This window comes from Pyrus communis, chromosome 1 (genome assembly GCF_963583255.1).
Source record: "Pyrus communis chromosome 1, drPyrComm1.1, whole genome shotgun sequence".
NCBI lineage: Eukaryota > Viridiplantae > Streptophyta > Magnoliopsida > Rosales > Rosaceae > Pyrus > Pyrus communis.
Window position 1 is genome coordinate 41,313,326 of NC_084803.1, and position 71,403 is coordinate 41,384,728.

At 36.4% G+C, this 71,403-nt stretch overlaps 8 protein-coding genes and 1 long non-coding RNA gene across 9 annotated transcripts; 7 read left to right on the forward strand and 2 right to left on the reverse strand.

Moving 5' to 3' along the window:
• The first annotated feature begins 1,500 nt into the window (after positions 1–1,500).
• LOC137749050 (WAT1-related protein At1g25270-like) lies at positions 1,501–7,468 on the forward strand. The gene is made up of 7 exons (XM_068489254.1): positions 1,501–1,700; positions 2,182–2,244; positions 2,814–2,930; positions 3,364–3,628; positions 6,595–6,753; positions 6,884–7,035; positions 7,228–7,468. The coding sequence occupies exons 1-7, from the start codon at positions 1,501–1,503 to the stop codon at positions 7,466–7,468; spliced, it is 1,197 nt and encodes a 398-aa protein (XP_068345355.1).
• Positions 7,469–28,635: 21,167 nt separating this feature from the next.
• On the forward strand, positions 28,636–29,896 carry LOC137732905 (WAT1-related protein At1g68170-like). Its single transcript, XM_068472156.1, has 4 exons — positions 28,636–28,980; positions 29,067–29,225; positions 29,331–29,482; positions 29,683–29,896. The coding sequence occupies exons 1-4, from the start codon at positions 28,636–28,638 to the stop codon at positions 29,894–29,896; spliced, it is 870 nt and encodes a 289-aa protein (XP_068328257.1).
• Positions 29,897–32,289: 2,393 nt separating this feature from the next.
• LOC137716873 (uncharacterized) lies at positions 32,290–34,033 on the forward strand. The gene is made up of 3 exons (XR_011065756.1): positions 32,290–32,450; positions 33,430–33,480; positions 33,872–34,033. It is a non-coding gene; the product is annotated as an uncharacterized lncRNA (long non-coding RNA).
• Positions 34,034–35,989: 1,956 nt separating this feature from the next.
• LOC137711380 (tubby-like F-box protein 8) lies at positions 35,990–41,260 on the forward strand. The gene is made up of 6 exons (XM_068450616.1): positions 35,990–36,305; positions 36,483–36,564; positions 37,205–37,633; positions 37,842–37,929; positions 39,624–39,756; positions 40,340–41,260. The coding sequence occupies exons 3-6, from the start codon at positions 37,286–37,288 to the stop codon at positions 41,043–41,045; spliced, it is 1,275 nt and encodes a 424-aa protein (XP_068306717.1). The 5' UTR covers positions 35,990–36,305; positions 36,483–36,564; positions 37,205–37,285; the 3' UTR covers positions 41,046–41,260.
• Positions 41,261–44,458: 3,198 nt separating this feature from the next.
• LOC137711382 (protein BYPASS1-LIKE-like) lies at positions 44,459–46,879 on the forward strand. Its single transcript, XM_068450621.1, has 2 exons — positions 44,459–44,702; positions 45,274–46,879. The coding sequence occupies exon 2, from the start codon at positions 45,420–45,422 to the stop codon at positions 46,614–46,616; it is 1,197 nt and encodes a 398-aa protein (XP_068306722.1). The 5' UTR covers positions 44,459–44,702; positions 45,274–45,419; the 3' UTR covers positions 46,617–46,879.
• A 136-nt stretch (positions 46,880–47,015) lies between these two features.
• Positions 47,016–49,619, reverse strand: LOC137711391 (bZIP transcription factor 12-like). The gene is made up of 4 exons (XM_068450631.1): positions 48,679–49,619; positions 48,470–48,541; positions 48,300–48,329; positions 47,016–47,481 (listed from the first exon to the last, which is right to left on the reverse strand). Exons 1-4 carry the CDS (start codon positions 49,369–49,371, stop codon positions 47,401–47,403), a joined length of 876 nt encoding a protein of 291 aa, XP_068306732.1. The 5' UTR covers positions 49,372–49,619; the 3' UTR covers positions 47,016–47,400.
• A 4,243-nt stretch (positions 49,620–53,862) lies between these two features.
• On the forward strand, positions 53,863–55,092 carry LOC137733749 (basic blue protein-like). Its single transcript, XM_068472929.1, has 2 exons — positions 53,863–54,043; positions 54,899–55,092. Exons 1-2 carry the CDS (start codon positions 53,863–53,865, stop codon positions 55,090–55,092), a joined length of 375 nt encoding a protein of 124 aa, XP_068329030.1.
• Positions 55,093–58,078: 2,986 nt separating this feature from the next.
• LOC137728052 (basic blue protein-like) lies at positions 58,079–59,312 on the forward strand. The gene is made up of 2 exons (XM_068466935.1): positions 58,079–58,259; positions 59,119–59,312. Exons 1-2 carry the CDS (start codon positions 58,079–58,081, stop codon positions 59,310–59,312), a joined length of 375 nt encoding a protein of 124 aa, XP_068323036.1.
• Positions 59,313–62,181: 2,869 nt separating this feature from the next.
• Positions 62,182–64,186, reverse strand: LOC137711411 (basic blue protein-like). Its single transcript, XM_068450653.1, has 2 exons — positions 63,901–64,186; positions 62,182–62,743 (listed from the first exon to the last, which is right to left on the reverse strand). Exons 1-2 carry the CDS (start codon positions 64,073–64,075, stop codon positions 62,544–62,546), a joined length of 375 nt encoding a protein of 124 aa, XP_068306754.1. The 5' UTR covers positions 64,076–64,186; the 3' UTR covers positions 62,182–62,543.
• Between the last annotated feature and the right edge of the window lie 7,217 nt (positions 64,187–71,403).

The following is a 71,403-nucleotide window of genomic DNA, read 5'->3' on the forward strand; positions in this document are numbered from 1 at the left end:
TTTGATCCAAACAAAAAAAGTACATCAATATTTTCGTAGACATATAAATTACGGTGAAATAAATACTCATCAACACATTAAAATTTTGACATGCGAGGGTTTCATGTGGCATTCGTCATATGTCTCACAAATCGTATACATGATATGTGACTTATCAAAACGGGAAGAGTCATCAAGAATGACACGTCGACATTGGACAGAAATAATTAATAAATTTCTTTATTAATCCTTTAATCAACTTTAATATAACTCAAACAAATTAATTGATTAAATTTAAAACAAATGAATACCAAATCGAGGGAGAATGGCTAAATCAAGGATGGGCAAATTAATGATGAAATGTGATTAATTCATTTGATTAAATAAAAAAGTATTTGATTAAATCAAGATTATTTGATGAAGTCAAATTATGAACCAAGTCCAAATCAAGCTTGAGTTCCTTTGTCAATTAATCAAGTCTAAAATCAAGACCAAATCAAGCCTCAATCAAAGACTTGGAGAGCTAGCCTATAAATACGAGACTCCAAGACAAAGACGGGGTCCTCAGACATATCCTACACTCAAACATCTTCCCATCTCATAGACGCTCAGACACTCTACACACTCAGAAGACTTAGAAAGCTCAATGCATTATTCACCACACTCATGAAGAACATCAAGCACCACTACACATGCTGATTCCTCCATCACCACAAGTCAAACTCTTGCGACGTTCATTGGTTCGAAAACAAGTCACTATGACCCTTGGATCAACATCCCTACACATACACTTTGCAGCCTCGAAGATAGAATTAGAGGATTAACATTTTGTATTAGAGATTGTAGCCCTAAACTTCATTGATACAAAATTTACCTTGTACACGTGAAAACATTGTACCCACGACCAGCACCATGAAGTAAAAACAAAGTGTCAGCTATCAACTATCGAACGTCCTCTTCCCCCTCCTCATTTATCCGGGCTTGAGACCAACAATTGTTTACCTTAACACTACTTGATAAAATTTGCAGAAATATGTGCACTATTTTTATTGTTGTAATTAAAACGAAAAAAAAGAAAAAGAAAAAAGAGAGACAGCACAGCACCTATTTTGTATAAAGTTTTTAGCGTCCATGTGGTATTGTGACGTGGGGAACTACCAAAGTAGCCGGAAGCGCACCTAGCTAGAGCTTTAAAGGGTAATGTTAGAAAGATTAAATTTGGAGATTAAATTTACAAATTAAATGATGTGTCATCAATCAGAATAAACATGTTTATGAACGTGTAAGTAAAAAACTAATCATCAACTTCCATATTCTTTAGTTTTGAAAACTTTGTTTACAAATTTAGTCTCTTTAATATTAAAATATCAATTTCAAACAGGAACTACCAAAGAAGGCAGAGGCGCACCTAGAGCTTTAAAACTGTCAATTCAGTCAATACCCAATTCACTCCTTAATTTCTTTCTTTTACCACTCAGACCCTCTCTCTCTCTCTCTCTCTCTCTCTCTCTCTCTCTGACGATGGGCACTGGTCAGATATGTAATGTTGTTCATGGGTTGAAGCCAGTGTTGTTAATGGTGGTGATTCAATTTGCACTTGCAGGAGTTAATATTCTCTATAAACTGGCCGCTCACGATGGAATGAATTTAAGGATTCTTGTTGCATATCGCTTCATTTTTGGAACCGCTTTCCTTCTTCCTATTGCTCTTTTCATCGAAAGGTGATAATTTGCAATTTTGCACTTCTCTCTTTTCTTCTTATATAGAACTTATTTCTTGTTGTTTTTCCATAGAAGTTAAGATTTCTGAGTCAAGCAGTCGTCCACAGCTAACACTCTGTTGTCTTAACTTAACCATCTACACTAAATTTTCAACGTTAATCGCATTCTTCAAATCTGTGCCATATAAAAGCTAATTGTTGTTATTATTATATTAGTTTTTTTACAGAAAAAAAAAAATCATACTATTGCCTAGCTAGTGCTTTCTAGATTTGCGTTCTCACTCTTTTTGAAAAGTAGCTGCAGGATCTGTTTTTACAGTAATGTATGAGAACATTCAATGAGTTAATCATATACGCACGAGAAGTTTCATTGACTTAAACCCTGTGCAAACTCCAAAACAAAAAGAAGAAAAAGAGAGCTAGCAAGCAAACCCTATCTACTACTGTTTTTAAAACAATTGGTTGGTGTTTTTTGCATGCAGGAAGAGCAGGCCAAAGCTCACCTGGATGGTACTTTTGCAAGGATTTTTGTCTGGCTTGTTCGGGTGAGCAGCGTACCCATATGCACTGTCTTTCTTCAAAATCATGGTCTCCTCCTCCTATAGATTATATTTGGAAATATTATCTGTTTGGGGAGTAAGTAATAGTAATGGTTTATCTTGGTTGTGCATGCTGTAGATATTAGTGCTTAAAGTTGGTTGTCCACTAGTAATGGAAAGCCAACTGTAATATCTCTATGAATATGCATGTCCACAACTTCTGAATCTTGCACCAATATATCTTTCTAGGGTTCACAAAGCAGGATGTACAGTTTTTCCATTTAAAAAAAAAAAACACAAAAAGAGAAAGACTTACAAAATATGTGTACATCATCATAGTGATATCTCATGCCAATAAAATAAAGATATGCGTAAATTTTTGTTCACAGATTGTTGTTTTAATTAGTATGAGACGCCACGTAACGGTATACCAATATCATGTAAATTGGTTTTCTAAAAGATGGGGAAGGAAAGATAAAAAACAGATATGCTAAAATCATGTCTTTAATGTGTGTATATATACATATTCAAGTATTTAAATGACTATTATTAATTAACATACAAAAATATTGCAGTGGATCGTTAGCACAAAATTTGTACATTGAAAGCTTAGCCTTAACATCGGCAATATTTGGTTCTGCCATAGCCCAACTCATCCCAGCCATTACTTTCATCTTGGCCGTCATCTTCAGGTAAATATATACGTGTTTTCTACCCTTATTATTATTTTGAAAATTTTCAACAATATTTAAGAAAAATTAGAGCATAAGTGTTGAGAATAATTGGAGGAACTTTAGTCTTCAATTTAAAAACGTGTGTATTGTTCTTGTACTCGTCTCAATGTGGAGCAGTGATTCATTTGAGTAACACCGTTAAAATTTTCGTAAAAAATTTAAAGGGTAATAAGAGATGAAGTTCTAACGGAGCTACCGAAAATGATCATCGGTCACTATATATAAGCGTGTGCACACATGAGAGTTGATTAACAGATACTTCGGCTTCAATCGATTGAGGAGAATGAACAATTGAACTAAGAAAAGTAAAATATACAATCAATGAGAAATTGAAGGCAAAATTAATGATACTTAACATCTATATTATTAATATTATGATGATTTTCTTTAGGCTGGAGAAGTTGAATTTGAAAAACCTAGCAGGGAAGGCAAAGGTGATGGGAACATTAATGGGAATAGGTGGAGCAATGCTTATGACCTTTTATAAAGGTATGGAAATCAACATATGGTCCACGCATGTTGACCTTATACATACTAATCGGCAACAACACAGCCAATTGGCATCAACACCGCATACAGACACTGGTAATCAACTATTGGGTTGTCTACTGGCCTTCGCAAGCTGTTTGTGCTACGCTATATGGCTCATTATCCAGGTGATTCTCTTAATTACCAAAGTATTTATAAACCCACCATTTTATGTTGGCTTCATTTTTAGGTAATCTAATTTAACTAATGAAGACTGGGAGCTATAAAAAAAATTTCAATCATGTTCTCTAGTTTTAGAAATTAGGATTCTTTAGAGCATCAAAAAGTCTACCTCAATAATAACAAAAAATAAAAGACAGCATTATTGTTTTCTAACTAAAATATCACATAAGATGTAGCATGACGTGGATTGATATATTTTTAGTGATTAATAAATATTTTTTTTCTAAAAATACTTATCACAATTATGAAAAGTAAATAATGCAGTAAATAAGATAGACCTTTGTCACTCTTATTTCTTTGACATAAACCCCACTTATTTTCATTTTTAAAACATCCTAATAAAACTCAAAATTTAAATGAAATTCCATGTAAACAAATAAGTGACCTGTTATTACAAAATACAAATTATGCCATAAAATCCCCTAGTTATGTCAAATAAATGTATTACTCACCTTAATTGTTAAAATAACTGGCATACTATTACTAAAGTATTCACTTATGGTTTTCCTCACGATTTTGTTTTATGCTTGTCTAAAAATCATATATTTCCTCGCTAAAATCATATATTCAATTTGCAGCTCAAAGGCCTATAAATTATTAACAATAAGTTCATAAATTACTATTTTAAAACATTATACTAATTTATCTATATCGAAGTTGTTTCAATATACTAATTCATATATATGTAATTTAGTTTACCTATATATAAATATTTTTTATAAAATAATTAAATACATTTTGTTATAAATATATGGTGCAGATAATTTACCTATATTTATCTGTACAATGTAGGTAAATTATGTTTCAATCAAATAACATTCCCTTATTTTGTAGGTAAATTATTTTGTGCACATTTTATTATAAATATATGTATAAATAAACTATCTATACTAATATGTAAAAAAAAAAAAAAATTATGTTTGAAGCCAAAAACATTTCTTTATTTTGTAGGTCATTTATTTTGATCACATCTTATTATAAATATATGCGTAACTTACCTACATACAAAAAAATTTATGCTAAAATAATATACCTATATACAAAGTTTTCTGACAAACTAATTTACCACAATTTTGTACGTAAATTATTTAGCACGTATGATTACATATTTTAAGAACATTTTTCTTTAAATATATGTGCAATAATTTACCTATATTTATATGTAAATACGGTTGGCATATTGAAAAGGAAAAAAGTGTATAAAAATGCCAAATTTTATGCAAATTAGAAAAACAACTAAGAAATTGAAAAAAGTTTGTAAAATAAATCATGACATTGAATATATATTTTCTCAATCTGCATAACCTATATACTATACATTTGATTGTCTGAAATAAGCTGTAAAATAAATATAATAAGTTACAAACCCAATGGGCGTAGGCACCAAATATACAAAATGAGGATCCTCTCCGGTTTATGAGGATCCCACAGATCCTCCAATTAGGGGAGTAGGCTAAACCTCACAATATGCTAACAATAATGTTGGCCTTTGGTGAGAATTGAACCTAAGACTTCTCACTTACAAGTGAAGAGGAATAGCATTACGGTCTATCTCACTTACAAGTAAAGAGGAATATCACTAGACCGTAGTACTAAGTTGCTATATTATGCAAGTTTTAGGTAAACAAAATTAAGTTTCAAGGGGTAGAATTATATTTTCAGTAGAAAGTATAAGAACTTTTTTGGAAGTGTTTTTAAATGATTGAAAATGCTTTTAGAGAAAATGTTTTGGTTCCTAAAAACACTTGCTTTCTGCAAGAAGCACCAGTTACGTGCTTCTTATAGGAATCATTTCAAGTGATTTTCCATAATTATTTGCATTTTACTATGGATTGGTTCCAAAAGTACTCTCATAAAAAACGCTTTTAGTTATTTAGAAACATTTTAAAATGATGTCTAAAGATATAAAGAATTTGAATTTGAGTGTAATGAGACATCCTAATTGGGATCCAACTAGATTTTGCTTTCTTAATGAACAAGTAGGTTTCTCCCGACGAGACAGATCTCACATACCAATTTGAGGAAATTGGAAGGGGTCCAATCCAAAAGCCTGATCAGCTTTGAGCAACCCACTCCGGAGCTTGTCGGCCACTCTGAACGCCACATAGCAAAGGACAAAATACATATGAGATATCAGTATCGGATTTAATAAAACCATTATTGGCTCTCGATATCAATAAAGAGGAAATTTGATAAAGTCAAAACTAACACTATGTTTGGATGAGGAAAATAAACATGGAATTTTGGTAAAAGTCAGAATTTATAAATTGATAGACACTAATTCTCTTGTTTGGATTCATAAATATAGAAATTTAGAATTTCCTCATGGAAAAAAAACTTGGAATTTGGGACCTCCAAATCCCAAGTTCAAATTCCATGTAAATAGGTGTCATTTCTCAATTTCTATGATTGAGAGTTTAAAAATAACAAATTCCGTATTCAATTCCATTGTTCTTTTAGGTTAACCAAACAAGAAAATTTACAAATTCTAGAAAATAAAATCTCGTCATTTCAATTTCCGTCATTTTTAAATTCCTTAGTAATCTTAAATTTCTTCACCCAAACATAATGTAATGCTCGTAATATAAACTTGCATTTCAAGTAGTTAAAAGTATTCATCATTAACTTAAGGTTTTTGTTTGAATTTTTCTATTTTTAGTATTGATTGTGAAAACAAAAATAACCATAATGTCCGTACATTTTGTTTACGTTGAAAATAATTAATGTGGAAATAGAATAAATCAATGAAGGAGAAAATTATATTTATAAATAAAATGAATTCAAGGCCAGCTGATTCCAGAATAAATTGCCGCCAAATTCCTGTAGATTTTCCACTTCATATTTTCACATAATGGTACATTTATATTTTGGGTATATATTTAGCTAATTATTTGTCTTGTGCAATTCATAGGCTAAAATGGGTGTGACATACCCTTGCTATTATTCAAGCACGGCTCTAATGTCAGCAATGGGGTCAATCCAGACCGTTGGTTATGCCCTCTGCAAGGAGAGGGAGTGGAGCCAATGGAAGTTGGGTTGGAATATCAGGCTTCTAACAGTGGCATACTCGGTACGTTTCACCCTTCTTCTAGTGCTTGTTTTAGATTTTCATCACCTTTGTCTATATTCACTTTGAATTTGATAGTCAATTATTAATAATTGAATCTGGCCATATATAAGTTGGTGACTTTATGCTGTAGGGAATTATGGCCACTGGGCTAAGTGTGACAATTATTGCTTTGTGCATTCGCATGAGAGGTCCCTTGTTTGTATCTGTTTTCAACCCTCTCATGTTGGTACTCGTTGCCATCCTTGCATCTTTGGTATTGGAAGAAAAGCTGCATCTGGGAAGGTATGTATGTACTTTCAGCTGACAAATTTGATTTTCGCACTCTAAAACAGTCATCTTGTATTTTTTTTTTCGAATAATAACGGTTTCATTAATTGATATGGTTTTACATTATCATGATAATTATTTACTCTAAAATGTGTATATGAATTTAATTATTTTCGTGTTGTTTGTTTACTTGGAAAATTACAACAGCGTTTTGGGAGCAGTATTGATAGTGTGCGGTTTATATGGGGTGCTGTGGGGTAAAGGCAAAGAAATAGAGAAGATGAGTAATTCTGTACCATCAACAACCTTTCATCATCAGGATTCTGGCTCAATTGATATTGTGACAATGCCTCCAGATAACAATAAAGGCAACAGCAACAACATTGAGAGCCTAACAAATAACATTGCTCCAAAAGCTACTAGTTCTGCAGTCAGCAGGATTCACTAATTCAAAGAGAGGAATTTAAAAGATTTCTAAATCGACCTAGCCAAAACGAGTGATAGAGTATTAGTAATTATTAGATTATTTTTGAACGATGTTGTATATAGATATCCATATATATATATATATATATATATATATATACACATTGTTGATTCTGCCACCTTCAAGTAAATATTTTAGCCATTTAAAATTTAAATTAAGCATAAATAATTTGTTTTGGGTTCTCTTTATGTTTTTTTAATACATACGATATTATTTACACTAATGGGAGGGCAGTGGATTAAACCTCACAATGAGCTAGTCATAATAATTTATTTCAAATTTGCCCTTAATGAAAATCGAACCCAAGACCTGTCATTTGCAGAAGAAGAAAAATACCACTAGACCGTAGTATTAAGTGACTTCCTTTTACGTTAAACAAGCCTAAACGCTAGGTTTGGATAAGAGGTTTCTAAGTCCTCAGATTGAGACACCATTATTAAGGATTGGAGTATATATTGTTAGGGGGATTCGGAATGTTTGCAATGACCATTAAAAAGGCTAGTGTGAGAGATTTGCAAATGACACCTTCTAGGGATTTGCGAATTTCTCTTACATGCTTTTGTAATGGTCATGGAGGGTATTCATAATTCCCCTTATCTAACTTATTGTAGGTCACTTCTTTACTTCAGACTCGACTGGAAGTATTTTGAAAGTGTTTTTGGTGAAAATATTTTTGGAACCAATTCTTAGTAAAACAGAAATGAATCATAGAAAAACACTTGAACTTCTTCCAAACAAACTCTTAGTCTTTTTTTCTTTTTTTGTCAAACGATAAATTTTGTTAGATTAGATGTTAAATTAGCCACCGACGGGATTCGAACCTACGACATCATATAAGAACTCAACATATTTTCACCACTATGATAAAGGGTCACTTGCAACTCTTAGTCTCATTATCTTGAAACTTGAAAATTCCTTTTCCAAATGTTAATACAGGATCCCTTTTAAGTCCATTATAAATCAATAAGGGCCTCATTAAGAACCATTAGTCCCAGAAAAGGATGATCTAGCAAGGCCCAAGAAAGAAGTAGAGCATGATCCAGCCTAACATAGGCTTGTGAAAGGAAAAGCAGTCGGTTTCGAAAACATAGCTCGATATATCAAGTGTCATATTATAATTGATTGAAATTTTTTTTTCAAGTTCTAACTAGTTGTACTATTACACTTGGTGTAGGATCGTGTTACTGACATACTAAAAAATCTCTCATTCAAAGACGGGACATAACACTTCATTTAAGCACTTGGTTAGAGCATTTCTCCAAGCGCCAATGAAAGATGTATTACGAACAAACAATACCTGATGAAAGATTTTTGGCACTTCATTTAAAATGAAGTATCATAAATCATTTTAAATTCTTTTATTTACCTGATGAAAGATGTATTACGAACAAACATAATTAACGGATTCTCATAATTCTTTTATACCAAAGCACATTGGGCCCCAGCTGTCCAATCTTAGGTACCACTCGTCAATCATCCATATGGAGGAGAGTCGAGAATGGGACCCAGGGCCTTAGACACTTTGACAGAACAAAGACTAGGAAATGGAAAGATATCTCAGAACGATCATGCCGAGGCCTATACAAAGGGAAGGGGGATTGTGTGCGCTCTTATTTCTATACTCTTCCCATGTTTTTATGTGATGTGTGATCACGATTAAGCCACGTTAACATTTTATATTAATTTTTTATAGAAATAATAAAACAAAAGGTAATACGAATATAAAATGTTAACGTGACTTAACTGTGACCACACAAACAAAAGGAATTGTAAAAAGTATGGAAATGGGAGGGCAGACAATCCACCTTCATATAAAGCAGACGGGAAGACATAAGAAACGTAAATACCAAGTAAAAAGAGACATCGGAGTGTATGTCGATATCACACTGGTACCCATTGATCCTTATTTTCTCCTTGTCTTCAGGTGAAGGAGCTACGAAACCCTAGACCCTAGGCACTTATGAAACTAGGGGAAAACCCTAAAACTATCTCGTTTCCTTACCCAAAAATATACCACCCTTAAAATACCACTTTTGGTAACCCTACCAGTTTATTGCGTTAACACAAACAGCAGAACAGTCAACAATTGCTTCTCTTCAAATTAAAAGGCAAAAGTCATTTCTACTTTATATAAGCGAGGAGACACAACGAATTAAAGAGGAAAACTCCATCCATCAAGATATTTCACTAGTTGTTGTATCTTTTACTATTGAATTTCAACAATCACAATCTTAGGCAAGGTCCAAAGTTCAAATATCACCAAGTAAAAATAAATAGATAAATCACCTCTTAATCATGGTTTATTATCCGATCTTTTTTCTCACTTGACATCCGCATTTTCGCGCCAAGCCCCTTGTGTAGCTTGGGCCTTAGAATGTCTTAATGAGTGCCCAATTTTATTTAGGCCCAAACTTGAGGTTTTTTATTTTTATTTTTGGACTCTTAATATAACGGAAGGGGAAGAATAATGGTCCTACACGTGTAATTTGAGAGGAAGATTACGTACATGGATTTTGCCCCAAGTGTACTAGCGGGTCGACAAACACCACCACCACGTGAATTGCTCAACACCTAAACAGGAGCTACATTACAAATTCACATCGTAAATATAATACGAACCTCCCACACAACTGAAAAGAAATCAAACCAAAGCGCCCCACCCCCAACCCCCCACAAAATGCAGATTGCATGCATTTGGAAGAAGATATGTTCCGTTGTAAAATATGATGAATTGGTACAAAGGAAGAGGAAGATGAACAAGAGAGATTTTATTGATTGATTAGAGAAAATGTATATAACCGAACTTAAGGAAATGATAGCTATACAATCTCCTATATAACCTAATTACAATAATATCCTTCTAACTATATTTCTGTTATATCAGTTATTACTCCCCCCTCAAAATAAACTTGGAGTATCCAAGTAAAGTTTGAACTAGTCAGATATTTGAGACTGATCTAGAACTACGAGACGAAGATGTCTGCAATGCTTTAAGAACATTGGACTGTGCAATCATTTTGTAAATACATCTGCAATTACTGTTATGAAGCTGAACACTGTAGAAACCCCCAAACCCCTGTCTCTTGCAGTTTGGAGCAATGTATGATAGTCACTGTTCTAAAAATCCCTGCCTAGAGTCGTTTAGGCGCTAGACGGCTGACCACTGCCCTAATTAATGCCTAGGCATTTGAAAATTAAGAAAGGGCGCCTAGACCTGCTGAGGTGCCTGTCTAGACCGCATAGGCACCCACCTAGGTTGCAACTCACATAGATAGAAAATAGATAAATTTCATTTTGCATATTATTTTTTCAATAAATTGTAAGAGACTTGTTGAATACTTAAATGAACACACATTATATGTTTGTTCCCCATATTTTCATCATGTTCCAAAACTTTATAATATATATATATATTTAAGCATAAACAAATACTCATTTACATTTACATGAAATATAATAAATTTACTTAAATCCGCCTAGGCGAGCCTACCGCCCGACTAGCGCCTAGCCTCTTTTAGAACCTTGATGATAGTCTAGAGTTGTTGACATCAATGAGCAAGAAATAGTGCTTCACTCAGCATGTTTCCCTGGCCGAAGCCTGCAATTTGGCCCTCAGTTCCACCAAATGCTTCATCTGAGGTGATTCTCTACTATTACGTGATGCTAATCGGAGGAAAGCCTTCCTTTCTGCTGGGAATATGATTGAAATGTTTTATGGCCGCCAAAATTTTCGTGACGGTTCAGGTTCTGATGCATCATATAAGATGCCATCATTACAAAAAGTGCAAGCAAGTGTTATGTCACGTACTAACTCTTCACCAGGAATTTCTAAGAGCTCAATTAATTAACCCATAAGGCTTGCTGAAATTTATGTTGCTACTGAATATGCCCTGCATAATACAGTTTCTAATCCTAATCTGTTGAAGTCTTTGTCATCTACATAGGAGTTTGAGCAAAAATATCTTGAACTAACTAAAGGCGCTGCTGACAATTATCATCGATCCTGGTCGAAAAGACATGGATGTTGATGCTACAAACAAGAAAGCATCCACAAAACCTATCACCAACTCTTCCAACTTTCCCAAAACCCTGAATCAAACAAGTGCACCCCATGACACCTTTGTAACTACTGACCAAAAGCTTACTGAGAACTTTTGCAGCTTCTTGAAGAGTTGAGACACAAACCAAAACCTCTACTCACTCCATTATCATCACACATGACAACTTTAGCCGTTGGTGAAACCATGATGAAAGACACAAGTACAATCCAGAAATCAAAACAAATGAATTCTTCTAGGCAGCAAGAGAATGACATTCTTGACACAAATGCTAAGGCAGCAAGAGAATGACACTCTTGACAAATTCTAAAGCAACAAGAGAATGATACCCTTGATAAATTCTAAGGCAACAAGAGAATGATACTCTTGGCGAATTCTATGGAATCAAAGAAAGAATGATACTTTCTTAACCATCAAGAAAGAATGACACTTTCTTGAAATCTCGTAATCTAACCAAATCACTAAATGAAACAGTAGTTTATCTTAGACAATTCATCGAAAAAACAACAAAATAAAAAACCCAATTTTCAATATAAACCCATATCGGCAAGATCACTCCACACTAGAGACTAGAACACGAATCATGTTTCTTCACCAACTTCACAAAACAACTTGAGTTGTGCAGATATACACAGTGCATATGGAAAAGAATAACCCTCAGTAGAGCCAATATGCATTGAAGTAGGAGATGTGTTGATTATATGTTCATTGATAGCACTTATTATTTCCAAGAGAGAATAAAGAAGCAGAATGCAGAGAGAAGGGACTGAAAAGGGACTAAAAACATAACCTTCACATGAAACTTTTAAGTTGGGCATTTCGACAAACACCTGGACTGCACACATGTTTGATCATTCTTTCATACCAGAGAAAAGAGAGAGAATCAAAACCTAAAGAGCTCCTAAGATTTGAAATCTTGAACAAACAAACACCATCAAAGAATTTAGAAAGTGATTTGAGCAAACCACCAAGTTTTCCCGGAAAATGCTTATACTTTGAATGGTTTTTGGCTTTCAGCTCTATATGCGGCGTTCAGGACAAGAACCCATCTTAGGAGCTCATTATTCTTCTTTAAGTCGACCGGGTTCTTATATTTCCCAGAAATCTAAACAACCCACTTCCATTCTTCAAGATTTCATCTTTGTTGTCTCCAATGGCGACTTCTTCATCTTCTTTCTTCAATCAAGATAACCAACAAATGTGAAATACTAAAAAAAAAACAAGCTGATTGCATACCCATTTAGACACCGACTTCTTTCTGTGTCAAGCATCGACTTTAGTTTTGTATTCCTTGTGCTTAGACACCAACACTAACTGCCCATTACCCGTTGGACTCCACCGCGTACAAACCATGGCCAATGCTGGTCCCAAAACCAACAGATCACAGTTCTTTATCTGCACCGCCAAGACCGAATGGCTCGACGACAAGGTTGTTGTCAACAAGGCCACTACACGACTCCCCCAAGAACGATCAACCCAACAAGAACACTCAACCAGAACAATCATGATCCCAACAATTGCAGAAAAATCAACCCAAGAACAATCGCGGAAGCACCGAAAATCTAATGGAAATTGAAGAGAAACTAAATTAGGAAAGAAAAAAAATGTAAACTACTACGATGATAAACCACTAGAATCTATGGCGTGAGCTTGGTGGCTATGATATCATATTAACTACATTGCAAAAGATGGGAACTTAATAAATAATATTTTTATTATTTATGGGAATCAATATATAACATACCAAAAAAAAAATCTCAATAATTATTACAACCAATTTAATATTAAAAAAAATTATAATTAAATGACAAGGATTAGAATTAGTTTTTAATCTTAGACAAGGTTTTATTCAAAAAGTATTCTTAAACAATGATTAGAATAGAATTATAGCACATTTATTATTTATAAACCTACCATTCGAAATTATTTACCCATCCATAATTAATGTTTTTTTTTTGCTCCAATCATATTTATAGATAAAGATTTATTCAAAATTCAAATTCGTATTATTATAAAATTTCAACAACAAAACAAAAACAATTTATACATAACTTTCGGTACAATATTTTATTCATAGGTTAGTACAAATGTATGGGTACATAATTTTAGGTACCTTATTTTACTTATAGATACAGAAGTATCAGTTCGTAAGTTTCGGTACATAAGTTTCGGTACGAATATATCGGTACAAATGTATCCATATGTAACTATAGTATCTAAATATACATATGTACGTAACACGCATATACATATATATAGAGAAATTCACACACAATGAAAAATATATGACTTTTCTTATTATGGGAACTTAATAAATAATATTTTTATTATTTATGGGAATCAATATATAACATACCAAAAAAAAAATCTCAATAATTATTACAACCTATTTAATATTAAAAAAAAATTACAATTAAATGACACGGATTAGAATTGTTTTTGCTCCCAAAATGCCTCGTGCTAGGTAGAGATGGAAATATACATATAAGAATCACTTCCCTGGGCAATGTGGGATCTAACATCTTATGTATTTCGCTTATGCAATGTTGGACGTATATTTGATATTCAAGTAGGATACCATATGGCATTTGTGATAAGGGTGGCGGCACCAGGTCTATGTTGATTTGGCTGCCATGGTACACATGATATAGCAATAATATACAAGCTCAAGATGCCAAGAGGGTTTTCTTAATGCAGAGACTTTGTGCAACAGCAACCTCACTCTCCAATTGTAAGGAATACTACACTAATGTTCTTTGACAATCTAACTGCTTCATCCTCATGATTAGGTGCCCCAATCTTGAGTTTGAGGGGGGATGTTAGAATATAATATTGTAAACCTTAGTTAGTTAGTTAGTTAGTTAGAGACTTTGCTCTCTATATATACATCATTGTAATAACTTCTTGAGTAAGAAATCAATACAACAGATAATGCAATTCATCTCTCTCTCTCTCTCTCTCTCTCTCTCTCTCTCTCTCTCTCTCTCTCTCTCTCTCTCTCTCTCTCTCTCTCTCTCTCTCTCTCTCTCTCTCTCTCTCTCTCTCTCTCTCTCGTTCTTGAAACCTTAATCATTTCTCAATCTCCCTCTACATTAACATCTACCACTAGACCCAAATTTTGAACATCCTTTATATTGAATAGTGATCGATTTCACGTTTTCTTTGAACCATCCAAACATACTAGCACACTAAATATTTGAAAGAATAACATATTACATATTGGATACCAATTGGTTTGCCACTATTTTTTCGAAAAGATAATGAATTTCAGTTCGAATCTTTCTTTTCTTTTTTTTTTTTTCCCAATAATTGCAAGCCAATATATGTGTGTGATTGTATTTTAACTTGAATTTGTGTTTTAGGGAGTTCTCATCTCAGGACCTACGTACAGTGACCCTGATTTCATGGTGTGTAAAGAAGGGAGGACCATTGTTTGTCGCAGTTTTTCAGCCTCTCTTGCTTGTGATAGTTGCACTTGCAGGCTCTTTGCTGCTGGATGAAAAGTTGCACGTCGGAAGGTAATGAGATCCACTTACCCGATATTACTTTTGCTTTTTGATTGAAGACATTTGTCTTGCGTTGTGTTTCTATGGATTGATCAAGCATACCAAAACTTTTTTTGGTCAAAGATCAAGCGCTTAGTAATGGTGACCGAAGAGGCAAAAAGGATGAAGGGGTAAAAAAGAGACGAGTTTTTAACATCGAACTCATCAGCTTCCTATCATCTCATCTCCTGTGGTCACGATAGTGTAATCACCTAAAACTTTACCTCTTATCTGAGTCGACCATTGCATGCATATATAGTTCAAATTCAGAGTTTCGTGATGTAAATATTCTTTTGGCAATGTAAGTATGAGAAGAAGATAGTACCATGTAAAAGTCATATTCAACAACTATTGGTTAAAATCAGACAAAGACTAACACATGCAAAATAATTGAAGGTGTTCAAAGTCTTTACATCCTTTAAAACACATGTAGATTTAGACTTTTGCACACACACACTCTGCATATTCCACTGGTTGCAATCACAATTTCGGCCAGCACAGAAGAGGCACTTAATTTTGGTAGCTGCAGGATGCATGAGAGAAAAAACAGCTAGCAGCACACAAACATTTGAAATCATGTTTTTATTTGAACTTCCAACAACACAAACAGTTGGTTGGAAGCCAAAATATGCCCAAAGTTGAACTAAATATTTATACATGCATGTGCAAATGTCTGCAGCATACTTGGAGGATTGCTGATTGTAATTGGAATATACGCTGTACTGTGGGGCAAAAACAAGGAACAGAAGACTCAGTTAGCATCCTCAATAAGTTTCAAGTGTGAATCCAACCCTGTATCCACCGAAGCTGTTACAGCTAGAGTGACCATTGTGGACATGAACAACTTCAATGATGCCAATGCTTGTAATGGGGAAGATGTGATTTCAGACAAGGAAATACAACATAGCAGAAAGTAATAACAGAGGCTAACAGAATTGCCAAGTGTCAAATGTACAAGCTGCCAAATGTTATTAGTGTAGAGGTTGCTTACAAGATAAGCCGGGTAGTTACTAAATAAGGATGGTGATGTAGCCACTATAAATAGCTAATGAGAATTAGAAACTGTCTTCTACTTCGTTCATACTGCTTCTTCTTTCTACTGCTTCTTCATTTCCTGCAGTTCCTTTGATTTACAAAACCCTAGATTCCTTGATTGTTATCAGAAAGGAGGACTTGAAGGCTTAGTCAAATTTCACTTTTTAAACCAATATTAAGATATGAGCTACCAGTCTTAAGATGATATATAGATTCCTGAACTACCAATATCGGTTTGCCCCCTGAACTTGTATAGAGGTACCAGTTTTCCTTCTGAATTTTAATTTTATCTGATTACCTCCCTAAACTTTTATAATTAGCCAATTTCCTCCCTGAACTTTAACTTTAGCTGATTACCTCTTACAAATAGCCAATTCCCACCCTCCCCCCTCCCCCGCTAGCGTTAGACTTTAAATTTTTCATCCAATTTTCCGTTCTTTTTGCCCTCATACAATTGTCATGCATTGTCCGCATGATCAAAATGGATAAAAAATTGGATGAAATTTTTAAAAGTCTATCATTAGAGGAGAAATTGGCTAATTATAAAAGTTTAGGGGGATAATTGGCTCAGGGAAACATTGACATCTCTATACAAGTTTAAAGGGCAAATCGACAAATATGCTTTTTTTAATAAAATGATATGTATTTGCACTAAGAGGGAGGGTTAAACTGGTTTCAAATTCACCATCTATGAGATTCAAATATAATTTTTTTTTAATTTTTTTTATTACAAGTGAGGAGGAACGTTATCAGACTGTTTAATATTGCCATGGTGAATGGGCTTGAGGTTCACTTGCATCTTATCATCTATAAAGAGAGAATTTGAAATGGGATGAGATTCTGAGGTTCAAACACTCTGTGTGGCCTTAGACTCGATTGTGCAGCCTTAAACTCAAATGCTCCCACGAACAAGCTAAGTAAGCTTTCACACCTAAACTCAAATGCTCCCACGAACAAGCTAAGTAAGCTTTCACACCTAACAAATGGATCAAAAGTCAAAAAACATAAGAACTATACGATAAGAACATGAAGAACACACAAGAGAGACTGGGAGAAAGAATATTATATTGCTCATTAGAGAATTACACCACTCTAAGTTGGTTTGCCACAAATGTGGCCTCCCACCTTATATACAACTTCTATCTCCATCCCTCCCTAGATAGATGGCTAACTCGGAGCAAGCTAACGGTCCAGCATATTACAAAGGAAGAACCTAAAACACACAACGCATCTAAGATATGCACATGCAATATGGCCATCACAATGGAAGAATTTATAAAAATAAAAATAAAATAAAAATAAAAAAAAAACAAAAAGTGAACTCTCTAAAAGCTCCATGTCCGGCCATCAATGAGTGGGCTTTGTTGACATCGGCCTTTCGCACTAGAGTAATTAGGTCTCAAATAGGCGGCACGTGACATTCTCCCTCATCGGTCTCGCGACGATCTCGGCCCTAATATCGACGTCCTACCTTTTGATTTCGACTAGGTCATTACCCAACAGCCCATTCTTCCAGGAACCCGGAGCATGAACAACACAACACTCTATTTACGAAAATATTTTTAACTACATTATTTACGAAGATATTAGATCACATAATTATGTTACAAACCCTTAAACATACCGATCACAAATAAAGTCAGTTACATCTTAGAGTATTTTCTTTTTAAATAAATCCTCACTTTTTTTTCTTGTAGTTTCTTTTTCCTGCTTTATGAGGGTAAGATTTATAATATTTTTTTTCCGAACAAACGATATTATCTACAATAATGAGATAGGGGAGTTGGCTAAACCTCACAATGAGTTAGCAATAATGTGATTCAAATTCGCCTTTGGTGAAAATCGAATCTAAGACATTTCATTTACAAGTAAAGAAAAATACCACTAAACCGTAGTATTAAGTGACTAAGATTTATAATATTTTGAGACTGGAGAAATAGCTTTCATTGATTAACTTTACAAAGAATAATACAATAATATATACTAGTCTAGGAGTGACTTTAAATGGGAAGTAATTAATGAAACGTGTAATTAGCAGCAGTTATAGATACAAGGCAGCAACGAGAGATTATAATGCACAAGTCAACGATTGATTTGCCTAGATGGTAGAGATGATTGGAGGCTTGATAACTGGAGGAGATGGTGGAGTTATGGTTGGTGTAGGAGTGATAGACGGAGAGGATGAGACTTCCCTTGTACACCCCCGCAAGACAGTGGATCCGTCGACTACGCCGATATTGGACCGAAGAAGTTGAAATCAAGGACGAGAAAACGACTTGGTCAAGGTGTCTGCAAGTTGATCAGTGGTAGAAACGTGGGATACTTGAAGGCGGTCACGAATTGCACGATCAGGAACAAACTGAAAATCAAAATCGATGTGTTTCATGCGAGAGTGGAGGACTGGATTGGCACATTAGAATGTTGCGCCAATGTTGTCACAGGTGATTTGTCACAGGTGATTGTAGGCTTGGTTGAAGAAACACCAAGCCCGCAGAGTAAGGATTGAATCCATGCGAGTTCTATTAAGAAAAGATCGTGTAATATGCTGTATAATATGTTTATCTAAAGTAGTTGACATGAAATCCCATTAAAAGAGGGATGCGATTTCCTAAGCATTATTGTAGAGATAATTAGTTGACTTTAGTTGTGTATATATATTGTACTTTTACTTTGGCAATGCAATATAGGAAAAGTATTCAGTCCATCACTTTCCATAGCCTTGCAATATACCATTTTAAAATTCATTCCTTTTAATATGGTATACAGAGCATAAGGTCCTATTGCCTGCGTTTTCAACCCTGATCATATTTCCAAAACATAATGTCGGAAACACCATCGCAAAACAGTGAAACCAAACCCATAAATTCAAACAATTTAGGTATGGATTCATCAAACCCATACTACGTTCATCATTCAAACAATCCTGGTCATATGCTAGTTTTGAAAAAATTGAATGGATTCAACTATCCATCTTGGAGTAAATCCATGATTCACGCTCTCATAGCCAAAAACAAAATTGGTTTTGTTGATGGCTCCATTTAGCCTCCCTCAACAACAGATCAACCAAAAGAATATGTTCTTTGGAATCAATGCAACAGTATGATTTTATCATGGCTCACTCAATCTGTGGAGGCTGATTTTTCCAAAGGAGTTGTTCATGCCAAAAATGCCCAACAAGTATGGGAAGATTTCAAAGATTAGTTCTCACAAAAGAACACACCAACAATTTATCAAATCCAAAAATCCATCACATCTCTTACACAGGGCTCCATGACAGTCTCGACTTATTTTACAAAGCTTAAAGGCCTTTGGGACGAATTAGAGACATATCGACCTCTTCTTATCTACAACCAGACAAAGGCACATAATGAACAAATAGAAGAAGATAGGATGATGCAATTTCTTATGGGTCTCAACGACGTCTACAGTGGAATTCGCAGTAATTTTCTCATGATAACACCATTGCCCAAAGTTTGTCAAGCCTACTCACTCATTATTCAGGATGAAACACAACGACAATTGTCATCGGGGTCGACCGAAAATTTCTCAATTGCTACTGCTGTTCAAAATCGATCAAACCATTCTTCCAACCATTCCAAAAATCTTTGTTGTGAATACTGTGATAAAGACGGCCATACAATTGACAATTGTAGGACTCGAAAGTACCATTGCAAGTTCTACGATAAAAGAGGCCACACTAAAGATAGATGTAGATTTAAAAATGGAACAAGCAGAGGAAATCAAGGCAACAACAATCCAATACAGCATAGGTCCCAAGGCAACAGCAACCCAAGTACTACATTTCAAAATTTTCTTGCTGCCCACGTAACAACCGGTGGTTCCCACTCTGCTGCAAATGCAGCAGCTATAACCATTGTCCCGTCCAATATCTGGCACACGAGCAAGGTTCCCAGCAACCTCCACTGAACCTATTGCAAGGCCTCTCAACGGAACAACTTGAACAATTGGCCCATGTTGTCCCTGATGAATTTAAATCCTCATTTTGGTAATAACAATGCTTATATGAATGCTGCAGGTTTGTCATCTTTTAATGTTGCCTCTGTTAATTCTGTATTTACTCAACCTTGGATTTTGGATAGCGGGGCTACCAATCACATCACATCAGATTCTTCACTTTTCACCAAAACTAAATCTTCACCAATATCCACTGTTAAATTACCCACCGGTTCTTCAACCATAATTACTTCCACTGGCACCATAGCATTCAATTCAGATATTACATTAGACATTGTTTTATGTGTTCCTTCTTTTCAGTTAAATCTCATGTCTGCCAGTCAAGTCACTAACTCCCTAAATTATTGCATCATGTTGTTTCCCACTTTCTGTGTCTTGCAAGACCTGGCTACGGGGAAGATGATTGGATCGGGTAAGCAACGTGGTGGTATTTATTACATGTCACCATGGCAGCAGATGCCTGTCTCTTGTCAAGTTTCTCATTCCTCTAATTAATGGCATATGCAACTTGGACATCCTTCTTCAAACCGCCTCAAATTAGTATTTCTCTCATTGTATATGAATAATATTTGTACCGTTTGTCCCATGGCCAAACAAACCAGACTTCCATTTCCTTTAAGCTCTATATCAACTCATACTCCATTTGATTTATTACATTGTGATATTTGGGGTCCTCACAAAGTTCCCACGCATTCAGGAGATCGATTCTATCTCACTATTGTTGATGATTTTACCATGTGCACATAGGTTTTCTTGATGCAACATAAATCTGAAACTCAACACCTTTTAAAATCTTTTGTTACTTTTGCCCATACACAATTTCATGCACAAATCAAAACAATAAGGGTTGATAATGGGTCTGAGTTTTTGTCCATGAAAGATTTTTTCCAAACCAATGGCATTGAATACCAACGCACATGTGTCTACACTCCATAACAAAATGGCGTTGTTGAACGTAAACATTGTCACATTCTCACCGTTGCACGTAGCTTACGTTTCCAATCTCAGGTACCTCTTTCATTTTGGGGGCGAATGTGTCTCAACTGCTGTCTATCTAATTAATCGTTTACCATCTCCTTTGTTATCCAACAAATCCCTTTTTAAGTTATTATACGAACATTCACCATCATTTGATCACTTAAAAATTTTTGGTTGTTTGTGTTTTGCCGTTGTTGTTCATCCTATACACAAATTCGACCCTCGTGCTAAACGTTGTGTATTTGTTGAGTACCCCACTAGTCAAAAAGGCTACAAACTATATGATTATTAAAAACAAATAAATTTTTTGTTAGTTAGGATGTTAAATTTAGCGAAACCATTTTTCCATTCCATTCACCAACCAACCCTCATCTAACTGACCATCACAACAGACCATTGCCACTACCACTGCCAGCAGCTTATTTCCCACTCCTCCGTGACATCCCATCTATCAGCCAACTTGACCCCATTTCTCAACCCCAACCCACTAGTCCACAGTCCCCACCTCCTCACCCTAATCATATTGCCATGCAACCCCCAATATTAATTCCCCTTCCCCAAGTCAGACCCCATCTCCACCACACATCAATTCTCCTACTTTACCATACACCGACATGCCGACCTTCTCACCCGACATCTCCTATCAACTAGACCCCATGTCAGCTTAGCCTTCCCCAACCCCACCCCCCACCACTCTCACGTCAATCTATTCGTCCAAAGCAACCTCCAATATGGCATAAAGACTACCACGTGACCAACCAAGTTAATCAATCTCCCTCAGCACCTCATCTTTCCTCAGGTACTCGGTGTCTTCTTTCTGACTTTCTTTCCTATTCACACATTTCTTCTGCCCATTGTGTTTTTCTAGCTAACTTACAGGTCTCACCTAACCCACCTTCTATGCTCAAGCTATCCTTGATTCCAAATGGTGAACTGCCATACATGCAAAATTAACGGCTTTGCAGCAAAACAATACATGGGCCATGGTTCCCTTGCCTGCTGGTCACAAACCCATTGGTTGCAAATGGGTCTATAAAATTAAGTACAACTTTGATGGCACAATTAAGCGATACAAGGCTCGTCTCGTTGCTAAAGGCTACACTCAAATTGAGGGCATCGATTATCAGGAAACTTTTTCTCCTACTGCTAAACTCACCACTCTTTGTTGCCTCTTTGCCGTTGCTAGTGCCCATCACTATTTCATTCATCAATTGGATGTCCAGAACGTTTTTCTTCATGGTGATTTGCATAAGGTTGTTTTCATGGAACCTCATCCTAGTCTTCACCAACAGGGGGAGAACATTGTATGTTAGCTTAACAAATCTCTATATGGACTTAAACAAGCCTCCAGAAACTGGTTTTCCACTTTTTTAGTCACCATTCAGAAACCTGGTTATCAACAGTCAAAAGTTGATTATTCCCTTTTAACAAAGGTAAGGTACCTCATTCCCTGCAGTCCTTATCTATATAGATGACATACTTCTTACATGAAATGATCTTAAAGAGATGGAACGACTCAAAACATTTCTTTTCACACGATTCCACATCAAAGATCTTGGTGATTTAAAATATTTTTTGGGCATTGAATTTTCTCATTCTAAGAAATGTATTTTCATGTCTCAGAGGAAATATGCATTAGATGTTTTGCAAGATTCTAGTCATACAGGGACACACCCAGACAAGTTTCCAATGGAACAAAATTTGAAACTCACTTGCACTGACAGAGCATTGTTAGATAATCCCACCAAGTACAAAAGACTAGTCGGACGATTGATTCATCTTACTGTCACCAGGCTTGACAGTCTTTTCAGTTCGCACATTGAGTCAATTCATGCACAAGCCTCGCAAACCTCATTGGGATGTAGCTTTACGAATTCTCAAATACATCAAAGGTATTTCTGGTCAAGGTTTGTTATTTCCTATCTTTGACAATCTTGAGTTGAAGGCTTTTTGTGATTCCAATTGGGGAGGTTGTTGTGCCACAAGAAGATCAGTTACTGGGTATTGTGTCTTTCTTGGAAATTCCCTCCTCTCATGGAAATCCAAGAAACAAGACAATGTTTCTCGATCATCTATAGAAGCCGAATATCGAGCTATGACCAACACATGTTTAGAGTTAACATGGTTACGCTATATATTGTAAGATTTAAAGGTTCCGCAAAAGGGTCCCACAACATTATTTTGTGAGAATCAAGATGCTCTATATATTGCAGCTAATCCCGTTTTTCATGAGCGAACGAAGCATATTGAAATTGATAGTCACATCGTTCAAGAAAAACTGCAAGCTGAAATGATTAGTCCTTCACAAGTACCTACACATTTCCAGTTAGCATATTTATTCACAAAGGCTTTAGGGAAAGATCAATTCGTGAAATTGCGCGACAAGTTGGGACTTCATGATATTCACTCTCCAACTTGAGAAGGAGTATTAAGAAAAGATCATGTAATATAATGTATAATATGTTTACCTAAAGTAGTTGATATGAAATCCCATTAAAAGAGGGATGCGATTTCCTAGGCATTATTGTAGAGATAATTAGTTGACTTTAGTTGTGTGTCTATATATATATATATATTGTACTCTTACTTTGGCAATGCAATATACGAAAAGTATTCGGTCCATCACTTTCCATAGCATTGCAATATACCGTTTTAATATTCATTCCTTTTAATAAGTTCAGTGGCGGTCCAAGTAATGGCATGGTTCTCAGCTTCAAGCAACAGAACGTAATATGTAAACCTATACAATTACCATTTATATTTTCAACAGGACGGTCTTAGCACGAATGAGAAGATAGGTTATCAACGTCTGAAGTAACATGATGTGAGGCCCCTGAGTCAAGAGTCCAATTAAGGGTACAAGTATAATCGACAACCAGTTTTTCCTGTGTATTCAATTGAGGACGGAATTTGGCGCTATGACCTTGCTGGCCACACCATTAGCAAGTCCCATAATACCTTGTGGCAGGAGGATTGGGGCGGCGAGAGTTATTACGGCTTGAAGAACCTCGACTTGAGGAGCTAGGACCAAAAAAAATCTTGGAAGAAGTTGTTGCGTGGAACTGAGGACGAACTGGGCTGATAGTTGTTGCCATAACAAAAGCCAGGATAGGAAGAACGAGGAATGGCAGAGTATTGAGCAGTGTTGGCGGTGAGGGGGAGCCATTATGGTCTTCGCGTTTAAGGGCAAGTTCACACTCAATAAGTTTTTCATGTAGGTCCTCATAGGAAATATGGTTGTCACGGGCACAAACAACATGTGCAAGTTCTTTGAACTCAAGTCCAACACTGTTTAAGATGTGTAAGACGAGGTAATCATCATTGATGAGAGTATCAATAAGAGCGAGTTCACCTGCAATAGCTTTAACGGCTTAAAGATATTCAGAGACAGGCTTGGAGTCACGATGCATAAGATTATGGCGTTCTTTGAGATCCATGACACGAGAGCGAGCGCGATTAGCATAGAGTTGTTTGAGTTTGTCTCATGCAACCTTGATGGTTGGGGCATAAACAACAAGGGAGACGACTTGTTCTGAAACGGGCGTAAGTATGGCATGGAGCAGCAGTTGATCTTGGCGTTGCCAAAGATTATAGGACAGTATGGACGGTGGGGTGTCCAATTTCTTTGGGCAGGGATATGTTCCATCGACATACCTCATGAGTTCATACCCTATAAGGAGGGCAATAAACTGAGCACGTCAAGAGGGATAATTACTGGGTGTGACTTTGACAGGCAATTAGACATCAGCACTGATTGTAATCAACGATTCGGAGTTGTCAGCGGAAAGCAAAGTGTTGGATGAGTGGACAACAGAACCGGAGTTGGTTGATTGTTCGTCTGACATTGTGAGCGCACAGGAAAAAAAAAATTGAAAAATGCTCGTTAGAGCTTAGGGCTTGAACACCATATAATATTTTGAGACAAAGAATAGCTTTCATTGATTGATTTTACCAAGAATAATACATAATATACTAGTCTAGGAGTGACTTTACATGGTGGGAAGTAATTTTTTTTTATTTTTTATCGAAATGTAGGAAATTTATTTAATTTGAAATGCGAACGGATACATTAGCATCTGCTAAAAGATTAAAAAGAAACTCCGATCCTAATTCATCCCAGCCAAAACTCCCGCCATACTTAATCACGTGCGCCGCCATTGCATGAGCTGCACGATTGCATTGCTGAGGTGTAAAGCAAAACCTCACCAGCTGGAACAAACTCGCCATCCTCCAAATATCTTGGAGATAAATATCAAGTGTCACATTAGTCGTGATCACCTTGTTAAGCATCTGGATCAAACCTTTTGAATCCCATTCCACCACCAAACGAACCTCATGCTCCATAATGTCACTATTGAGCATCATCTCCATACCTCGCCTTATTGCTTCCGCCTCCGCCATTATTGCAGCCGCAAACCGTTGTCCACCCACTCCTCCCGCAAGTTTGGGTATCCCGGCAAAATCTCGAAGATCCCAGCCAACACCCCCTACCTTCAAATCCTTCCGCCATGCCGCATCACAATTTAGCTTCAAAAATCCAAAGCTAGGTTTCAATGCTTCATCCATTTAGAACCATTGCCCCCGTACCCCACCAAAGCCGAGGCACCCTCCTCGAGATCCCCTCTGTTCTGCCGCTTCCCCTCTTCCACTGCCATAGCCCCATTAAACTCACATACTTGCTGCTTCCACAAATCAATTGCCGCAGGAGGTACGATTCGAATCCCCAAGATATTTGAAATATGTAATTAGCAGCAACTATGTATAGAAAACAATTAGAGATTATGATGCACAAATGAACGATTGATTTGCCTAGTTGTTAGCCTGATAGAGATGATTGGAGGCTTGATATCTGGAAGAGATAGTGACGTCATCGCTGGTGTAGGAGTGATATAGACGGAAAGGAGGAGACTTCCCTTATAAGATTTATATCCCTACCTAAATATGACCTTTTCTTTTCAATTCGATAAAATATCCCTCATATCGTGGAAGTTCCCTTAAAAACATCTTCTATAATGATGTCCAGACTATAAACAATCTGAATGATTAAAACCCTTCAGATTGCTTATAATCTTTCGTGTATACACCTGTGAATATAAAGAGACCATGATCTCTTTTTTTTGGGAACATGTTATTCATAATGATAAAAAGAGAGATTTTCTTCAAAAAATATACATGGGGAAAAATCTGAATAGGCTCAAATTAAGAATAAAAATCCCATTAAGATTTAGGAAGATCCATCACACCTGATTTTACAGTAAGATTTATGATATATGCAGCAGAGTTGGATGCATGCCTCAGAAAATTTCATACAAATTTGTAGTGTGTTAGAAGTCATCTCTCTCTCTCTCTCTCTCTCTCTCTCTCCCCCCCACCACCACCACCAACAACGATATTATATTTTTGAATCATACACAAGAAGGATGGGGTGCATGCGCATTTGTAATATGTTACATGGGTTGAAACCAATGTTGGTAATGGTGTTGGTTCAAATTTTAAGTGCAGTACTGAATATAATTTTCAAACTGGTAGCAAACGATGGGATGAGTTTAAAGGTCTTCACTGCCTATCGTGTCCTTTTTGCCTCTGTCTTTATGATACCTCTTGCTCTTGTACTTGAAAGGTTAAGTGTTGCCTCTACCATATATACCTTTTTAATCTTTCCATTTCTCCAAGATGCATGGTTAAATGTCAATGAGTGAATTCGTTTTTCATTGCTAATGCAGGTTATAACCCCTAAATAAACTAATAAAAAGTCTTATTAATCTTCTACTGCTACTACAATATTTTTCGTTGATTTTAATTGTCTATTTAAGCGCAGGAACGGAAGATCGAAAATAACATGGACAATACTAGGGCAAGCCTTTCTCTGCGGATTGTTTGGGTAATATATTAAGGGGGCTTTTAGATTTTAGGACCTAAATAAGATTACTTTTAGATAAATTTGCATGGTTTTCTCTATCCAATTTAAGTCTCTATTTTAAAATCTTAACGCCATGTCATATTTAATTGCCTCTATCACATATGCTATTTACGAACTTGCCATCCACATTTTCCTATTCAATTCATAATTAAGACTAAAAATTGGAAATTTACTTTCACGCTCAAATCACCCATTAAACACTTAAAACAAAATTCTAAAATTTTAAATTTTTTGAAAAGTACTAATTAATAGGTACAAGAAAATAAATGAAATTTTTTATATTGATTAATTGTGAAACGTGAAAGAAATGACAAAAATAAATTACAAAAGAAAAGCAAAACATCATCACTAACACAATTCCCATCTCCATAAGAAAAAAAGAAGAACCCTCATAAAAATTATAAGTACATTAACAAAGTGATATACATGGGTATGGAAGTATAAGTGCATAAGTATAGGTACAGAAGTATAAATGCATAAGCATAGGTATGGAAGTATAAGTGCATAAGTATAGGTACAGAAGTATAAATGCATAAGCATAGGTATGGAAGTATAAGTGCATAACCGTAGGTACGCAAGTATAAGTGCATAGGCATAGGTACAGAAGTATAAGGCTATAAACATAGGTACGGAAGTATAAATGCATAGGCATAGGTACAGAAGTATAAGGGCATAAACATAGGTACATAATTTCGGTATGCAAACTTTACTCCATGTATCTTCATATAAGTACACAAATCATAGATTTAAAAATACATACTTGTCAATCTCCATAGACAAAAAATTATCATACACGAATAAACACAATCCATAGGTATACACAAATAAAAACAATTCATAAGTAAAAAATAGATTTGCAAACCTTAGTTGTTCCAAAATGCAAGAAACATACGAATCATGAGAATATACAATTAAGAGAGATAAGAGATAATATAAAGGAGAAGTGTGTATGTGAGTTGGACATGTTGCTCTTCATAAATAAGACCTGATTGTGCAGCTCGTATTGACATTTCGTAAAAATATTTTTTTTATTGATTTCAAAATAAACATGAAAGCTCAAAGGCCTAATAGTCAATATTTATTAGCTAAATCATAGGAAAAGGGCGATTTAGGAACAAGGGATCAAAATTAAATATTAGATCTTACACTCGGTTTTTTTGAAAATTGAATCTTGTGAAAGGATGTTAATCTAGTTTTCTGTATATTGAATGTTACTATGAAGCTCACACACTATGTCAATATGAAGGTGTAAATATAAAAATTTTAAAAAGAAAATAATATGTGCGAGAGAAAAGTTAGAGAGAAAGGTAAGAGAGAGAATGTGAGTTTTTTTTTTTTAAATTAGAGAGATAATTGCATAATTTTATTTTGTGACAGAATTGTCTTTTCTTTTTTTCTTTTTTTTTTTTTTTTTTGACAAATATGATTTTTTTAATACGTAATTTAGATTGATAAGATAAAGAAAAAGTAAGCCTCCAATTGCATTTTAATTTTTATACACATTGTTTTCAGATTCTCTCTTGATTCCTAATTCATATATAAGTTGAAGTTTTTCTAGTTTGATTGTCGTTTTATGATTACAAATATGGCAGCCTATCACTAGCTCAAAATTTGTTCATGGAGAGCATTGCGTTTGCATCAGCAACATATTGTGTGGCGATAACTAATCTGATTCCGGCAATAACGTTCCTACTGGCGGTATGCTTTCGGCAGGAGAAGCTTTCGTTAACAAGTATTCCAGGAATGGCAAAACTTGCCGGAACAGCGGTTGGGTTGGGAGGGGCAATGGTCTTCGTATTCTACAAAGGCATCACTATCAAAATTTGGTCAGTTCATGTTAACCTCATAGACACGAAGAACAAAACCACTTCATCGTCGTCGCCCCACCCTACCAATTATGCCTTGGGTGCAGTGTTAGCTTTCCTGGGCTGTACGTGCAATTCACTGTGGCTCATAATTCAGGTTAATTTGAGTGTTGATGATTCCGTTGCTTTTCTTCATTTTCTTTTCCAGTTTTTGACGCGTGTGTTCATGAAAATAAAACGCAGGGAAAAATGACTAAAACATTCCCATGCCCCATGTCGGCCACAGCTTTGACATCGCTAATGGCAACAATTCAATCTGTTATTTATGCCCTTTGCGCGGAGAGGGATTGGAAGCAATGGCATTTGGGCTGGAATATTAGACTACTTGGGGTTGTTTATTCGGTAAGGGGCCTGTCTCTCAAGTAGTTAAGATTACGTTTACTGAATCATTGTTTTAATTATATTAGCAGCTGATTGGTACTGGTTGGGTGTGTTTTTGCGGTGTAGGGAATATTGATTTCAGGAATTGCGGTGACCTTGATGGCATGGTGTATAAACATGCGAGGGCCATTGTATGCAGCGAGTTTCTTTCCTGTCCTACTTGTACTCGTTGCCATACTTGCCTCATTGTTGCTGGAAGAGAACTTGCACCTGGGAAGGTACGTACGTATATATATGCACGTAATTCTTGTTCTTTTTGTATTTAGGTAATTCATTTATTGTCGTACATGAAATTTGAATTTAGACTCATCCAACAAATGAAAATTTAACTACTAGACCCAATGGTCACCAGTGCACTTTATATCCTTACATAAATTTGTTAAATTAAATTTATGGGTTTTGTGGAAATGAATGACAGCATACTAGGAGCAGTGTTCATCATAGGTGGGTTATACCTATATTTGTGGGGTAAGAGCATCGAAATAAAGAGGATGAATCGGGTAGAACCACTCGAAACCCCGCGACCTTCAGAATTTCAGTCTATCGAAATCGTTACAACATCAACATCTGCTCCGGCCATTACCACCGGGAGTAATGACAACAACATCACAAGGAATAGCAGCAGAGGTTAAAAGTACCTACTTCAACACTCCTCAACTACTTATGGATTCATATATTCTGTTTGGTAAATTTGGAAACTAAACCTAAGGTATGTTTTATCTGTTTTACCCTCTCATTGACTACAAGAAAAACATTGATCTTGAATCTTGATATACTGTTCTTTCTTCCTCACCGTTTTATTTAATTATGAGCATACGCAGGATGTAGAGACTATAAACCGAAAGTGCAGTGGATGAACGTTCGAGGAAGGCCACAGCTATTTTTATTACATATCATGTACTCTTTCCCAAAACAAAAAACAAAAAACAAAACTTTTGATAATACATGTGATCCTTTGTTATATTATTTTCTTTCTGATTTGTGATTTCCTTATCATGATGTTATATGTATATATTCCTATTATATGATGTTATGTGATAATTAAAATAACTATATAACACACTCTTAATTTCCTGCAAACCAAAAGCTAACAATTTGATCTTCTCACATGGAGCTTCCATTAGTGACATTTGGTAGAGCTTATTAACCACTCGAGCCAATTATACAATCAATAAGAAGAAGCATATTAGTATGCTATCAGTACTCCGCCCATGAAAATTAACCTTGTCCATGTACAAGGTTGGAATTTTGAAAGCTTAGTTTGAATTCTGCATCACTCTCCCAGCTTGCATCCTCATTAGGGTGATGTTTCCATTGAACTAAGAATTCAGTAACAGAAGTATGACCATGTTAAATCAACTGGCGTTGCAGAATTGCAATGGGAGTGTCATGTATCAGTCCAACATCCATATTACTGGAAGAGGAGAGGAAGAAGAGATACCAGAACCCAAATGCTTTCTTATATGCAACGTACTGAACTAATCAAAACTACATTCCCACCTGAGCAGCCTCCAAATTTGATCTAAGTTGAGATAAAACTCAAGCCCTGGCCCGCAAACTTCTGCCAACCAAATCTAACTTTGCAGTTCCAGATTCATAAGAAGAGACAAGAGGTGATTGACCAAAGACAACCTCAAAATGATTGTGCTTAGAAGAAGTGTAAGTTGATGTAATATAGTTCCAAACCATGGCTAACCATTGAACCCAACGTTTTGGTTGATGAATGCAAAAAAACCTCAAATAAGTTTCCATACCCCTATTGACTACCTCAGTTTAACCATCAGTCTAAGGATGGTAACGAGAACTCGTACAAATTTTTTACCCTTCGCAAAGCAAATAAGTCTTTCCCAAGTATGTCTGGGGAGGACTTCCAAATTTCAAAGCATTTAGGCAAAACGGAGAAGAAATGAATCACAAAAAGTTAAATGAGAGGAATTAGAAAATGGACCACATGAACATTATAAAGGTATCTAAGAAGGATTTAAGGTTGGTTTGGTATTGCTTTGCTTTGAAAAAAAAACTGTTTCTGCTATGCTGTGAAAATAAGCTCATTTTTGCTACCTCACATTTTCAGTTTTTTTTCACCCAAAACTGTGAAAATAAGCTGTTTTTAAGTGTTTATCAAACACTTTTTTGAACTCAGCTTTTTTTTATACCCACTTTTTATAAAAGCACTTCAGTACCAAATCAGTACTTAGAATAACTCTTTACAAGTCAACAATTTGCCTGTATCCTCTCACATTCTTTTGTAATGCTCATGTGGTGCATTTCTAATTTCTTCTATCTAACATTTTGTAATCGATTTCTTCATCACTATCCTAAATTCCTTGGAAGTTCAAAGTTTGTCACAAACATACCCATTTTTGGGCTTTTGCATAGTGATGTTGACATATGGCTCGATAGAAACCTTGGTCAATTACTTTGTATTGACTATCCTTGTTTTTCTCTTCATCATAAATTAAATTGATAGCTCTAAAGGGAAATCATTTGTTTTGTAATAAAATAAGCTCACATAGAAAAAAAATTTGTGAACCAAGTGAGAAACTCATTTTCTCTTTGTACGTTTGTTACTTCAAGCAGTTTATAAATTGTGAATTTTCTTTATTTATTTGTTCCCTTTCAACCATCTATAAAACAACGATGATACTTTTGAAAGTATCAAATACTATTCCTAAGTGTTGTTCTTTTTTAGTGAACATTCAGTCATCCATCAATCCATCAATTTTTACAACAATGTGGACTTTCCATCCTAGTGATTGCATACGATTTTCCTTCTGTAGTAATTGTAGACCATATCCGTAAGTAACGTGTGTCGGCGTCTAGCGCACGTGTAGAGGTGTCGTTTTCCTAGCTACAATTCATGACAGTCAAAAATGGGCGACTGCCGCAGGGAAGAAGAATATGGGTCCAATGGCTTTTTCGTAGTTCGATTGCCATTCCTGGGCAGTTTGAAACCGTTTGTGTCTTCTATTAAATTTGGAAACCAACCAAACGAACAGTAGAAGTCCAGAACTAGATCACCGTTCAGTCGCAGCAAGCAAAGAAGGGGGAAGATGATGAAGATGAAGAACGTCGTCGTAGTGTTGGTTTTGTGCGTCATCTTCTCTGGTATGGAGAACGCCGTCGTAGACTCTGCTGCAGTTGACTGCTATGACGCTTGCAGCACTGGCTGCGTCCAAAGCGACAGTATGTTTTCTACCTACTTGATTACTTACTAATTTATTAAATTATATGATTAATTAGTGTGGATTTAGACTTTCTGATTGAAATTTTATGTGTTTTTAACGAGTTTGGATTCTGATTTTCTGACTGAAATTTTGGGTTTTATTTGAACTGTTGTAAATTCGAGTGTCGAAAGAAATTTAATTCAGAGTTGCTAGAAAATATTATCAAGTACACTACTGATAAATACAATTCATGACAAATATACTTCTGATAAATACAATTTTAATTGGAATTTTGAGAAATTTTATTGAATTTATAAATACATAGGTTTTTATTGAGTTTAATTGACTTCTAGAGATTTTATGTAAAATTTTGAGCGAATCTCCTTAAATTCTCAAGATGAGAGGTGAAATTTAATAATGCTTAAAATATACTATGGATTCTCTCAAATTTTCTAATTTTAAAAAATTATTTAAATTAATTTCTAATTGAATACACTTGAGATGTATAAATTGCTCTAATATTATGATAGAATACACTTAGATTTTTCGAGAATCACTTAAATATTGTTATCATTTGATTAAAATAATATGAAGCATATTTTTTAATCCTTGACAATCGAATTTCAAACTGTTTTAGCTTGGATTTGGTGATTAAATTAAAATAAAAAATAAAAAAATAAAAAGCCATTTATATTGTTCCCTCCCAATCAAAACAAACAAATAAATAAAGGCTACTGGTTTTTTGCTTTTTAATGAAAGGTCCTTGTGCTGAAATCTCAGTCTTTGCTTGCATATTAGCAAATTATGGCATCATATGGTTATTAAGTTTGAGATTAGATAGGGAGACGGCGATGAATTTCATGCAAACACTTTAACTGACATAACTTATATTTACGCTATTGATGATACGGTCAATTGCTCGTTATTATTTTGATAAATTTGTAGTTTGTATGTAGTAATTCATTTGCTAATTTGGTGATTTATTTGTGTGCGTGCAGCGAGACTTATGGCACGCTGTGACCGCAAGTGCCAGATTAGGTGCGGTCCAGGTAAAACCCACCGCCCTACACGATCACACATCCATCACTCCTCGTTATATAATTGAACAACAAAACTAATCTATTTTTTTAGAGTCACTTATACTACGTCATATATCTCTTTCTTTCGAATATATTAGAAGAGAAATGGCAAGTGGCTTTCTCAAAGTCCGACTTTTGTCATTGTACGGTTTAACGTTAGTTTCTGTGATAATATTATAAAGTCAAAGTCAACATATCTCTACTTTCTTATTTTATTCTTTAGTTTCAGTGCAAATGTGATTAGATGTAGATTATTAGGCCCATCATTAACTGGGCCTAGTCATTTCAATCTCAATGGGCCCGTTCTTGACTCTAGTCCAGTATAGGCATATGCTAAATTTGCTTTTCATGCATTGTGCAGATTCTCAAGTTGAGCAGAATTTCAATTAACAAATGGTGAAGAAAATTGACGACCGCAAGAAGAAATAATATGTAACTTATGGCAATGGAGATACTCTAAGCCAGTAATAAATGAAAACATTTGTGTTTTGGAAAGTATGCGAGTTATTGTTTGAAGAACCAAATTACTTGATCCTTTATATTTAAAGTTACTTTTACCAAAAAACTGTTTCTGGGTTAATTTCATTCATCAACCTCATAGTCTTAGGTTTGATTACTAGTTGCAACTGATATGATACATGTCATGCAAATGAGAGAGAGATATGGGTGGAATTTTTTACATAATAGTTGTTAATAACTACTTTGTCCTTCTGCTTGAAGATATATATAGTTATCTAACGATTGTGCCTTTCGAAGTAGATCGCAAATTAAATGAGAGATTCCGGATTTAGGCATGTGGCCTCGAAAGTTGTGCCATGAAGACAACAATGATAAAAGAACTTTGTTTCAAGCTCACGAGAGACACGGGGCTGCTTCTCGCCATCTCTAAGTAACTGCGGCCGTAAGATACACGGATCCTGAGGCAAAAATGCTTTGGACTCAACGGTAAGATGATTTCAAAAATCTTCTATAAATAGTTGAAGCTCTCCTTTGCATCTTCAGCTTTTCTTTTCCATATCTCCAACCAAAACATGGTTGTTCTCAGTGTTTTTCATTCTGTTCCTCAGCTAAAAGCACCATCCTCTTCGCAATCTTCGCATATGGGTACAACTTGATTTGAGTATCAAGATTTTTGAGCAAGTTCTTCTTCATTGCAGCCCTTTTGGCTTCCACTTAAGGCGGATTATGAGTGCTAAAACACCGAGCATTTCATTGAAAAAGAATTTGACTGCTTGTTTTAAGCACTTAAAGAAATTTTGGGTCAAGCGTGAGGGCTTGTCTCCTCCGAAATTTTACTCATTTTGCCCTATCCATGGGGACTTTGTGTAATGAACTTGTGCCCACACATTTTGCTAAGTGTTATCTACCCAAACCATTAATCATGTTAGAGTAAAATAATTTTAGGACTTTTCATCTCTCGATTCCTTATCACGAAATAAAATTTAATTCAACAATCTTTCCAAAGCAAACAAACTCAGAGTTAAGTAACAAAGTCAAACACAAATAAGCTTGTAGGCCCAGGCTTCTGTCTTCGCTTAATAACATTGAAACAAACAATGTCATCTCTCAAGCTCTATGTTTATAAAGATTTCGACCGAGATAGTAGAAATACCACCCTATTCAAACTCTAGGCCTAAGACCTATGGAAATTATTTTACTCCGAGATTTGTTGTAATGCATTGATCGGATTAAGAATGAGAAAGTTAATAACTTTCTCTATAATGACCTCTAGATTGTAATGTATGTCTGGCATGTTTCCTTGTTGGCTAGTAGTAATTGCTAACACTTGCAGAAGATTGATCTAAGTGTTTGCGAGAAGTATTTTCTTTAAGCATGACTTTGTATCCATTTATTCATTTGCCTTGTCCAATTTTGGGTATGAAGATTTTAATAATGGCAATGTGTCATCAAGAAGAAGATGCTTAATCCCTAGTCCAAATTTGCGTGTTCATCCTAGTGAACCTCAAACAAAAGTTAGGAATTTGATCGCTTGAACGTGGGTCGAAAACACATTTGGAATCCTTTTGTTATACCCTATATGCATTGGACCTGAATGTTTCTGATTAGACTATAATGAGTTGACTTAATTAATGTATGTATCAGAGCTCATTTAACTCTCTTAGTATGTGAGATAATTTTACCTTTTTAGTTCACATTTGAGACTCATGTACTAACAATTAACTAAAAGTTGACAGAACTTTCAATTTGCACGTAAATCCTAGTAGACTTCATTACGAGTGTTTAAATCTTCATTTTTTTCATTAAAGAGTTCTCTTCCAATTTCCCTACTACTCCGAGAACTATCATCCAATTAAGCCAAAAGGTGAAAAGTCAAACACCACATTTGGTCTTCATCGTCTGCGAGTGGGAATATAAAATTCCGCTGCAAAACGTCTACAGGTTGGTACAAATTAGTGAATTACAGGAAAGTTCCATTTAACATAAAAATAAAATATCCAATAAAAAAGGAAAAAAAAATAAAAGAAAAAGAAAACTGGGTCCTCCTTTTCATACTTCTGGTTCGTGAACTCAATTTAATGTGGGCTTTGGATTCCGCGTTTCAGGGTGAGAGAGAAAAAGAGAGAGAAAGCCCAAAAGTCAGAGAGAGAGAGAGTGATGTTGATAATGGTTTTTCAGCTTTTCTGACTCAACCTCCTTTTTCTTCTTCTTCTTCTTCTTCTTCTTCTGCGCTGCTTCCTTTCTTTGTATTTTGTAAACCAACCCAGAAATATAAAACAGAGAAAAAGATTGTCTGGTTGTTGCTTGATGTTGTCTTTGGTCAGCTGATGTTTGAGGTACAGATCTGTTCTTTGTTTGGTTTTTCTGTTAACATTTGTAAGGATTTTCCGTACAATTTATGTTTATTTTTTCACCTGGGTCAAATGCCCAGGAAAATCATAGGGTTTAACTTTAAGGGTAAGCTGTTCAAGTTTTGTGCTTTTGTAATTTTGATGTGTTCTTGTTGCTCGCAGATCTTTGACTTTTTGTGATTAAGCCATGGAGCAGCTTTGACCAGCTTAAGCACTGGGATAATTTGGGGTTTTTGTTCAACTGGTAAGTCCCATGATTATGTTTTTGTTGTAACAAAGTTGTATTGAACAAATTATGATAAAAATCTAGTAAATGTAATTGTTGTCAAGGGTCAAGTCCAAATTTTGATCCTGCACTTGTTTACTCTCGATGTCGGTATGTAGAAATGATTTATTAGTTTACTAATTCAGGGTTTGTTTGTGATCAATTGCTGTAAGAATTTGTTTTTCGGTTGTACTGTTTTCTCGGTATGGTCATTTGCAACTTTGTGTTTCGTTCTCCACTGTTAACTTGTGATTGAATTTCGATTGTATGATGTCAACCCGTTCTTCTAACGCCAGTATCGTTTTTAAACTTACATGATTGCAGTCAAATATGTCATTTTTTATAGTCTTGATTGATGGTTGCTATGCACATTCTTAGCTTATATGGCGTATGGATCGTTACGAGCTTTTTTGGGTCCAAATTAGGGTTGCAGTTCCAAAAACTTTTGTTGCTAAAGTAAAGTCTGGCTCTTTATGCTACTTTGTAGCCCATATGAATCTGCCTTTCCTACTTTTCTTTGTCTTGTCGATTCTAGTTACCTTTTCTGTATTATGTTATGTTTTATTCTCTGTTAAGAAGATTGTAGGTGGCAATTGATTCACTTTTCGTTTGTGGGCAGCCATATGCACAAGCTAAGTGGAAGTCAGAAGATTTTGAAGAAGATAAACAATTGTTTTTGGTACTCTTTACCACCACAAGAATGTCATTCCGTAGCATAGTTCGTGATGTTAGGGATGGCTTTGGGAGCTTATCTAGACGGGGTTTTGAAGTCCGGCTGACAGGCCATAATAGAGGAAAATCTCATGGATCGTTAAATGATTTACACGACCAGCCTGTCATTGTTCAGAACAGTCGTTGGGCTAGCCTCCCCCCAGAACTATTATATGATGTCATTAGGAGGCTGGAGGAGAGTGAGAGCACATGGCCTTCTCGAAAGCACGTTGTTGCATGTGCCTCAGTTTGCCGTTCTTGGAGGATTATGTGCAAAGAAATCGTTAAGAAGCCTGAGATCTGTGGGAAGCTTACTTTTCCTGTGTCGCTGAAGCAGGTTTTTCCTTTTAATTCATTTAATGTGATGCGCAACATGAGTTTGTGTGGAATCAATTTTTTCTTGTCCAAGTATATAATGAAATCAAAGTTACTAAGATTCTGTATATGGTGCGTGAAGCTTGTGATAATAATTTATTGAACCAGCTGGACATCATATGATCTTGAGAGCAGCACTTAACAGATAATTATTTTGTTCGGTTTTACAGCCAGGTCCACGGGATGGACTCGTTCAATGCTTCATTAAAAGGGATAAATCTAATTTAACATACCACCTATTTCTCTGTCTTAGCCCTGGTGAGCATCTTTTCTAACTGTTTGATTGTATTTGATTCATTGCTGGCTCTAGTAGCCTGTCAACCCATTAATTTATCGATCGAATATTTCTAAATATGAGTCACCATTTATTTATTGCTATCACTGAATCCGTGTTTATTTATCAATGAATATCACATTAATCAGATTAAAAAAAAATGTATCTCATTTAATGTTTGTCAATTATTGAATTTCCGTGGGTCTGCTAGTCTGTTTTGGTTAAACTGTCACGTCTTTCATGTACGTGAATGTTTACGGAATTTTAGCTTCAAGTAGTCTTGTTATGAAAAGCAGGACCTCTTGATTAATTCTGGTTGACCTGCGAAAAATGCTGAACATCTATTTTTGGTAGATCTTTATGATTTTGTTATCATTTTCTAAAGATAATTTGATCAATTGCCAACTGTATAGAGACTGTATTCATGTCATTTATGTATTTGGATGCTGAGAATGAAGTTGAGCATATTCCATCCGTATTTACCCATAAGGCCGCTACATCATCTTTGAAGTCGTTATATGTATTCCTTGCGGTTGTAAAAGAACTATTCCAAGTCTATTCACTTGGTTAGTTTTCCAGCTTTCTATTGATTGAGATAGCCTTTCCCTCCTTCAGTGATTGGATAGGCATTTGGTGTAGATGAATACGGAATATTCATGAAGAGTTTTCGCATTTTTTATGAACCTATATTCAATAAAGAATTATCATAGTCAGAATGAATGTTCATTACTTCATTATGATCCAATCCTCTTCTCAAAGCCTATATAAACCCCATTTACTTCCTCATTTAACAATTAAATCCTTCACCAGTTAGTTTGAAAGAGGAAAGAAGTTAATAGTGGTGATAGCATTAATACATGAATGTAAAGTTGATTGTAAGGTGGCTTGAGTAAGGGTGCAGTGTGGCGTGAAAAATTTTTAGGTTGTCAAGGTTTTATTTACATGGTTAGAAACTTATAGTTTGTAGAAAGTTACTTTAGGTATTACATTTTTCGTAATCTTTTCTTTTATTTCATTATGACATAGTATTATCAATCCCTAATGGTACGTTTGTGTGAGGGACTTCCAAGTCCCAAGGGATTTAGGCCAAGTGAGGAAGAAATATACTACAAACATTATGGAGGAGGGATTAAAAATGCACTACATGAGCATTGCAAAGGTATGTAGGAGGAATTTGTAAATGACTCCTTCCATGTAGTCATCTGCAATATCACATGCCTTTCCGATGCTCGTGTGGTGCATTTGTACTCTGCGTATCTAACATTTTGTAATCAATTCTTTACTAGCTTGGCCTCAATCTTTTTGGGATTTGTATGTCCCTCACCCGAGCAAAGCATAGTGTCAATAATACTTGCAAACTTCTAGACCAGGAATAGAGTTGGACGTGTACAAAGCATCTTGATGCATGTTTTGGTCTTTTTAGCATGAAAAATTACAATAGGTACTGCACCGGTAGGAAAAATGCAACAACTGAAAGTCTGCAAAATTAATAGATAAGTTAAATAGAGGCATACACATGCACCCTCTTTATGTCTGACATTGATTTTCCATTAGAAGTGTCCTAGAAATCATGGATCATATGATAATTCACCATATATAGTTTTCCATGCTTCTGTAAAGTTTACTTTTGGCTTCCGAATTTAATTCTTTTTTGTATAATGTCTCCCCAATTCTGCAGCTTTGCTAGTTGAGAATGGGAAATTCCTTCTTTCTGCAAAGAGGACTCGAAGAACTACTTATACAGAATATGTTATCTCTATGGATGCTGACAACATTTCTAGATCAAGCAGCAGTTACATTGGAAAGTTAAGGTAAGAACATGACGCAAAGACACCGAAAGCCTATTTTCAGTTCACAAGCATACACGATTAATATAATATATAGTTTTTCCCATTTCTCAAATGAACAGTTGGATGATATCTATTAGTTGTATTCCTCTTATTAGTTAGTTTTTCCTTTCTTTCAAAGACCTCTGAGTCGTTTTGCTTACCATGGAACCCCATCGATATTCTTCCTTCAGAGGAAGCTTTGCCAGATAAAATGAATAGATTTGGTATAACCTCTCTTAGCAATGCAAACAAAATTTTCTATTTGGAAGACAAATATCACGCTTCGTTGTGTAGGGGAGTGGATGCACTGTATATAAAAGTGAGGCCTTAACGTTGCAAATTTTTTGTTGTTATGGAATTCCACGTGCCAAAAAGAATTAGTATAAAGCATGGTTAGAACGTAGACGTGCCTTCAATTATGTAGTACTATTAGGGATGGCTATGACACAATGGACTTACAAGAATAGTTCATCTTTTAATTGTTAATCATTTATTTATTTTACTTGCTTATAGGACCTTTCAGAAATTTTATTTTGGAAGTGTTAAACTTTGTTTCTTTCTCCAGGTCAAACTTTCTAGGCACAAAATTCATTGTATATGATACGCAGCCTGCATACACTTCTGAACATGTTCCCCCACCAGGGCGGTCGAGCCGTAGATTTAATTCCAAAAAAGTCTCCCCAAAAGTCCCGACTGGCAGCTATAACATTGCTCAGATAACGTATGAGCTAAATGTGTTGGGCACACGCGGTCCTAGAAGGATGCATTGCATCATGCATTCTATCCCGGTCTCATCTCTTGACGCAGGAAGTACTGTCCCTGGCCAACCAGAACTCCTTACCCGCGCCCTGGAAGACTCGTTCCGAAGTATCTCATTCTCAAAGTCTCTTGACCACTCAGTCGAATTCAGCAGTTCACGATTTTCTGAAATCGCTGGACCCCGAGACGATGAGGATAGCAAGACAAGACCCTTGGTTTTGAAAAACAAGCCGCCCCGATGGCATGAACAGTTACAGTGCTGGTGCCTGAACTTCCGAGGCCGGGTAACTGTTGCTTCTGTTAAGAACTTTCAGTTGATTGCTGCTACTCAGCCTGCTGCCGGTGCACCTACTCCATCACAGCCAGCGCCACCAGAGCTCGACAAGATAATCTTGCAATTTGGCAAGGTTGGTAAAGATATGTTCACGATGGATTATCGTTATCCTTTATCTGCATTTCAGGCTTTTGCCATCTGCTTGAGCAGCTTTGACACTAAATTGGCTTGTGAATAGAAAAGAGCAAATGGACGGTGGTAAGCGGAAAACACCGTTGACAATCGCTCTGTCTCGCCTTTATCTTCTCTTTAATCCTGCTCTTGTTTGCATTTACTTAGGGTAGGAAATTGTTTGTTGTATTGTTCAAGAACTCAATTGCCACCCTAGTAACAAAAGGTGTAACAACATTTTAATCTCAGATATTTACTGTCACCATGACTTTCTGCCATTCATTCGTAAACTGTAACCCGCCTTCTGGCCTGTTGTTGCGTGTTGCTTGGCTGTCGAATGCTTAGTTATACTTTGATTTCGCCAACCCGATTTCCTTGTTTTTCCGGTTGTGGCTGAGCTCGTGATATTGTGTGGGGGCGAATGGCGACGGGTGGTCGCTTGAAGATGGTGGATGTCACAATCATGTTGTAGGGAGGGATGGCATTATGGTAGTGATGATGTTAAGGCGGTGGTGGTTTTGGTAGGCTGTCAACTACAGTGCGTTTGTTGGCATGTTATTTTACACAATTAAATGCCAATTTCCTTTTAAATTTTGTCAATCAATCAATTTTTCACAGCTCCGCATGCAAGATTTGGCACTAGGCATGGCTAATGGGTCGTGTTTATTTTAACGGATTGCGTTGAGTTAAATTCGTTATCTTATCGGATCGTGTGGTGTTAAACTTATTATCTTAACGAATTTTCAACAAGTGATCCGATAACGATCCAACTCGTTAACGAGTCATGTCGTTTCGTGTTGGCTTAACGGTTCATGCAAGAAATTGTTATGCCTATTGTCTAGACATGGCAAACAGGTTGTGTTCGTGTCGTACATGTTATCTTATAAGTTTTCTAATAGATAACCCGATAATGATCCAACTTGTTAACCAGTTGTCCAAAACTTATTATTTTTGTGTGATTTGGTATCAAATTAACGGATTGTGCAAGAAATGATATCTTCTAAAAATAATAACTATCCTTGCCAAGTTGCCATGTTATCGGGAACCCTAAAGTTTTTATTTTTTAATTTTATTACTACTATTTTATTTCAATGGAAAATCATATTCCATCCAATTCGACCTATTTTTTATGTTGCTTCCAGTTCCAATACCATCTAATAGGAAAACTTATAAAAATGTTTTGAAAATTTCAAGTTTTAACGATAAGGATAAAATAAAGAGTAAAATGAATAGTACCAGGTTTGACCTTTTAGTGTAAAATTATGGTTTTTCGTTAAAATAAACAGTATTATGAGCTTTTCGTTAAAACTCTCATATCTAATTGTAGCTAGAGCGTCTACCACGAAATTAACTTCTCTGAATGTATGGGTCCACTTGGATTCTTTCCTACCGTTCTTTTTTATCCTTTGATGCATAGGAGAGCAAAGCTCTATTCACACACAAAATTATCATACGGTATTGGAGGAGGCTACTGTTGACCATTTTACTTCTCGACTCTTCACGAGATAGATACGCTAAATGAGGTCTGTGACACCTCAGATTACGAGCCATCATAAGAAAATTCTTTCAAGCATTTTTAAATTTTTTTCGATAGGGTATATATTTTGGTGGATATATTTGTAACATTCCACATCGATCAACACCGAATGGATGATATGCCTTATATGTACATGCTCATCTCCTATAGCTTGAGGCCTTTTGGGAACTCACTGACTTCGGATTCCATCAGAACTCCGAAGTTAAGCAAGTTCGGACGAGAGCATTCCTAGGATGAATGACCCATTGAGAAGTTCTCGCGTGAGTTCTCAGAAACAAAACAGTAAGGACGTGGCCTAAAGTGGACAAATATCATGTTACGACGGAGCCGGTTTGGGATGTGACAATTTTAAACAAATCAGAGAAAGATAGAAAATGGAGGTGAAGTCTAAACTTCACAATATATCGGAGAAATTCTTGAATTTCGACCAAAATCGACAGATTCGTCGATATTTTCGACATATCAGTTAATCATCGACAAACAATTACATGACATTCTATAAAGTTATATTTTAAATATCCACTATTTTTTAACAAACTTTCTTCATTTCTATCGAAGACATCCGATATCAATATATTCGTCAATATTCTCACAAATTTGTGTATTAATATTACCACTATTACTGATATTTTGACCACTGTTTTTAAGTCAAAGACAAGCAACCCATCATGGTCACCTGATGAGGAGCAATCACTCCACAAATATTGGCCGGGTCACAGGGCCAACCCGCAATTGGGTTAAAGCCATCCTGAGATCATAGACTCTTAATTGCGACATCTATGAAATTAGATCCCTTTGTTAGGATCTAGGGATCTCAACATCTTAATCATTTATTGTATATTGTACGATTAGAAATCATTCAATTTTTTTATTTAAAATTAAACTAAAATAGTATTTGACAAAAACTAATCCTACGATGTATGATCAACAGCGTGAGATTTAGGGTTTAGGGAAATTGAATCTCTTCCTTCATCTATCACGCCCTTCCACTCAAATGGCTAATTACATCTATCACGCCCTTCCACTCAAATGGCTAATTACATCTATCACGCCCTTCCACTCAAATGGTTAATTAAATGGATCGACCATCGACGTGATAACGGTTTATGGACACATGCCGCGTGTACTTCTACGAACTAGGATCGCTCTTTCTTTTTTTTTTTTTTTTTTTTTTTTAATACACTAATCTTTATCATTGTAAATAGTGTTTAAAATATCGATATGAGTGGAAATATTAATATAAAAATTTGTAGAAATATTTATGAATATTTTGATATCAATTGTCTTTGATAAAAATGATGCAAACTCTACTTTAGACTCTAAGACCAATTAAAATTTGCAATAATGCTAAGAAGACTCTTAAAGTAAGGCTCCTTAAGTACTTTCTGCTCTCTCATATTTTTCGCATAATGTTTGGCACCGGAATTGTGTCAAAAAGAAGAGATGACGGAGAGTCTATAAAGAGTCTTATATTTGAGATAGTCTCCTTAGCATTTCTCTACATGAGGTGATAGAAAGTTTATGAAGAGTCTCACTTTTTCGGAGAAAGTTTCCTTCGCATTCCTCAACGGAAGAGGATCCTCTCCGGATCCACATTGTGGGGACCCTAGAGATCCCTACATCCTAACCGTTCATCGTACATCGTACGGTCAATTTTCGTCAGATGCTATTTGCATTTAATTTTAAATAAAAAAAAATCAAATGATTCTGATCGTACAATACACGATAAATAATTAAGATATAAAGATCTTTAAAATCCACACAAAATAGATCCGGATAGTATCCAATTCCTTCCTCTACACACTCGTGATTAATAAATTTGCATATAATAATACATTTGTTACACACACATACCTAGTTTTAAAAAATACTTTCGTTTTTCAATACGCGTCATCTCTTCGTTAAATTAACGAAACGTATCCCATAATTTACCTAATAAATAAATCCAACGGAGACACGGCGACACCTATTTCAAATTTTTTTATGCTTTTCTAGTCAAAATATATTTCTGCATCTTTCGCTCCTGGATTTTAGGTTTCGATGGAAGCATAGCGAGAGGGCTGACTCGGTACGCAAGCACGTCTGTCTGTCTGCGTTCTTTTGGGTCAAGTGTCTGTCTTCAATATTCTTAACAAAAACAGAGTTGAGAGCTGAGCTTCTGAGCCTCCTTTCCAAGCAAAACCAAAGGTACTTTTCTTTTCTTTCACTTCTTCTCAGAATTTATAATTTCGATCCTTTGCCTCCTGATAATTTCTGAATCTGGGTATTTCGTATTGTTGCATATTAGGGGTGTATTCAATTGGGATTTTGAAGGGTTTTAATTCTTTTAATGAATTTAGGGGTATTCAATTAGGATTTTAAGTGATTAAATTCAATGTGTATTTGATTAGGATTTCAAGATAGTTTATTAAAATCCTTAGAAACCGGTGCATTTAATTAGAATTTTAAAGAAGTTTATAATATTCCATATGTATTCAATTAGAATTTGAATTTAAAGAATTTGGAAAAGTTGAGGAATTAGAGGGAATTAGAGAGATTTTGTAGTGTATTTTAAACATCTACAAATCTCACCTCTTCCCATGAGATTTATAAATCCATTAAAATCTCTCAAATTCCCAACTGAATACACCCCTTTAGAAGTGGGTTTGTGTTTGTGTTAGGGTTTTCATATCTTTGCATTTGGTTGTTTGAGTAAAGGTAGAAGAATAAAGGCTAAAATTTGTGAGTTTTCAAGCTGATAAACCTGAATGAATTGTAGGTGGGTTTTGAATTGTTGTCGATTTTTTGTGGTTTGGTGCATCGAATTTAGCTGAATCAGAGATGGGTTTCTGTTGATTTTGCGAATTCTGTGGGTTTTTTGAGTGTTCTGAGGGGTTTGGTGTTGGAATCTTTGGCTTTGTCGGCATGCCTTCTACGAACAATTTGGGTTCTTCTTCGCCATTGACTTCGTTTGGTCGCTCGATTTGGAGCCGGCGAGAGCCATTTCAATCAACAGAAGCTAATCAGGAGTCCAGTGAGCAGGAATTAGAGGTTCAATCTTTTCAAAAACTTGTGACAGACCTGTTTCATGACTTGTCAGCTGTTGGTGCTGATGAATTGCTCTCCATTGTGTGGATTCGGAAACTTTTGGATGTTTTCGTTAGCTGCCAAGACGAATTCAGGGTTTTATTGTTGAAAAACAAGGTGCAGTTTTCTAAACCGCCGTTGGAGCATTGGGCGGATGAATACTTAGATAGGAGCTTGAAGGCTCTTGACATTTGCAATGCTGCTCGTGATGGGATTGACAAGATTCGTGTGTGGCATAAGCATTTAGAGATTGTTCTGTGTGCCTTGGAGTCTCGCCAGAGGGCATTCAGTGAGGGTCAGTTCCGTCGAGCAAGAAAGTCTTTGGTGGATTTGGCAATTGAAATGCTTGATGAGAGAGACTCTGGGTCTGTTTTTTCTCACCGCAACTGGTCTTTTGGGCTTAACAATAACACAAGAAAGGATGCTCGCCGTCGCCAACACTCATCTGGGAGTTCAACTGGGCATTCCCGCTCTAACTCGTGGAGCGTATCGCACTCGTGGTCTGCAGCTAAGCAGCTTCAGTCAATTGCAAGCAACTTGGTAGCACCTCGTGGAAACGAGGTTATTGCAACAAATGGGCTTGCAGGCTTTGTTTTCACAATGAGTTCTGTGCTCACATTTGTTTTGTCGTCTCTCGTGGCTGCGATCCCATGTCAGGATCGAGGCATTAGCACTCATTTTTCAATCCCACCGCAGTACTCCTGGGGCATCCCATTATCGTCACTTCACGAACGGATAATAGAGGAATCTAAGAAGCGAGAGCGCCAGAACTCAAATGGGTTGCTGAGGGAGATTTGTCATGTCGAGAGATGTACACGCCACATGACAGACTTGATGGATCTGGTTCAGTTTCCATTAACGGAGGAACAGAAGGTGGAAGTCGAACAAGAACTGCAGGAGTTAGCATCGATTTGCGAAAACCTTAAGAATGGACTGGATCCTCTGGAACGCCAAATTAGGGAAGTATTCCGTAGGATTATGAATTGCAGAACGGAGGGTCTCGAACTTTTGAGCAGCGCAAACAATCTGGAGTAACTTAAAAGAGGTCAGTTTCGACTGAGCATGAAATGTACAAATCCGCGAATACATTCGTTGTTTTGCATATTTCCAAGTTGCAAGGAGATAAGTAAAGTGATCAGCAACAATACAAAGGTTAAACAAGCGTCGTGAACGAATCTCTTCGTGTAAGAATCTCTTCGGTTTCTCGAGCAACTAGCATTTTTTGTTTCTGGGACGTAGGAAAATGAGGTCTGTATGTCACAGTTTGGTTGGTATATGTTATGTTCGAATTAGCAACATTCTTACAGTTTGGTTGTAACTCTGGATCTTTTGATACATATAACTCAAGTACTATTTAGTTACGTATTTACAAATCGTGAACGGATCAACATCGGTATACCACATTCTAAAACCGATCAACATCGGTATACCACATTCGAAAATCTCCCACGAGTAAACAAGTAACATTAGTATGAATTAGTCCATCGTCTAGCCCCATCGGTTTGCCCTTCAATCGGGATGAAGGGCAACCGATGTTGCTGTAAATGAGAAGGTTATTTCTACAAATGATAATTACAATGGACCTGGCAGATGTTTGTAAGGGATCTCCCACAAGCCGTCGATTGAGAGCATCCACCATTACTTGCATCGAAATTAATTCAAAGCTTCAGCTGTACCTGCTTCTCTTTACGAAATCCGCTTCGACTACTAAAAGATTTAACCAACAGCTTATCAACCCTTAGACCGTTTTTCTCTTTTACGTATTTATATACCAAATTTCTTGTATGTATAACTGCAGACAACATGGGTGGTACCGCATCTACCAGTGCATCGAATGTACTCTGCGAAGAACACGTGGTGGTCTCCGCTTCTCTACGATCGGAATGAGGTTCTCCATGAGCTGCAAGTGCAGACAGTGAGAGAGAGTTAGATCATTTACTCACACTTACAAAATGCAGCTTGATCTATATAAAGAAAACAATGAAATCAGCAAGTTTGCAATGCGCGAACCGGTTTGTTGAGTTATAAGCTATAGAACTCAATACTAAGCAACCAGATGGCGTCTACATTGATCGCTAAAAATGAATTTCTGCTGGTGCGACGATCCCCTAGCCAAGCTTTACCTGTGTTTAACAGACCTCTACAATCATGTTTTCAACATTAGTGTGACGGAGTTACCTTATTTCTCTTGCATCAGAAAGGTTCAAGAAGCAAACGAAACCTTTTTATTCTCGTGGAGCCATTCGGATTCTTTCTACCCATCCCATAATCTGTTACTGGCAATGTTTTTCTACCCATCCCGGGAACCTGCTACGTAAGTGATGGCAATGTTTCTTAAACAAAAATCTTATTAGGTACTGTTCTACAGAGCAATCTTCACAATGCAAGGTCAAAAATCAGTAAAAGCTAGAAAGTAACTCGTATCAATTTCATTACGTGCTTTAGAACTTAAAGCTGAATGGAAGGAGAGTTCGATTGTCTGCTATATGAACTAGAATCTGCTATGTATAACATGATCGTCCCTACAGGTTGTTTATGATATTGAAAGAGATAAACACACAAAGACGGTTCACAGTTCATAGATGTATCTAGATTCTACATAGCCACACATCTGCATATATAATGCGATGATCTCTCTATTTCTCTCGTCGAATGTATAGAAAACGTTATTTCACAAAGTCTGAGAAAGTATACACGAAAACAGACACATAGACATACCCGCTTAAACCTCTCCTTCTTCTGCTCGGCCTGCATCCGAAGTAGCTGATCACTTAGGCATAAACTCGGAATGCAAAATTCATACGGGATTAGAGCGAAAAACCGTGTTTCAAACAGAATGGTAGAAGTATATGACCAAATTGTAAGAAAGGATTGAAGAATTAATAGACCTGTTGTCTGAGGAGCCGCGCATTTTCCTCCTCCAGCTGCGTTACCAGAGATTCGAGCTCTACGGTGTAAGCCTAAAATCGCAATTAAAACACAGCAATTTCAGTAACTGCTTTCAGATTTCTGTTTGTTTACAATCAAATTAAATTAAACTAAATCAACATTTTCTCAGTAACCAAACAAACATGATCCAGCAAAGAATGAACCGAACCTGCTTCCGTTCCCTGGACCGGGCAGCGGACTCTCTGTTCTTGATCATCCTCCTCTGCTTCTGCTGCGTCGCCTTATCCAGCGGAGCCTCCTGCACCACTCTCCTCTTTCCAGCTCTCCCTCCTCCGCCTCCACCTCCACTCGTCGTCCCGTTCGCGTACACCAGCTGACCCTGAGCAGCTGGAGGCGGGGGAGGAGGAGGAGGAGGAGGCTGCACCTGGAACTGCCCGTACCCAATCGGAACTCCGCTGGCAGTCACGTTGACGTCCTCTTCCCTCACGGCCCGAGCCCTGGTGAGAAAGTCCTCCAAGGTCATCTCCTCCATCCCACCACCACCGCCTCCTTCTCCTGCCCGCACCTGATCCTCGCCGTCTCTCTCGGCCGCTCCCTCCTCCTCCTCTCCCATTCCCACTCCCACTCCTCCAGCGACGATCTCCTTCCAGACGTCGTCGACGGACCTCGCCTCGGCGTGATGCTGATGTTGCTGATGATGATCGTTGTCGTCCACGTCGTTTGTGGTGGCAGTGGAGCTGTAGATGTTCTTCAGGATGTCGTCCATGGTGATGGACGGATGCTTGTGATGGTCGTCGTCGTTGTCAGCCATGAGAGTGGAGAGGGAACATATAGACTCTCTCCGCGGCAGATCCGAATTCGTGGTTGAAAGCACCACCATCTTCGAAGACGCCGCCATCATCCTCGCAACCCTCTCCCGGATTTCTAGCCCTCTGATTTGATTTTTCCCTTAATTTCTTCTTCTTCGACGAAGAATTCTGATGATTCTCTTTTTTATAAATAAATTAAAATTCCAAACCAACAAACAAAACGAACCAAAAGTCAGTGATGCTGAAGGTGAAGGCTTAACTGTGTGTCCGGCTGCACTGCTTACTGGTTTACCATAATTATTATTAGATTTTAATTAATCCTCATCCAATCATTAATCCTGCATGATATGCTTTGCCGCTTTCCACTTAAGAGCCTCGAGATATTTTTTAGTGCGTCGACAAGGCAAACTAATACATCAAGTATCAATATATAAATGACTGTAGATTTGAAAAAAAAAATTTCAATTACTTCTATAATGACACTTGATGTAATCGGTCCGTATTTTCAACACATTAAAAATAAAACTTTGAAGTTATGTCTATTCAACTCATTGCGTAATGAGTTCAAACTCTTTTTCTTTTACCTACTGTATATTTGCATCGAATATTGAACATTTCCAACCACAAATGCAAAATGCCTTATAATGTGCATTTTACATTTGTTTAATTGGACGGAAAAGATGAAAAATATTCATTTTGACACTCAATGTAGGGAGATTAAGTGAGAAACCAAAAGCTAACACTTAAGGATAAAACTGGCACACTCTAGCCCTTTGCAGTAACTTATGTGAGTTTGATATCTACGTATAAGAAACAAGCAACATGGGCTTGTTTGATATTACTATTGACACAGTGGTATGAGTTTAATAGCAATCAGTTTTATAAATTAAAGGGTAAAGTATAAAAAATTATCTTAACTATTGATGTCACGACATTTCATACCTCATCTTTTAAAATTGACAATGTCATACCTCATCTTACGAATTTGTGCTAATGTCAGACATCCGTCAGTTTTTCTGTTACTTTTTCTGTTAAATGCTAACATGGTCAGAGACGAGACCCATTTTTTATTAAAAAAATTAATTAAATATTTAAAATTTTAAAAAAAAACAAAAAAACAAAAAACCAAAAAAAACCCATCAACTCGTGTCCCCCTCCCCAAAAATCCAAATCCCTTTATCTAAGTTCTCTCCCACCCAACCCTTTATCTCCTCTCTCTCTCTCTCTCTCTCGTCTCACTCTCTTCTCTCTCCCTGCAACCTGCATCCCTAAAATCCCAAAAACCCAAAAATTCTTCCCACCCGTCCCTCCCCAACCTTTCTCTCCGATCCCACCGACAACAACCCTACCTCTATCGTTGACTCCAGCGATGATAGCCACGACCCCCAATCGCCCCCAAACCCTAACTTTAGCCACAACCTCGACAACAACAATCCCAATAGAAAAACTCTCCGTTTTTCCCAGAAAATTCCAAGATTTTCCGAGAAAATCAGAGGAGGCGCGAGAAACAAAAAGAGAGTTGTGATCTGAGAGTGGCTCTCTTTGGTCTGAGTTTCCGATAAATGGTGTATATAGACGGGTCGGATGATGAGGAGATAGTGGAGGTGAAGTCCATGGCGATGGGTTCTGAGAGGGTGAAGCCTCTACACAATTTCAACTTAAGGGGAGCTCCAACGCAAGCGGGAGTGGCGGGGAAGGGTCTGGGGTTAATCGGCGATCGTCGGCTCAGAGGATTGAGAGCTCGCCAGCGGTGATGACTCGGGTGGGAATGGTTTCTGGGTTTTGGGATTTTAGGGATGCAAGTTGCAGAGAGAGAGAAGAGAGAGAGGCGAGAGAAAGAGAGAGAGAAAGGGTTGGGTGGGGGAGAACTCAGAGAAGGGGATCTAGGTTTTTGGGGAGGGGGGACACGGGTTGATGGGTTTTTTTTGGTTTATTGCTTATTCCCTTTTTTTTTAATATTTAATTATTTTTTTTAATAAAAATGGGTCTTGTTTCTGGCCACGTCAGCATTTAACAAAAAAAGTAACAGAAAAACTGACGAAGGTTTGACATTGGCACAAATTCGTAAGATGATGTATGACATTGTCAATTTTAAAAGATAAGGTATGAAAGTGTCGTGACACCAATGGTTGAGATAATTTTTTGTACTTTACCCTAAATTAAATGTGAGACACATCTTCTTTTTCTTTTTGTATTTTATGGTTGGTCACTGTTTTTCTTTCTCTCATTTATTGGACAGGCATCAAACTTATGATTTCAATACATATAGAACTCTGTCACTCAGTACTACGGTTTAGTGATATTTATATTCATCTTGAAGTGAGAGGTTTTAGATTCGAATCTCGTGGATGGCGACTTTGATACAAAATTAGGTTGCCCATTGTATGGTTTAGTCGAACTCTTCCTTCCTCTAGTGTAACACTATCAATGTACTAAAAAAAGAAATTAAAACAAAAAAAAAAAACTTAAAAATAAGAATCACTCTCATTGCACTCATATTTTCCAACTCACTGTAAGAATTTGATTCTTATAGTAGTGTTATCAAACTCATTTTTTCCAACCCACTATGAAAGACCTAAGAAATCTAAAGGCGGAAGTCGGATTAGTCGAAGAACTCCTTCCAAGGCCAAATGCAATACTTCTTAAATCCCTCCATGAATTTCTAGGGTCAAGAGTGTAGTACTATTTGTAGTAGAGGTCATTATATATTGTATTAACAATCAGAAGATGGTCAATCGCTGTGCTCTCATCTAGGCGGAACACTTCCCTACCGATGCATTTTTACCTCCAGTAGCTTCTACCCACATTTATTATGATACTTTATGCACCAAGGTAGAAAAACCATGCGTTAACCCTTTCAATGTTAAGGAGATTATTTTAAAAGTGAAACTCTCCATGGATTCTCTAGTTGAAAATAAAGGGTTTAGGAAAAATTTAGAATTCTCTACAATCTCACAATTCTCAAATACAACTTCAATACTATTCTTATAAAACTCCACCCCCAACGTATTGTGAATTTTACATTCCCCCTAAAGGTTTACTCATTTTTACAATTTGGTTCCCTTATCCTTAACCAATCTGAACCCTCGCTTTTAGATTCTCCTTCTCTCTCCGTTTGCCACAGGGCACCACCCTAACTCATCCCCGCTCTCTCTCTCTCTCTCTCCCCAAGTCTCTCAACTCACCTTTTTTTTCTCAACTCTCTCTGTCACTCATTCTCTTCCCTTCTTCGAAAACCCATAGAGACACACACATGGCAACACCACCCACATCACTACTGTGGGTTACTCTTCGATGACCATACCATCCTCGGATCTTCCTCGTTCCCCTCTAACTCCTCTGTAAGTGCAGACATCGGGACTTTCATCACCACCACCGTAGGTCGACAAAACCGGTGAGTTCCACCTCTTTCCAACTAGAGAAATGGCTCGGGAAGGAAACCCAGATTCTAGCGAGGAAACCGTAGCTTTCCCAGCCACGACAAGAGCCCCACAAGTGCATATATTGTGGCGTTCATGTCTTTGCTAGTTTGTGTGGCTCTTCGGTAGCGAAGTATCTGATTTAGATTCAAGGCGTACGATCCCAACGTCAAGACACTTCCGTATCAGCGTCTTCGGGTCCTCTTGGTGTAGGACCCATTCTTTTATTCATTCAATTTTATATTATTTCTTTTTAGTATTCTAATTAGTTGTATGCTCTGAACACGTTTCCCTTTCATATATTAATTACATTTAAATGTTTAAGTCATATTTATTCTTGTTCTCATGCGTTCTAAATGGCTTGCGTCACCTTCGGGTGTCGACCATCACGTATCTATCATGGTGTTCGGGGAATATCGGGATCGAGACGTGTCAATTCTTCTCCACAAGGAGGTATTTATAAGATAACAAAGGAGCAATACTAGAAAATAAACCAAAACAATCCTAGACCAAATCAAATCATATAAAACATTTATTAAATCATATAAAATCACTAATTAAATCAAACCTGAAAATACTTTCCCTTTTATATTCCAACATCTCTACCTTCTCATGTTTTGTCACAATGTTTTATAATGTTAGCACAAAAATTGACGTTAAATTGTGAGGTTCCAGAGAGCCTACAAAAATCCTACTTTAAAGAGTCCCTTTAGCATTTCTCATAACCTAATTATGCATTACGATCATAATGCATTTCTCATTATTTACTTTCTTTTTTTTTGGGGGGGGGGGGGTGTGGAAGAAGAAGTAAATAATGGGAAATGAAATGCATTATGATCGTGATCTAAATTAACCATCTTTAAGTGGCTGGTCTAGATCCAGTGTCACCTTTTGATTTTCTTAGTCAAAATGTATTTAAAGTTTTACCATTTTTATGAAAATGCATATCTTTATTATTTATTAAAAATAAGTCTATTTCTATCTCTCTTAGGAAATAAAAAAACTATATTCTAAATACAAATTTGAATAAAAGAAAAACATATCTTTATAAAAATGGTAAAACATTAAAAACCCCAGATTGAGTTCGTATAAAACGTGACCAACCACCACATAGGTTCCATATAGTTTTACTCTCGCCCTTGTTCGACCAGGAAAAACCAGAAAATGGCCACCCAGGTTAGAGGCAGTGCAATTGTTACCGCAGTGATAGCGATAGGGTTGTGCATGGTGCTTCACGGTGAGACTGCTCATGCCGAAACCTTCACCGTTGGAGAGGGTGATGGCTGGAACTTAAAGGTTCATGACTGGCCTAATGGCAAGAACTTTACTGCCAATGATACGTTGGGTAAGTTTTATGATTTAAGTTGCAGCCAATTTATAAATCATGTGTATGTGTTCGTTTGATACCATTTTAGTTTTGAGTTTTAGTTTTTTACTTTTTGGTTAACATACGAGAAATGTATATTAAAAAAATGGGACATTAAAAAGAGCAATGGAGATATGAGAAAAACGTACTAATGGAAACAAAGTTTTGGAAGTGAAACCAACTGAAAATGATTTTTTGTTTCATTTTATGTGTTTTTTCTTATATATTTCTTCTACATCTCTCTTATTTTTTATCCGTCTCATTCCCTGTGATTTATATATTTCCATGTCAAAATAAATATTTGAAACAAAAAATGAAATAAGTTATCAAATGAGCCCTAAATTTTTTTTACTTGTTGGAAATTCGGTACTTTGGATAAAAAGTATTGAGATATATTGATCAACAATCACGATGAACAAAAGATTATTGATGAAAAAAAATGAGGCTACATCATTGATTTTAATAGAAGTTAACAAATGTTTTCCAAAGAAACATTTTAGTGAAAAAATAAAATTTGAAGGATCAAAGCTAAGTGGATTCTCTCAAAAATAGGATTTTTCATAGATTTTTTGTCACTCCACAGTTTAACGTCAATTCTCGTGCCAACAATACAAAATATTGTGCAAAAAAAAATGAGGTGACAGAAAGTCTATATAGAGTCTCATTTTTTAAAGAGTCTATCGAGAGCCGAAGAAAAACTTGTGGAGGTATATATGGCATGTTAGTGCCCAAAATATAAAAATCTCGTATTCCTAACATTACTCTTTTTGTTAGTTCTTACATTAATTTAATTAATTGGTATCTAATTTGATTGCAATGAAATCTTATTTGCAGTGTTCAAATACAACAATGCATTCCACAATGTGGCAGTCGTAGATGAAATTGGTTTCAGGACATGCACAGTCGGCGACAAACTCTTCTCGTCGGGAAACGATGAAATCAAAATTCAGCAAGGACAAAACTACTTCATCTGCGGTTTTCCTGGCCACTGTGCTGCTGGGATGAAGATAGCAGTCACTGCTAAATAATAATATAATTCCTCACATTATTAAGATTTTTTATGAGGCAAAAGCCTTGACTGAATGTCTTAAGTTTAAATAAAATCAGTGAACTATGTTTGTTCTTTGAATCATATGCATTGTTGGTTTGAATAATTAATTGACGAGGGTGTGTTTTTTCTCTTGAGACGAGGGTGTCTATTCGGTATGTACCATTGAGTAGTCCGAAAAATTAACGATTAGGTCTTGCATGCAGAGAATCTAATGGACATGTACAAAGGTTAAATCTTGTATAAGAACCCATATAACTGAGTGGTATGTAGCATTGGTGTAAAAATGTGCCACTAAAACTTAGGAGCATTGTAGTGGAAACTCGCTAGTTATAAGCAGATCCAACCCCACCACGTATTCGAGTTAATTAATTTTTAATTACAATTGTGGAATTACTAACTTAATTTACACTGAAAAAAATACCAAGATACTCACTTTGGAGAAGGAAAAATCTTATCTATACGGACACTTTGTTTGGTCTACAAATTTAATTTTTCTAGCATTACTCAATTAATGATGAAGGCATGGCAATCCTAATCATTTTATTTTGTGCTTCTTTTTCTTTTCCTTTTCTTCCTCTTAAAAATAAAAAAAAAAGGTCAAATCCCCATAACAATTCAATAAAGAAGGTATGGCAATTTCTTCTCCCATTTTTATTTTATTTTCTTTTTTCTTTAATTATGACTCTTTATGAACCGAGCAGAAGCATGAAGTGTCTTTTTTTTTTCTTTTTTTTTTTCAAACAAAGTGAAATTCATTAGATAAAAGCTAATACAAGGCTAGAAAAGTCCACCAAACAAAAACAACCAAGCAAGCAAGAATACAACCAAATAAAATACAAAGGGAAAAGCCCAACAGTAAAACCCATAACACCCTAAAACATAAAACCCTCGATCTGAAAAGAGGGACCAGCTACCACCACCCAAGTAGCCACTCCACCATCGTGAAGCCGCCGCCATCTAGAAGAAGACCCAACAAACCAACTGGATGAAATGGAGAATAGGGGTGGAAAACCACCCGCGCTATGAGTGCTCCCATAATCTTACCAAGTAGTGCTAAATACACTTTGAGAGCCACCCAAACCCAAAGCATGTCTCCAAATGAGATCCATGGAGAAAACACAAGATGAGTCGAGTGGTCGAGGCTGGTGGACAACTCACGGCTAGGAACAACTATTGGAGTGGAAGAAAGCATGAATTTCGGATTTGAGATGAGAATCGCCATAAAGTGAGACAAAGCCTAAGGAAATTGAGACAAAGCCCACAAAAATTGAGACAGCTCAAAGCAAAGTGAAGCTGCGCTCAAATATAAAATGACCAGATACAGCCCTGGTTTGGCATTGAGATGATTTTAAAAAAAAAAAAAAAAAAAAAGTGGGTATGAAAAAAAGTTGGAGGGTTTTTGCAATTTGGTAAACTCTCAAAATCAGCTTTATTTCAAAGTTTTGGATGAAAATAAGCCCAAAACCTGAAGCTACAGATAGCAGTTTCCAAAAACCAGTTTATTTTCAAATAGCAAATAAGCCCTAACTCATCCCCTCTCTCTCTCTCTCCCCGAGTCTCTCAGCTCACCTCTCTTCTCTCAACTCTCTTTGTCACTCCCTCCGTTCCCTTCTTCGAAAACCCATAGAGACACACATAAGGCAACACCACCCACACCACCACCGTGGGTTACTCTCCGGTGACCATACCATCCTCGGATCTCCCTCATTCCCCTCTAACTCCTCTATAAGTGCAGACATCGGGACTTCCATCACCACCACCGTAGGTCGACGAAATCGGCGAGTTCCACCTCTTTCCGACTAGAGAAATGGCTCGAGAAGGAAGCCCAGATTCCGGCGAGGAAACCGTAGCTTTCCCGGCCACGACAAGAGCCCCACAAGTGCATATATTGTGGTGTTCCTGTCTTTGCTAGTTTGCATGGCTCTTCGGCAGCAAAGTATCTGATTTAGATTCGAGGCGTATGATCCCAACGTCAAGGCACTTCCGTATCGGCATCTTCGAGTCCTCTCGGTGTAGGACCCAATCTTTTATTTATTCAATTTTATATTATTTCTTTTTAGTATTCTAATTAGTTGTATGCTCTGAACACGTTCCCCTTTCGTATATTAATTACATTTAAATGTTTAAGTCATATTTATTCTTGTTCCCATGCGTTCTAAATGGCTTGCATCACCTTCGGGTGTCGGCCATCACGTACCTATCCTAGTGTTCGGGGAATATCAGGATCAGGACGTGTCAATTCTTCTCCACAAGGAGGTATTTATAAGATAACAAAGGAGCAATACTAGAAAATAAACCAAAACAATCATAGACTAAATCAAATCATATAAAACATTTATTAAATCACATAAAATCACTAATTAAATCAAACCTGAAAATACTTTCCCTTTTATATTCCAACATCTCTACCTTCTCATGTTTTGTCATAATGTTTTATAATGTTGGCACGAAAATTGACGTTAAATTGTGAGGTTGCAGAGAGCCTACAAAAATCCTACTTTAAAGAGTCCCGTTAGGATTTCTCATAAACTAATTATGCATTACGATCATAATGCATTTCTCATTATTTACTTTCCTTCTTTTTTTTTTTGGGGAAAAAAGAAGAAGTAAATAATGGGAAATGAAATGCATTATGATCGTAATCTAAATTAACCATCTTTAAGTGGCTGGTCTAGATCCAGTGTCACCTTTTGATTTTCTTAGTCAAAATGTATTTAAAGTTTTACCATTTTTATGAAAATGCATATCTTTATTATTTATTAAAAATAAGTCTATTTCTATCTCTCTTAGGAAATAAAAAAACTATATTCTAAATACAAAATTGAATAAAAGAAAAACATATCTTTATAAAAATGGTAAAACATTAAAAACCCCAGATTGAGTTCCTATAAAACGTGAACAACCACCACATAGGTTCCATATAGTTTTACTCTCGCCCTTGTTCGACCAGGAAAAACCAGAAAATGGCCACCCAGGTTAGAGGCAGTGCAATTGTTACCGCAGTGATAGCGATAGGGTTGTGCATGGTGCTTCACGGTGAGACTGCTCATGCCGAAACCTTCACCGTTGGAGAGGGTGATGGCTGGAACTTAAAGGTTCATGACTGGCCTAATGGCAAGAACTTTACTGCCAATGATACGTTGGGTAAGTTTTATGATTTAAGTTGCAGCCAATTTATAAATCATGTGTATGTGTTCGTTTGATGACCATTTTAGTTTTGAGTTTTAGTTTTTTACTTTTGGGTTAACATACGAGAAATGTATATTAAAAAAATAGGACATTAAAAAGAGCGATGGAGATATGCAAAAAACGTACAAATGGAAACAAAGTTTTGAAAGTGAAACCAACTGAAAATGATTTTTTGTTTCATTTTATGTGTTTTTTCTTATATATTTCTTCTACATCTCTCTTATTCTTGATCCGTTCTCTCATTTCCTGTCATGTATATATTTCCATGTCAAAATAAATATTTGAAACAAAAAATGAAATAAGTTATCAAATGAGCCCTAAATTTTTTTTACTTGTTGAAAATTCGGTACTTTGGATAAAAAGTATTGAGATATATTGATCAAGAATCACGACGAACAAAAGATTGTTGATGAAAAAAAATGAGGCTACATCATTGATTTTAATAGAAGTTAACAAATGTTTTCCAAAGAAACATTTTAGTGAAAAAATAAAATTTGAAGGATCAAGGCTAAGTGGATTCTCTCAAAAATACGATTCTTCATAGATTTTTTGTCACTCCACAGTTTAACGTCAATTCTCGTGCCAACAATACAAAATATTGTGCAAAAAAAAATGAGGTGACAGAAAGTCTATATAAAATCTCATTTTTTAAAGAGTCTATCGAGAGCCGAAGAAAAACTTGTGGAGGTATATATGGCATGTTAGTGCCCAAAATATAAAAATCTCGTATTCCTAACATTACTCTTTTTGTTAGTTCATACATTAATTTAATTAATTGGTATCTAATTTGATTGCAATGAAATCTTATTTGCAGTGTTCAAATACAACAATGCATTCCACAATGTGGCAGTCGTAGATGAAATTGGTTTCAGGACATGCACAGTCGGCGACAAACTCTTCTCGTCGGGAAACGATGAAATCAAAATTCAGCAAGGACAAAACTACTTCATCTGCGGTTTTCCTGGCCACTGTGCTGCTGGGATGAAGATAGCAGTCACTGCTAAATAATAATATAATTCCTCACATTATTAAGATTTTTTATGAGGCAAAAGCCTTGACTGAATGTCTTAAGTTTAAATAAAATCAGTGAACTATGTTTGTTCTTTGAATCATATGCATTGTTGGTTTGAATAATTAATTGACGAGGGTGTGTTTTTTCTCTTGAGACGAGGGTGTCTATTCGGTATGTACCATTGAGTAGTCCGAAAAATTAACGATTAGGTCTTGCATGCAGAGAATCTAATGGACATGTACAAAGGTTAAATCTTGTATAAGAACCCATATAACTGAGTGGTATGTAGCATTGGTGTAAAAATGTGCCACTAAAACTTAGGAGCATTGTAGTGGAAACTCGCTAGTTATAAGCAAATCCAACCCCACCACGTATTCGAGTTAATTAATTTTTAATAACAATTGTGGAATTACTACCTTAATTTACACTGAAAAAAATACTTATACTTGATACTCACTTTGGAGAAGGAAAAATCTTATCTATACGGACACTTTGTTTGGTCTACAAATTTAATTTTTCTAGCATTACTCAATTAATGATGAAGGCATGGCAATCCTAATCATTTTATTTTGTGCTTCTTTTTCTTTTCCTTTTCTTCCTCTTAAAAAAAAAAAAAAAGGTCAAATCCCCATAACAATTCAATAAAGAAGGCATGTCAATTTCTTCTCCCATTTTTATTTTATTTTATTTTCTTTTTTCTTTAATTATGACACTTTATGAACTGAGTATGAAGAGTCTTTTTTTTTGTCAAACAAAGTGAAATTCATTAGATAAAAGGTAATACAAGGCTAGAAAAGTCCACCAAACAAAAACAACCAAGCAAGCAAGAATACAACCAAATAAAATACAAGGGGAAAAGCCCAACAGTAAAACCCATAACACCCTAAAACATAAAACCCTCGATCTGAAAAGAGGGACCAGCTACCACCACCCAAGTAGCCACACCACCATCGTGAAGCCGCCGCCATCTAGAAGAAGACCCAACAAACCAACTGGATGAAATGGAGAATAGGGGTGGAAAACCACCCGCGCTATGAGTGCTCCCATAATCTTACCAAGTAATGCTAAATACACTTTGAGAGCCACCCAAACCCAAAGCATGTCTCCAAATGAGATCCACGGAGGAAACACAAGATGAGTCGAGTGGCCAAGGCTGGTGGACAATTTGCGGCTAGGAACAACTATTGGAGTGGAAGAAAGCATGAATTTCGGATTTGAGATGAGAATTGCCATAAAGTGAGACAAAGCCAAAGGAAATTGAGACAAAGCCCACTGAAATTGAGACAGCTCAAAGCAAAGTGAAGCTGCGCTCAAATACAAAATGACCAGATACAGCCCTGGTTTGGCATTGAGATGATTTAAAAAAAAAAAAAAAAAAAAAAAGTGGGTATGAAAAAAAGTTGGGAGGGTTTTTGCTATTTGGTAAACTCTCAAAATCAGCTTTATTTCAAAGTTTTGGATGAAAATAAGCCCAAAACCTGAAGATGCAAATAGCAGTTTCCAAAAACCAGCTTATTTTCAAAAACATGGTTGAACAATAATCTTTAATGAATTTTTCAATAACCCAAAATTTCCCTCATTTCCTCGCATTCACGCTCTTGCAAAACTCGAACCAGAAAACTTCAATCCCAGATCTCTCTCGTTCTCCTAGCGATCTCTCTCGTTCTCCAGATTTCTCCAGCTTGGTATAGATTTAGAGTTACCCAAAGTTGAGATTAGGCGATTGGTGTAGATTCAGTCTCAAGTTCGCCGGAAAAATGACCAAGAAGGTCACCGTATTTCTAGGCATGAACACATAAAGGGCATTTGGGTTAAATCCCAAGAATTGCATGCCAAAATTCGATATGCAGGATACATAAGTTGTACCTGAGATTAAATGAAGGTTGAATTGAGTTTGAAGCACCCCAATTTCGTCGAGCCTCAGGTCAACTTGTCGAAGAGTTTTTCACCGAGAGGGAAGGGTTGGCTTTCTTCATTTTTGAGTACTTGAACTTCACATGCAACGCCACCATTCGAATCCATAGGTCAAACTACACATAAAACACGGAATATTGGTATGAATTTCACTCGAAAAATGCTGTTGGTGTGGGTGATTCTCTATGTAATTAGATAGAGTGAGAGTATCATAAAGAGAGAGTTAAAGAGAAAGGAGTCTCACGGGAAAAAAAGGGAAGAAAGAAAGAAGAAGAGAGAGACCAAATAAAAGGAGTGGGCCCCTTAAGGCACACTAAATAAACCAAATCCTTTTTGGTCATTTCACACAGTCACATCTGTTTTACATAAAAGTTTATCAAACACTATAATACTGCTTTTTTTTCCAAAATCACTTTTAAAAAAAAGTTTACCAAACACTCTGCTGTTTTATTTCACAGCTGTTTATTTTCATAGCACAGTAGAAGTAATTTTTTTTCAAAGCACAATAATACCAAACCAGCCCATAAGGATCAAAAGCAAAGCAAGAAAAATAAGGAAAGAAGAGAGCCACATGAAAAGTAAATTTAAGGCTTGCCACCGACCCAATCAAGGAAAGGGGCCGATGGCTGGGAACCAGAGTTTGCGAGTAAAGGTCTTGGCGGGGGAGAGGAGGGATAGAGCAGAGAGAGAGGCCACCTTATCGTGGCTTACACAAAGTGATCTTTCCCAATGGCGACCATTGAATGGTCCAATGTGGCCCTAAAGCTAGCACCAAGACTCTCAAACTATTATTTCTTCACCCACAAAGTAGTAGTGAAAAAGTTACAAACAGCGTATCCAACAACATATATTTTGCTAGCATATATAGTGCTCTCATAGTGGATCATGAGGGTTATGAAAAGTAGTTTGCTCGCTCGACCAAAAAAGAAAGAATAAATATAGAGGAGGTAATATGGATAGTGTTCCACATTTAGTATAGATCGTACATAAACAGTAATTGGAGTTGGCACTCCTCATAAACACATGATTTGGACCAACTCGATAAGTTATTACGTGCGCTTCCAGGGCTAGGGAGAAGGCCCTTTTTTATTTACTTGCGGCATAGGCATGGCGGGATAGGGCTTTGCTTTAGAAAATGACTTCATACACAATTTTTTTTTATTTTAGCTATTAAATAAGTAAACACAAAAGACAGACAAGATTAAATAAGAGTGTCCATAAAAAGAGGTGTGATATGTAGATATATATAAGCAAGTCAACCTCTAGTTAGGCAGACGTTATTATTAGGAACGTAGGAAGGTAGGAACACTGCACTAGGCAGCAGTAATGGCAATTTTCATTGCAGATTGGCAGTGACCGGGGAAATTGCAGATGAAGAAGTTCTGTCCTTTAGCAAGTCTGATCTGGTCTCTTCCAGTTTGATAGACCTTTGCACCTCTTGGAGTGCTGCATGTCTGGTACCCGGCCTTGTTCACAGCCACCACGTTGTGCGCAGCTGCCCCGTAGTTGAAAACTATATATACATACTTGTTAATTAATCATATGTTAATCCATGCAACACAATATTAGTTAACTTTTCTTATCAGCATATATATATATATATATATATATATATATCACTAACTATTATTATTGAAGAATGCAAGCTCCTTTGAAAATGCTTTCAAAATGACTAAAAATGCTTTTAGTGAAAATATTTTTGGTTTCAAGAGTAGTTTGCAAGAACTGACGTGCTTTTTGCAGAAAGCACTTCAAGTGTTTTTTCAAGATTCATTTACATTTTTATTAAGAGTAAACTGCCGATTTGCCCCCTGAACTATCACCCAACTTTCGATTTCTTCGCTGAACTTTTTAATTGGAAAATTAAGGACTTAAACCTTTTTTTTTTGTCGATTTCCCCCCTACCATTAGTTTTTCATAGATTTCATCCAAATTAACGTTAACTTTTATCATGTGCAAACTACGTAACTCTCATTTGTGTACAAAAACGTCACTTCACTAGACCTTCAGACACAAAAGCTATAGAATCACACATATTTGCATAAGTTTATATTTTATAAATCTAAAGTTTTCAATTATTTTAAAGAATGAAGCGACCGAACTACCCACACATGTTGTGCACATGCTTCCATTTAACAGAAATTTGGATGGAATGAATGAAAAATTAACAATAGGGGCAAATCGGTAAAAAAAATTAGTTTAAGTCCTTAATTTTTCAATTAAAAATTTCAGGAGGAAATTCAAAAGTTAGGTGAGAGTTCAGTTGGCAAATCGGCAGTTTACTCTTTTCATTAATGATTAGTTTTTAAAACTTTTTCATTATACTGCTTTCAACCATTTTAAAAACATTTCAATTGAGCCTGCAAATTACAACAAGATGTCTATTCTTCTCCCATACAAGCACAACCAAATCCAGTCAAACTCATCATGCATGTTTTTTCAAGATCTACTATCTATATCTTCCTAGTACGTAGTACGTACGAACCAATTTGAAAATGATACATTTTAAGACTCCAAAAATTACAAATTCTTCATGATTTCATATCGAAGTCGAATATGTAATGACATTTTAGAATACTGATGACAGCTTACATCGTAGTAAAATGATAAAGAAATGATCATCGCATGCATGCTCTGAGCTAGGCCAAGGATATATCAAAATTTACTAACCGAGTATGTCACCGGCTCTAAAAGTCTTTCCACTAGGCCACCCAGCAACATTAAAGGTCCAACCACCTCCATCCCCAACGGTGTAGGTTTTTGCATCCGCCCACTCACAGTGGAGCAGCAAAGCGAGGAGGAGCACCGCCGTAGCAACCACTGCACTGCCTCTTCCCTTAGCCATGATTTCTCTTCTCTCCCAACAACACACGGACACAGTAGAGAGAAAGACAGACAAAGGTCTAACTAGACAGAGATGGGTGATGGGTGATGGGTGATGGGTGATGGGTGAGGAGTTGGGTCTCATCTCCTCCCATTTAATGAAGTGGTAGTGGAGAAGTAGGACCCCTTTTGGTAGTGGAGACGTAGGACCCCTTTTTTGTCCCAACACAACAACCGAAAGAGGTAGATTGTCTGCCCTCTTATTTGGATGTCATTTTCATTTCTTTCTATTTTATACAATCATGGTTAAATTATGTCAACATTTTATATTGATTTTTTTGTATAGAGATAATAAGATAAAAAACAACAAAAATATAAAATGTTAACTTAACTTAATCGTAATCGCACAAATAAAAGAAAATAAGAAAGACATTCAAACAGGAGGCAGACAATCTTCCTCCACAACGAAAGGGATGGAGTTGATGGGTGTCAGGGAGTGGGTACAAAAGCCATGATATGCGCATGAAAATTTGTGGATGCAGCCAAGCTATTCCCCTTGACTCCCAACACTTTTCCTGACTATTGAGCGAGGCATTGAAGTCATCCAAAATTAATAAGGGTTTTTTTATGTATATAAATCCTTGAAATTCTTATTTTTCAAATAAAAATTTAAAGAGTTTTAACGAAAAGTTTACGGTTCTGTTCATTTAAATAAAAAATTATATTTTTATACTAAAAGGTAAAACATGTTACTATTCATTTTATCCTTTATTTTGTCATTATCGTTAGAACTCAAAGTTTTCAAGTCCTTTTAATTAGTTTTTCTAAAAATCTATCTAGTTTTAAACATTCAAATAAAACTTAAATTTCAAATAGACTGTATATAACTAACTATTACAACACACTTACAACTTATGCCACAAAATTCTAATTTGTTTAATAAAAAATGTTATTACTCATCCTAATTATGATGAGCAATTAAATCCATATGAATATTTTACCTTTCTTGTATCATAAATATTAGTAACATATATAAATTAATTTACTATATTAAAAAAATAGACATATCTCGTACAAAAAAAATTGTTTGAATCATGTATTTACCTACATATAAATTAATTTACCTACTTATAAAATATTTATACTAATTTACCTACATATAAATTAATTTAACTACTTATAAAATATTTATACTAATTTACCTGCATTTAAATTAATTTACCTATTCCAATAAAAATTAGTGATATTAGATAATGTTTGAATGTTGTGGGTTTGTTGTAGGCAATTAAATAAACTTGTAATCTAATGCCCATAAATCATGCAGGTAATGACACACCCCGACCGAGATCAGGGCGTGCTGGCCGTCACGCGGAGGTGACGTAACCATGTACACAGTGCGGAAGCTAATAAAATAGTAATATAAATAGTACGAATAAATAAGAACTAGCAACATAAAGTAATAAAACAAGTGCTAGCGTAAGTGAGACACAAGTTCAGAGCATAAGCCTACAGCAGTCCAAAAGAAAATGATACGACAACAGTACACCCGAAGGTGACCCTACTCTGGTGATCGTCTGTCAGAAATGCCGGGGAAGCCCTCTGGGAAACCACCGAACCTGCTAGACAACTAGAACATGGAGGGGCGCAAAACAAAAGCGTGAGTGGGCAAAAACAAAGTTTTTCGAAAACCATTTAGTAAAATACATTCTAACCCCTCGCCGTAAAACCTGTATAATAGTACGAATAAATAAGAACTAGCAACATAAAGTAATAAAACAAGTGCTAGCGTAAGTGAGACACAAGTTCAGAGCATAAGCCTACAGCAGTCCAAAAGAAAATGATACGACAACAGTACACCCGAAGGTGACCCTACTCTGGTGATCGTCTGTCAGAAATGCCGGGGAAGCCCTCTGGGAAACCACCGAACCTGCTAGACAACTAGAACATGGAGGGGCGCAAAACAAAAGCGTGAGTGGGCAAAAACAAAGTTTTTCGAAAACCATTTAGTAAAATACATTCTAACCCCTCGCCGTAAAACCTGTATACTTCCCAGAAAATAACATATGTACGTATGTATATAGATATGTCAATCATGCTCAAGAATATGCCATGTCGAAACCTCATAATGAAATGCAAGTGCTCAGGTATAAATCATATCAATAACAAATAATCTGGCAGTCGGAGTCACCTAACATGACCTGTACGGCTGAATCTAGAGCTCAAATCTCAATCTCAATAACTAAACCTGCCCACGAGTCGGAACCACCTAAAGTGGTCTGTACGACAGGCCTGGGTGTAAAACATATAAACGCTCTAGTGCTACGATCACGTGAAGGCTGTGCAAATAATCGCGGGTCACCTATGAGTCGGAACCACCTAATGTGGTCTGTACGACAGGACTGTGCACCTAACTTGGATCCAAGCTGAGCGTGTGGTGCGGGATGTGAACATCACGTGAAGGACTGTGCCCTACTCTGGGCGGGAGCACTAACACCGGGGGTGCAGGTTATGAGCTCTCTAAGCATCTCGAATCGCTACTGAATGTAAACATGAATAACACTTACCTGGCACTTACCTGTGCGTCCACAGCACCCAATATGCATATGTATATATAACCATTTGATAAAGCAACTAACGATGCATAACCAATGATAATGTAATGCATGGCATATAACTAATAAACATTTAAATCAATTTCTGGGAAAAATATAGTATATAGGTATATACGGAAAACCGAAAGCTCACTCACTGGTATGTGGAAGGGTCGTAGCCCCCCTGCCTCGAGTGACCACGCTCGTCCTCAGGATACGTATCACCTATATGCGAAACAACTACAAAAACGTTAATTTTAAAGCACATAACCTACCTTTCGTAATAACTTCTCATACATTGCTCAAATTGGACAAATGAATATACCAACGTGCTCTACACAACCTCAGGAACACACCCAAATTTTTAGATAAATTTTCCACCGCCGCACGCGCCCCCACGCGCCGGCCACGCGTAGGCAAGTGCCTGGCACGCTGACGGCGTCAACTGACGCCGTAGGGAATATTCCGTTAGTTCTAACGGATTCCGTCAACGGCGTCAGGAATATTCCGTCAGATTTGACGGAATATTACGTCTCCTTCTCCGACGAGCCTCCGGCACCGTCGCCGGCGCCGGAAAATCGCGAAAACTTTAAACTTTGATATCTCGTTCGTTTTTCATCCAAATTTCATAATTTTTGCACCAAAATGAAGCCTAGGACTAGGGGAACACAACCATACAACTTTTAAGGGTCAAAAACCATGGAATCTCACCTGCAAAATCGATCCAACTCCGGCCAACTTCGAACCCAACGATCCCGACGTCCAAATCCTTCAAACGAACTACTCCGAGTCTCCTTGGGACCTCACCAAGCTACCTACAAGCTTCATTTTTCCCTAAAACGTGAGAAATCACGTGTGCATGAATAGTACCCAAATCGGACATCGTCGAATCGACGTGAAAACGATGGAGTTCTCACCTGAAAATGGTACGGCTGGACTCCCACGAGCCTTACGAGCTCGAATGTGTACTCAGTTCCTTCGATCTGTGGAGATTTAGTGTGCTTGTGTGTGTCCGTACGTTTTCGAAGAAAAAGGGAAGGAATGGGGCTCGGGACAGTGCAGAGAAACAGGGAGAAAAGGGCTGTGGTGTGTGGGAAGGTGTGAGTGGTTCCAAACATGCCAACACAACACAAAAACCACCAATAAACGTAACGAAAACGAACTAGGGGCAAAGTAGTCTTTTCACACGTACGTTTTTGATATTTTCGGGACGGGCTGTCACAGGTAAATTATACCATTTTGGAAGTAAATTAGACCATTTAAATTTTGGTTTGATGGAATAGGTACATTAGACTATTTTGTAGGTAAAAATTGCGCGGAACATATAGCTTTTATTTTGTGCATTAGGGATTGGAGTATATGTGCAATAGTTGAAGCTGTTTTAGGTTTATTGTTGTGTCGGTAGGTAAATTAACTTGTATATTTAATGCACAAAATCATGAAATTAGTATTATTTATTTTCAATTGGCACCTTATAACAATTTGAAAGTTAATACATCGAATGAATGGCATGAAATATTTTGTAAAATAAATATAATTAATTAAATGGATATAACAAGTACTGATCCAAAAACCCAATCCAAGTATTAATAGTCGTAGTTTAGGCATTCGAAAAATACACAATTTGAAAAGCCAAACTTAATTAAAGAATTTGCTTAGTTTGAGCCTAGTCAATGGACTTTAGTTAAGAAAACAAAAGGAGATGGGTTTTAGTTAAAGAAAATATAGTTTCAAGGGGTAATGTCAAATTTTCAGAATTAATAATTTGTGTTCGGATTTGCCTACAGGTGTCTAGTTAGAAGATGCAATTATAAGACGGAGGATCGGGTCAAAATAATTAGAGAAAGACCTAAGAAGAATTTGAAAGAAACGTTAAGAAAAAAAATATGGAGTACTTGGAGCTAATGTAAGACTTGGCGCAAAACCGAGAGCAATGACGTTCTAGATTTATATAACTGACTCCACTTTAATAGGATAAGACTTGATTATTGTTATTGTTTGTTGGAATCTGCCTATATATTCTCGTTTTCTTCTTTTATCTCAATTGTTCTAGAGCATGTATTTCCAATGGGGTCCTGATTTTGGCACTCCTGCTAAAACGATTATTTGATTTATTGGAGCTGTTAGTCTTTTGTGAGTGGTTTGATATGTCATATCTCATTGTTTGTGCAATATGAGCTTTATCTTGTATATTAGAGTATGGTTTGATATGTATGTAGAACTTCATGCAAGTACTCTTGAATGATTATGTCCAGTGATCTAATTTTATATTAAGCGCCTACACATTTTTTTTAGTTTTTATATACGAATAGCTTGAGACTAGTCATCCTCGTAGTGAATCATACATAGTGTGTATTGGCCTATCCGTATTATTAGTGTCCATTTGATAACTCTACGATTAGGAACAATTTAAGATATTTGACGGTTGATTGGTAGAAGTCTCTGCAATCTAACTTCTTTAGACTTCTTCTTCTAGTATGCCATTATTCATGGACTCCCCATTTAGGCGTATAATGATTAATGTGACAGTCTTAAGGATTAATTTTGTCCTCTGATTATTAGATTCATTAATCTCTTGTGCATTATCCTAAGAAACTTCATCCTATAATTGGTTTTCGGGGCATACATGTAACAAAATTGTCATGAACTAACCTCCATGAACCAAGGTAAAAACAATGTATGAATTCAATTACTTACACATGAATGTAAGCCAAAAATTATGATATATGACCAAGGTAAAAAACAATGTATGAACCTCATTACTACAACACATGAACGGATGCCAAAACATTGAATTAAACTAGGATTTTTTTTTTTTAATAAACGATATTATTAATTTATACTAAGAGGGAGGGGGTGGGTTTAGCTACACAATGGGCTAGCAATAATATGGTTTAAATTTGCATTTGGGGACAATCGAATCTAAGATCTCTTACTTACAAGTAAAGAAAAATATCACTAGACCATAAAACTAAGTGGCCTAAACTAGAATTAAACAAGGTAAAATGCACCATGTTCTTATTCTAAATCCTCTTGAGTGGTTGGTCCAAATTCGATGTCACCTTTTATTTTTGTTGGTAAAAAGTATTTAAAGTTTTACCTTTTTTTAATTTTTTATGAAAATATATTTTCTTTTATTATTTATCAACAAAAGTTTATTCCTAATTCTCTTAGAAAATAAAATATATATTTTAAAATATGATTTAGAGTAAACGTTAACCATATCTTTATAGAACTCATGAGTTCTATAAGTGAACCACGACATAGGTTCCATATAATTGCATGCAAACTTGTCCAATTTACTGTAAAAATTCTTCTTTTTGTCTTCTCTTCTTTGTTCGATCAGAAATAATTTAAAATGGCCACCCACCAAGTTAGAGGCAGGGCAATTGTTACCACAGTGACAGAGATAGTCTGACTTAGTTGCATTATTAAATTCAATCTCTGCTTGCACTGAATACGAACTATTAATTCTAGGTGACTAAACAAACACGCGTTATATTATAGTTTGGATCCGATTTTACACTGTTGGTTTGAGTAATCGGGTTCGTTGAGTGAGCATGATTCTTGACCATCGGATAGGAAAGTGATAATATTATAGTTTTTAATCATAATAATTATCTTTTAATAAATTATCTCAATTTTCTTGTACAAAATAGATGAGATACAAATCATAGCCCCAACTTAGAAGCAAGCACAACAGTCCAATTTAATTTGGATTTGTTAGCAGTGTACCGTGTGGATTAGATCAGCTTGGCCTAAGACTCTTATCACGTGGCATAGCCTAGGATTTGAGGGTCTTGGATAATGATGAAATAAGAAATCTAGGTAGGCTAGGCCTTTTTACATGGTGATGGATGTTGTCAGATGAGTTTAAAGGCTATTGATGAAGTTTTGATGATGAGATAAGAAGCCTAGGTGGGCTAGGCTTCTGATATGATGTGATAATCCTAGATAGGTTTTTATTTTGTTTGAAAAGTCACGAATAGGAAGGATAGATACATATCAGTCTTTCTTCTTAGAGTTTGAGTTGCAGTTGAACACCATTAGGTCGTGCCAAGCAGATATCCAACCTTATAAATACAAGACTTTGTGCATCGAAAAAAGTCCCTCCAATTCAACACACAAATTGCCCTGCGCAAAGCTTCTTAACACCCTTTGAGATTTTATCCTTCTCCTTTTTCTCTCGCCAACACATCTTCAGTTTGGATAAACAGCACTGTGAAGGCAACAAGCGACATCTTTAGTTTGGATAAACAGCACTCAAGCCGTAGAATCAGCTGATCAAGGAGCACCTTCAATTTGAATAAACAATACTGCTTCAAGACCGACTGGTTATTTATCCAAGTCTCGGTTGACAAGGATTTTCGAGTTCTTGTTGGTAGAGGTCATCTCATCAACCTTCTCGGCGAAGTGAGGTGTTACCAGGTTACTACATTCGGCACATTGAAAGTCGAATTTGATATTGAACTTCGCAAAACTAGCAACCTTGTCTTTAGGCTCTAGAACCCGAAGGCTAAGATGTGTTCCTTCCTCAGCCGCAGTCACGAGATCAAGAAGTCAGCAGCACGCTTGACGCGACATCAACATATTTTACTCCTCGACTAAGCTCAGCCAACGACTTGGCACGCCCTGCACACAACCGAATGACATAGTCAGCTTATTAATTACTCAGCATGCGCGCCACGTAGGTTAGATAGTTTTTAGGGTCAACAGTTATAAAGTATAAATTTTGTTGCCCATCATGTATTACAATACG

Coding starts and splice junctions, on each gene's coding strand:
- LOC137749050 (XM_068489254.1), top strand. CDS start 1,501: ATGGGCACTGGTCAGATATGTAATGTTGTTCATGGGTTGAAGCCAGTG. Junction 2,245..2,813: donor TTTTTGTCTGGCTTGTTCGG/GTGAGCAGCGTA, acceptor AAAATATTGCAG/TGGATCGTTAGCACAAAATT. Junction 7,036..7,227: donor GAAAAGCTGCATCTGGGAAG/GTATGTATGTAC, acceptor AAATTACAACAG/CGTTTTGGGAGCAGTATTGA.
- LOC137711382 (XM_068450621.1), top strand. CDS start 45,420: ATGCCTTCTACGAACAATTTGGGTTCTTCTTCGCCATTGACTTCGTTT.
- LOC137732905 (XM_068472156.1), top strand. CDS start 28,636: ATGGAGAGCATTGCGTTTGCATCAGCAACATATTGTGTGGCGATAACT. Junction 29,226..29,330: donor TACTTGGGGTTGTTTATTCG/GTAAGGGGCCTG, acceptor TTTGCGGTGTAG/GGAATATTGATTTCAGGAAT. Junction 29,483..29,682: donor GAGAACTTGCACCTGGGAAG/GTACGTACGTAT, acceptor AATGAATGACAG/CATACTAGGAGCAGTGTTCA.
- LOC137728052 (XM_068466935.1), top strand. CDS start 58,079: ATGGCCACCCAGGTTAGAGGCAGTGCAATTGTTACCGCAGTGATAGCG. Junction 58,260..59,118: donor TACTGCCAATGATACGTTGG/GTAAGTTTTATG, acceptor TCTTATTTGCAG/TGTTCAAATACAACAATGCA.
- LOC137711380 (XM_068450616.1), top strand. CDS start 37,286: ATGTCATTCCGTAGCATAGTTCGTGATGTTAGGGATGGCTTTGGGAGC. Junction 37,634..37,841: donor TTCCTGTGTCGCTGAAGCAG/GTTTTTCCTTTT, acceptor TCGGTTTTACAG/CCAGGTCCACGGGATGGACT. Junction 37,930..39,623: donor ATTTCTCTGTCTTAGCCCTG/GTGAGCATCTTT, acceptor CCAATTCTGCAG/CTTTGCTAGTTGAGAATGGG.
- LOC137733749 (XM_068472929.1), top strand. CDS start 53,863: ATGGCCACCCAGGTTAGAGGCAGTGCAATTGTTACCGCAGTGATAGCG. Junction 54,044..54,898: donor TACTGCCAATGATACGTTGG/GTAAGTTTTATG, acceptor TCTTATTTGCAG/TGTTCAAATACAACAATGCA.
- LOC137711391 (XM_068450631.1), bottom strand. CDS start 49,371: ATGATGGCGGCGTCTTCGAAGATGGTGGTGCTTTCAACCACGAATTCG. Junction 48,542..48,678: donor GGTCCAGGGAACGGAAGCAG/GTTCGGTTCATT, acceptor TTGCGATTTTAG/GCTTACACCGTAGAGCTCGA. Junction 47,482..48,299: donor AGAAGGAGAGGTTTAAGCGG/GTATGTCTATGT, acceptor CTGCACTTGCAG/CTCATGGAGAACCTCATTCC.
- LOC137711411 (XM_068450653.1), bottom strand. CDS start 64,075: ATGGCTAAGGGAAGAGGCAGTGCAGTGGTTGCTACGGCGGTGCTCCTC. Junction 62,744..63,900: donor TAGAGCCGGTGACATACTCG/GTTAGTAAATTT, acceptor ATGTATATATAG/TTTTCAACTACGGGGCAGCT.